General features: G+C 31.9%; 4 protein-coding genes and 1 pseudogene across 11 annotated transcripts; 1 reads left to right on the top strand and 4 right to left on the bottom strand.

Moving 5' to 3' along the window:
• Positions 1-3884: 3884 nt before the first annotated feature.
• Positions 3885-6800, top strand: LOC7489860 (WRKY transcription factor 1-like; annotated as a pseudogene).
• On the bottom strand, positions 6616-9133 carry LOC112326671 (uncharacterized). 2 transcript variants are annotated; one of them, XM_024596181.2, is made up of 3 exons: positions 8885-9133; positions 8587-8743; positions 6616-7216 (listed from the first exon to the last, which is right to left on the bottom strand). In XM_024596181.2, exons 1-3 carry the CDS (start codon positions 8998-9000, stop codon positions 7109-7111), a joined length of 381 nt encoding a protein of 126 aa, XP_024451949.1. In that variant the 5' UTR covers positions 9001-9133; the 3' UTR covers positions 6616-7108. The 2 variants fall into 2 exon arrangements, 1 of the variants encoding a protein (XP_024451949.1); XR_008058646.1 differs by having other exon boundaries at positions 6616-7793; positions 8587-9133.
• A 1028-nt stretch (positions 9134-10161) lies between these two features.
• On the bottom strand, positions 10162-15654 carry LOC7489859 (OBERON-like protein). Of its 3 annotated transcripts, none has more exons than XM_002301547.4 (3): positions 15492-15654; positions 13543-14694; positions 10162-11012 (listed from the first exon to the last, which is right to left on the bottom strand). In XM_002301547.4, the coding sequence occupies exons 2-3, from the start codon at positions 14630-14632 to the stop codon at positions 10390-10392; spliced, it is 1713 nt and encodes a 570-aa protein (XP_002301583.1). In that variant the 5' UTR covers positions 14633-14694; positions 15492-15654; the 3' UTR covers positions 10162-10389. The 3 variants fall into 3 exon arrangements, with proteins under 3 accessions (XP_002301583.1, XP_024450507.1, XP_052306851.1); XM_024594739.2 differs by having other exon boundaries at positions 13543-14713; positions 15492-15646; XM_052450891.1 differs by lacking the exon at positions 15492-15654 and having other exon boundaries at positions 13543-14751.
• Positions 15655-27805: 12151 nt separating this feature from the next.
• LOC7489858 (chlorophyll a-b binding protein 5, chloroplastic) lies at positions 27806-29825 on the bottom strand. The gene is made up of 2 exons (XM_002301546.4): positions 29416-29825; positions 27806-28638 (listed from the first exon to the last, which is right to left on the bottom strand). The coding sequence occupies exons 1-2, from the start codon at positions 29559-29561 to the stop codon at positions 27987-27989; spliced, it is 798 nt and encodes a 265-aa protein (XP_002301582.1). The 5' UTR covers positions 29562-29825; the 3' UTR covers positions 27806-27986.
• A 1800-nt stretch (positions 29826-31625) lies between these two features.
• Positions 31626-38744, bottom strand: LOC7489857 (nuclear pore complex protein NUP133). 5 transcript variants are annotated; one of them, XM_024595481.2, is made up of 8 exons: positions 38499-38744; positions 38113-38240; positions 36221-38047; positions 35214-35935; positions 34986-35138; positions 33711-34047; positions 32919-32989; positions 31626-32267 (listed from the first exon to the last, which is right to left on the bottom strand). In XM_024595481.2, exons 1-8 carry the CDS (start codon positions 38627-38629, stop codon positions 31719-31721), a joined length of 3918 nt encoding a protein of 1305 aa, XP_024451249.1. In that variant the 5' UTR covers positions 38630-38744; the 3' UTR covers positions 31626-31718. The 5 variants fall into 5 exon arrangements, with proteins under 5 accessions (XP_024451249.1, XP_002301581.3, XP_024451251.1 ...); XM_002301545.4 differs by having other exon boundaries at positions 32919-32986; XM_024595483.2 differs by lacking the exons at positions 31626-32267; positions 32919-32989 and adding exons at positions 33125-33272; positions 33387-33424.
• Between the last annotated feature and the right edge of the window lie 22204 nt (positions 38745-60948).

The following is a 60948-nucleotide window of genomic DNA, read 5'->3' as shown; positions in this document are numbered from 1 at the left end:
TATTGCATTCATATTGATTTGGATTTTCATAGCTTTCATCTGACAAGAGTTTCTTTGCACATTAAAGATAGCAAGATGTAAAACATTTCAAATTTATTATTAATGATATATATTTAAGGTTAATAAACAAAGTTAAATTAAAAAAAATATCAATCTATTATTTTGATTAAAAAGCCTTACAACAAACTAAATCGAATAAGAAAATGTTAAAGAGTTTGATTAAAAAGCCTATAAACTTAACCCAACAAGAAAATTTAAAAGCCCAATTTAATATAAGCCCATTTAAAAAAAATCCAAAAAAGCCTATCTATGATAGGATTAAGTTTCCCGATTTTATGGTAAAAAAATTGAATTTCACCGAACTGAACCGCTTTGGTTTGTACCAGTTTTCAGTCCGGTTCGATTTTAATTTTCCAAAATTTAAGTTACTCAGTTCAGTTGGTTTTTGTAGTCCGAACTGAACCGTGAACAACCATAACTAAGTTCACACTAGCTATCTAACTCATGCTTTGTCGTGGGTTGTAATTTTTTTTCAAAAAAAATACAAGGTATGCAGGCTACTTCGATGTGTTTTCTTACATAAAAAAATTAAAGTGTAAATCAAAAAGCTTATACAAGCATCTAATTAAATAAATCGACAACCATTTATGTAAATAAACAAAAAAAGTATTTAACAATAACCAAAACAAAATTGAAAAAAAAAAGAGAGATGAATGTAATATCCATGACCTAAAAAATAATCACAAATGAGACTGATTAAATAAACCCATGCCCTTAAAAAAAATTACGCCAGGCCTAACACATCAATGATATTATTTAAAAATGAATATTTTTTTTTTAGAAATAGTATCTTGAAAAATCAACACAAACAAAACAATTCTAAAAAACCTTATATTAACAAAATGACATGCAAAACCCATGACTTAGGTCTTGAGACCGTGATAAACCTACTGGAAATTGTTTTTGAAGATAATCACAAAACCAATATTATTTTTTAAAAAACTAATGCATAACGATAAAATTGCATGAAACCGAATCTTTGACAAAATAAATGTTGAAAGATGAAATCAGGAAAAAAATCAATTACACAAAAGGATCTAAAACAAATTGAGGGTGAAAAAAAAGCATAAATTAAAGGGAAAATAAAATTTTTCAGATGGAGAGTTAAATTGAATTGAAAAATAGCTTTAACAAAAGAAAATCAAAAGAATAAGGGTTAAATTGAAAAAACAATTTGATTGAAGGATGCATTTGAAAGCGAAAAAACAATACCTTCAACAAAAGGGCAAAGGAAAAAACATTAAAAAAAAAATAAGGACCAAAATGAAATACAAAACATTTAAGAAATTGTAATTGAAGGACTAAATTGAAAAGAAAAAAACTTCTATAAAAGGAATAAGAACAAAATAAGAAATTAAAAGAATGAGAATTGAAATTAAAAACAAAACAAAATGATAAATTGTAATTGAAGGACTAAATTGAAAAAAAAACTTCTTTAAAAAGAATAAAAATGAAATAAGAAATTAAAAGAATGAGAACTAAAACTATAAAATGAATCAGAACAAAATCAGAAATTAAAAGAATATGGATTGAAATTAAAAATCAAACATATGAGAAAGTGTAATTGAAAGACTAAATCGCCAAACAAAAAAAAAACATCTATAAAAAGAATAGTAACGAAATATGAAATTAAAAGAACGGGGATTGAAATTGAAAAATAAAAAACAAGGAGGATATAAATGTACTTTATATGTCAGGAGAGAGAAAAAAAGGGGAAAAAACAAACGATTATCGGTGACAATTCGATCACCATAAGCTGACATGCGTCACTCCGTGTGGAAGAGGATACAATTGAGCATCCAAGGAGACAACGAAAGACCATATTTGGCTACCGAGTGGTATCACACGCCCATCCTGAAGACGCGGATGCCACCCACTCATTGGCGTGTAATCAACACACGCTGACAACTTTCTGATTTAAATATTCAAAAGTAAACATGAAAAATACTAAAACACTGCTCATGACCTTATTAATTACACAAAATACCTGTGTGAAAGCATAAAAATATCTCCACATGCAAAACTATTTTTTTTTGTCCAATCCAAGGCTAAATTCATACTTGTACTGTAGACAATGAAAAAACCGACTGAAAATACCCTTATCCAGTAGCCTAATAATTTTTTAAATTTTGTGAAAATCAAGAAAACTCTTAGCCAATAATTTTAAATTTTATTGACTTTGAAAATAAGTATTTTTACTATTAAAAAACTTGTAAAAAGTTAAGAAATCTTATTCAACAGTTTTAACAGTTTTAAATTTTAAAGGTAAAATAATATTTTTATTATTTAAAAAAATTAAAAAAAACTTATACACCCTGAACCAGAGTTATTAAACTCGGACTGGCCCGACGGGTTGATCCGGGACCCGGCCGACCCGGTGGCTAGACCGGTTCGGGCTTGTCAAAAGACTGGCCGATGCAATGACCTGGAAAAACCCGATCGACCCGGCGGGTCGACCCATGACCCGGGCGACCCGGGCAAACCCGAACGAGACCTGACGTTTTGGAGTTGGGTCTGTTGAGATGATTGCAGATCTGAGTTTGGAGATCTTGAGGGTTGGCGTTGGGTTCCCATTTCTTCCTTCTAGCCCTGACTATTGATGACTGTAACTGGGGATGTAAGAAAACTTCCAAGCAAGATAACTAAAAATGGCTAAGAAATGGCTGGTAGGAGGACTGTAATTGGAACGTGAGCCTCAAGGAAAGCAAAAAAGAATAGATTAGATATTTGAAGGAATCCTCCCCTGCTCCTCAGACAAATCATATAAGTGATTATATAAATCGTCCAAGAGGGTACGATCCATTTCATTATCCAGTGCCATCCAATCGAGAAGCTGGTCAGCTATTTTGTTTTTCCTTTTGATGGCTCCGATTTGAATAAGCAAACGAAGCTCTTCGCTCACCCGTTTCCTCTTCGTTAGCAGGTCTTGGTCGTCGAGTGGGGGGCGGACCAAACTCACAGTTTTAAGAGAGAGAGAGGCAACAGGAGCAAGGACTGTGCTTCTGGGATTCCAACAAGTCGTGTTCATCCTTGCACAAAACTGATGGTTCAAAAAAGAGAGACAACTTGGTTGCTTGTGATGAAGTCAGAGAGGGTAAATAAACTTTGTGAGGAGATGGTGATGAGATGAGCCCTTTCTCTGCACAAAACAACCAACAACATGAATGCCACATTCATCCCATTTCATTGCCTTCCATTTTCCATTTCTTATCTTTAACCTAACCTAACCTTTAAATAATCCGGGTTTTATGGGTTGACCCGGGTCAACCCATAAAACCCGGGACCCGACTCTTTGGTCGGGTCAATCCCCGGGCCGGGTTTAATAACTTTTCCCTTAACATAACCAATTAACCAATATAAAAAACTAAAAACCCCAAGCCTCAAGATCCATTGTTTTTCCACTCAAGAGTAAATAAATAATTTTATTATAACAATCTACATTACAATTGTATATATTGGCACATGAAAACACCATAACGAGGTTTAAAGTTTGGTTAAATTATTGGAAAAATTTAAAATACAAATGTAAGTGCAATGAATCTGTCAAAAGAAATATGGATTTGTATATATGCAGAGCAAGAGCACAGTCGTGGTTAAAAAATATTTTTTTTAAAAAATATTTTTTTTAAATTAATATATTTTTAAATCATTTTAATATAGGTAAAAAAAATATTTTTTTAAAAATAAAAAAATATTATTTTAATATATTTTAAAATAAAAAACACTTTCAAAACAAATTACTATACCAGAAAAAAATAAAATCTCTCTCCTGTGTGTCTATATATATATATATATATATATATATATGCAATGAATCACGGGATCATTTTCTCTTGCTTTTTTTCTACTCAATACTAATGATGCCCGTATTGTCCTCTCTCTCTCTCTCTCCTCTCGTACTCAGCCTGTCTGTCTGATTGGACTTTTCTTGCTTTTATAACCTTAAACTCTCCAAAGCCCCTTCCCTTGGGCTCACCACACCAGCTAAAAAAAAGAACAAAGTGAAACCCTCATCGGAACTTCGGTAGTCGCCGGTTGGTTCCGATGCGATCTACGGCCCTGATTGAGTCGAGAGTCAGAATTCTAGGGTTTCGCGTGGGAGTGGGACCACCTGATCATCATCACCACCATCATAAAAATAAAAAATGAAGACTGGTTACTATTTTAGGTAATTTATATTACGAGAGTAGCAGATAGATGGTTTACTCTAATTATTACTGTATTTATGACTAATTTTTCTACGATTTTTATTTGAATTTTTTGTTCCTGTTTATTAGTGTTAATTTACTCTTTAATTTACTCTAATTATTTGAACGAGGATTGAAATTTCTACCAGTGCTTGATGCATATACAAAATTTTCATCGACATTTTCTTCATCATGCCTCAATTCAAAATCAGGTTTACATGATAGTGATTACCAAATTTTCATTGGCATTTTCTTAAGTTCTCCATATGACTGAAGAAGTTCTAAAATTTTTGTTTGAAACTTGAATTAGTTGGTGTCGATTGTCAATTTGCAAATTCTCACTGTTATTAATTTTACTTTGATGCTTCCTCAGGTATGAACAGCCACCACCATGTGCCATTTGTTCAAGTGTGCTGTCAATTGTATTAACAGCACCTTGAATTTATCTCTTTGGTTTCTTCTATAACTTACCAAATTAACATGGTCTCGTCAGAGGAAGTTTCTCCCAAGGAATTGCAGAAAAGACAGAGCCTAGATGGAGGGACTGACACTGCACAACAGACCCGTGGCAGTGGAGGTGATGCTTCACAACAAGAAGGAATTCCTCCTTCAAATGCCCCTGAGAAACGTTTCGAGAATACTGGGGGGCGTATATTGCAGTTAGACAAAGAAGGAAGTGTTTCTTCCTTAACACCACGGAAATTGTCACATACCCCTGGCAGTGATCTCCATTCCTTGCAATCTGGTCAGGAAAGATGGAGTCCTTCTATCATGCGGGAAAAAGTGTCAGAGGATGGATATCGCTGGCGAAAATATGGGCAGAAACTTGTTAAAGGAAATGAATTTATACGGAGCTATTACAAATGTACACATCCAAGTTGCCAAGTGAAAAAGCAATTGGAGTGCTCACATGATGGGAAGCTTGCTGATATCGTTTACATTGGTGAGCATGAGCATCCCAAACCTCAACTTAACCTCCCACAAGCAGTTGGTTGCGACCTGTCCACTGTTGAAGAAAAACCTGATAATCTTTTACTGACTGCTGTTGAAGGTAACAGCGAAAAATCACCATATTGTTCATTTTTTGCTCTTAACTAACAAGTAATCATTATTGTGTTGTCTTATGTTTTCACTAATTGATAAATGAAGAAAGTCAGGCACCTAATCCGATTGAGCCAACAACTACCTCTCAGATTTCTACTGTTACATCCAGCGAGTATGTGAAGCGTGTGCTATCAGAACCAAATAGGATAAGGGATGAGATTGATGATGATCAACGCTCAAAACAACGGTAAGTTAATCAAATGTCTGTAAATTGATATTACTCTATTGTTTCAAGCACAGAAAATTATTAAAATGGCTGTAAATTTATTTTACTCTATTGTTTCACGTGTGATCTATCTCTTTTGTTTCAAATGAACAAAACAGGAAGAAAGGTAACTGTAATGATGATTCTACTCCTTTAGATAAGCCAACTGGTGAGCCACGTCTTGTCATTCAAACAAAATGCGAGGTTGACACTGTCAATGATGGGTATCGTTGGCGTAAATATGGGCAGAAATTGGTTAAAGGCAATCCAAATCCCAGGTAACTGCCAAATTTAATGAACTCAACAAGGTTAGACCTTGGTTTATACATGTTTAGTTTACATCTCTTCCCTCTGGTTGTGAATATATGTCAGGAGATGCCTGCTTATATTGGTAGCATAATGACGAGATTGTGATTTCTTTATGTGGAGACCAAAGTATTCCGATTACATGCTGACTTTGATCTACCCTCCATTATGTAGGAGCTACTACAGGTGTTCCAGTCCCGGATGTCCAGTTAAGAAACATGTAGAGAGGGCATATAATGACCCAAAATTAGTTATAACCAGCTATGAGGGACAACATGATCACGATATGCCTCCTTCGAGGACTGTTGCTCAAAACACAACTGGTCTCAACACTTGTACAACTACCATCCAGAATGGCGTGTCAGGTGCAAAATCAGGAGAAAGTGATGCCATCTCCCATTTCCCATGACATGGTTGCTTATAATAGTTCGGATTCCAACATCAAATCGGAGGAGAAAATGAATTCTGAGTTGAGAAATAAATGGAAAGAAAGCATTTCAGGCCATGAAAGTGAATCAAGGGAGCAGCAAAATGGCAAGTCAAGTGTCACGAAAGCAACTGCTATTGTTATCATTGCCAATCCTGTGTCAGCAGGTAGATCAACGGAGCAACATGATGGCGAGTCAAGAACTGAATCAAAAGAGAAAAGTGCTGCTTGCGGTGTTCGTACCATTATTACTCCAGGTCCAGAGAGTAATCCAAATGAACAGCACATGCTAAATTCAGAGCCTGACCTAAGCTAATTGAAACAGATTGATTTTTAGAATTGAGGGAAACGACCTCCAGCTCTATATAGGTCAATTTATCATTAAATATAACAGCAAGTATCGGATATGTGACAGCTTTTTTGTTAACATCATTAAAAGCATTTGAACATGGTAAAAAGATGTTCCAAACTTGAGTTACAATTCCTGGAAGCTAGTTTGGTACGTTCTGTATCTGCATTCCGTACATTTTAGTTCAGCCACCACTGTCCTTCCTCCTTGCAATAAGCGCTTGTCTTCGAACTGTCAAATTAATAGCTTTTGCTGTAAAGCCCATATTTCATTCAAAGCAGGCCTCATGTCTGTAAACTGACTGACGGCAAGTCTTTTTTTTTTTCTTTTCTCAACATAATAAGCGTTTCAGACCACAGATATTTCAGTAGAAGCAAATTGCTGCTTATGAACCCAATCTGGACAATTTCAAGGAAGGGGCTGGTTCTAACAGCCTTAGCTATCCAATCTGCAACATGCTACTACTGTAACTATAACATCAGGCATACTATTAAGCTGGTGCTGTATATCTTCGACAATAGGACATAGGCAATAGAGGTGGAATCTTGATGGCTAATGCTTCTCCTTGCGCTATTGACCTGCACTTGCAAACAAGACCTCTACCTTTCAAAACTGTTCCAATGGAATCCCTACATGCTATGCCAGTTCTTGTACAAGTCCCGTAACATTTAACAAATCACAATTCAATTTCTGTAAGCGTTGTGCAGGTCTTGTCTTTCATGGCAGTGACCAAGAATCATATGAAAAAAATTCCAGCATTTCATTAGGAAACTGGTATGGACAGAGGCTCAGAGGATGAAGCCTTGGAATCAGAATGCCTAATGCTCCAAACCAGACTTGGTTCCCCCAAGGCCATGAAAAGCTAAAAAGTTAAAAGCATTGAGCTGCTGGTTTCAAAGAACTGGGAAACTTAAAGAGTTGTAAAAGCAAAGTACACAGCTGAGGCTACTGCCTTCCTCTTCAAACCATTTAGAGCTAACGGCCAAGAGAAAAAAGAAAAGAAAAAAAAGGAAAACCTAGAGATTCTACCTCAGCTGGTTGCCTGCTTTCCTAAATGAGAAAAATAAAATCAGCATGCATCACTTCCATGCACAAGATGCCGCCAAATCCGTGTTCATCCAGCCAAGATAAAGAGCCCCTTCTTTTTCTTGAAGCCTATTGTAGAACGTGCGCACCGTATTATGATGTCGGGATTAAAGAATCGTTATGTAGTTGTTTGGTTCAGGATCATTAGAAAACTCGAGTGGACTGATTTTATCTAAAATTATAGGATAAATAATAAATTATGACTAAAAAAGGTATTAGGCTATTAACACCCCTAACATACCTTACCTTAGATAAATTGCATTGTATGGTTTGAATATAATTTAAATGTGTTGATAGGTTTCTAACTGGTAATTCATCTATGGTTCAAAATGAAAATTTACGCTCATAAATAAATGTGGTATTTCAAATTTATTATGAGCTTGTATACCCATGTAAATTTTTATTTGGCATTGCGATTTAACTGCACTTCTAAAATTTTTTTAATGTTTGTTTAGCTTTAAATTAAATTTTTTTATTTTTTTATCAATATTAAAAATAAAAAAATTATTTTAATATATTTTCAAGTGAAAAACACTTTGAAAACAACTTCTAGCATTCTTGAACATGCACGCTTTTAAGGAGTGTTTAGAAGTATAGTAGTAATTACTTTTCAAAGTGTTTTTTCCTTGAAAATGCATCAAACTAATATTTTTTTTATTTTTTAAAAATTATTTTTGACATTAGCGCATCAAAATAATCTGAAAAAAAAATTGAAAAAAAAATTTGATGCAAAGAAAAAAATAAAAAAAATAAATTTATTTTAAAAACACTTTTAAAATATAAAAAATGAACCAGCTCTATGAGTTGTGATTTATGTTTTATAAAAATTATATCTATATATAAAAAAAATATTCAATCTCACCTCACCATGCCTCATTCTCAAACACACTGGCCGCGTGTGCGCAGAAGGCAAGAGACGTTGACATTGAGCTGGTATGGCTGGTTCGTCCAAACTTGATGGTGATGGCACACTGCATGATGGATCTTCTTCAGCTATTGTGGGTGTTTTCCTCAAAGAGCTAGAAAGAGATAGCTGTCATGAAAACTTATGGCAGTGCATGGACGGACCTCTATTGTGGAGGAGCATCTTGCGTTTCACTGGAAATTTCAAAAGCAGAAGCTAAAAAAAGGGCCTCTATTGAGTTTTGAACAAAACAGACCTGGAGGTGTTTTGCAACCATAAAAGCACAGAGTCCCGATTCAATTGCAGAGCCAGACCTGCATAATCAACCTCCATACGAAACACATCACCCTGCCTGAAGCAAACAACAGGCATGCCTGGCACAACCAGAAAAATTAGAAATAAATCACGAAGGCGAGCAACCAAAGAAAATAGCAGAGCACTTACACATGGCCTAAACCTGAATCAACAAACCTAAAAAAAGAAAAGAGAGACCAGAAAGTGCTGCCAAAAATTGCATACCTGTAACATAAAGACTGCAATGACAATGTCACAAATAGAGCAACAAAGAGCAATCTAAACCGTAGCGACCAAGTTTGTTTGTTCTAAATCAATTTTCAGGAATTTACTTTTTAAACTTTTTGTGTGTTTATTTATCATTAGAAAAATTAGTCAACAAAAAAAATTTTCCGGTCAATAAAAAACACTTTTTAATTTTTAAGATTTATTCCTTATTATTTTAATAAACTTGAAAAAAATAAAACATTAATAAACTATTTTCCATAACATAACCAAATACTAGGGATGATTATTTTCAGTTCGGTTCGGTTTTTATCAAAAAAAAATAACCAAACCAAATTTTTTTTAAAAAAAACCGAAACCGGTTCAAACCGGTTTGGCTTGGTTTTTTCAATTTGGCTCGGTTTTTTCGATTTGGCTTGGTTTTTCAGTTTGGCTCGGTTTTTTTCCGGTTTGGCTTGAGTTTTTTTCCAGTTTTTTTCAGTTTAAGTTCGGTTCGATTTAGTTTTTTCGGTTTCAGGCTTATAAAACAGAAACCGAACCAAACCGGTCGGTTTTTTTAAAATTTTAATCGGTTTAATCAGTTTTTTTCATTGTTTGGTTTTTTCGGTTATTTTTTTTCCGGTTTTCTTGGTTTTTCAGTTTTTTTGCTCACCCCTATCAAATATTAGAAAGTGTTTTTCAATTTATTTTTCATGACACTACCAAACATCGTAAAATAATTCACTTTTCAAGAATTTATTGTCCAAAAAACCCACTTCAAAAAAAAATTGCTTTCCAATAAACATGAAAAGCGACATAAACAAACAAACACGGTCTAAATGTGTATTTGGAAAGTGACGTGGCTGGGTAGCTTAATTTTTTTATATACAACCTATTTAATGCACAAAACACTGCCGTAAAAACAAGTTTTACATGCTTTTTCTTGGGTTTCTTTTTTTTTTTTTTTTTTAGTTCCACATAAAAAAAACTACCATGCATAATCACACCACTCCCAAACACATGAAAACCACAACGTTCAAATGAATCCAAACAGCATTTCATTCACACTTCAACAAGAGTGACGTTTCTAAACAACACAGTCAATCCTTGCTATATAACTTGGCAGAAGGCGGGTTTCGATATAGATGAAATCGACCCCCTTTTTTCATTCCGAATGAAGGACGTGAAAGACGGTACAAATATGACGTGGAGAAAAAGCTTACTGACTTATGAGCAGAAGTGGCGGGGAGCAACCCAGCTTGTTCAGGGATTTGTCCTGAAATGGTGGCGATCGTTTGGCTGTGCTTCTGTCTTTGGGGGGACATTGTACCCATGAAGAATTTCATGGATTTTGGAATATGCCAACACCTGTGAAGGGTCAGCCCCACCACTGCTTTGTGATGCACGTGAACTCTCCTGCAGCTTAATCTTCTCAAATAGATATTGCTTCTCTGCCTCAGCTTCACTTAAACGTAGCTTGAGGTAACTGCTAGCATATTCTTCCTCTGATTTGTCCGTCTTAGCAAGCGCAATTCTCTGCAGCCTCTCAGCCTCTCGCTTTGCCTCATTGGCTTTGAGCTGGAACATGTCAGCCTCTGCCTGCTTAAGCCTCACAATTCTCTCTAGCTCTTCTATCTGTAGCTTCTTTTTTTGCCTGTCTAGCTTTAGTTCTGCCACTTCCTTGGCCTTTTCCTCCAGCTCATGGTCGCATGCCTCAAGAGCCATGCGTGCTTTCTTAAACATTCTCATCTTCTCATCAGCCACCATCTCCATCTTCCTTATGGCCTCTTGCACCACTTCAGCAATTCGGTTACATGCCTCCTGTGGGGCTATTAGCCTCCCACCCTCCCCATTTTCCAGGCTCTTTGGAGAGTCCACCTCAAGCTCTTCAAAGAGCAGTACAGCAAAATAGAAGTTTAATTTCATGCAATTGATTTCTACTGAATTTCAAATACCGAATTCAATAATTCAGTTAAGAAGCAATCAGTTCAGGTGGCCATCAAAACAAATTACATACACATGAAACCCATATGTGGACTCCCCACAGGACCATAACAAAATGGAGGCTGAGTGTAGAAAAAAGAAGGTGATTACTCAAAAAACTGCAGAGCAACGATGAAGCCTTAAAGCTCAAAGAATAGAAGAGACAGATGCTATGACTAGCCTTGCCAATCAGCTTGAACTAAGAGTCTAACAATAGAATGAAGACATCACATCCAGTCACATTAATAGACTTTCAGCATAAACATGTCAAAGGTTCTGATCACAGTGAGATATTCTTAGCATGTCTATGTATGGCATGCTCACTCACAGGACAAGCAGACCAAATAATGATGCAATGATTTACCTATATATGGTAAATGTAGTCCTTTCAAACCACTAATTAAAAACAACGTATAATGGAGCTCATTTAGGTAAAAATGTCTTTGAACATTGTTATAACGCAATAATACCCCTATATATATATTGCTTTTTCTACTATTTGTTTTTTTACTAAAATACTGTGAACTTAAATTCTTTTAGAACCCTTGAAACCACATGTTTTCTAAAGAAAAATTGTGTTTGCTTACATCCTATAACTAAATGCTAGGGTATTCTATCTTTTCATGATTATCACTCTAAGGTACAGATCTTAAGAGAAACTATTTGTGATCTATGAGCTCATTAACAATCAACCCTGGTGGTTTACTTTTCTATTAGCAAACCTTGGGTTTCACATCACCAAGTAGGGATTCGGTTGTCAAGCACCTTAAGAACCTGAAGACTTTTAAAGACGAGAGATTCCACAATCTTTTGGTAGTTTCTCCCAGAATTCAGCATGTATGCAATATTATAGTCCTGTGCTTATTACAAGTTCTATTATCTATGCGTATGAAGCAAAGTAGGAGCAATGCTGACACAAAATTTTTTTTCTAACAAGACCGAAACTTTTGGTGATTTATTATTTTTCATACTAAATTTTGGTTGTTTATTAACTAGTGATTTTTTTGTATCACAATCTCTTTTTGTTAAACTGAATTAATTCAACTCTGTACATCTATGAAATACAGCAGCTATTAGTGCTTGAAAGTAATTTAGCGTCCAATTCATATGTCTGCTTTACCCATGGCATCCAAGTGATTAGTCAATCACTTTGACAATTCAATTCATTAATTTGTCTCAATTAAATTAAGTTCATCACATCCATTGTGATTGCACCTACTGTTATATATATATATATATTGCATAAGAGGACTCCAAGAATCTATAGGAAAGAAAGATACACAAAACTCACTTGAACTAATCAAAGTATTTTCTGATCATCACTTTCAATAATGCTTTAATTTCATCTTCCATTTATAATTTTATATTAAGTCATGATTTGATATATCTGCACTATTGGACAACAAAAATAAATGATTGCATGAATTATATATGTGCTCTTAATATGTCTTAAGATATAGTCTTATCTCAAATTTGTCTTGAATGTTACCTTAATGACAGTGTGAGGCATATTCGTTGAGACAATATGCATTTTTTATGTTAAACATAGATTATAAAAAAAATAACATAAAATATATTTGGCTCTAGTTTTATTCAGCTACAATATTAGAAGCTCCAAAGGCTCAAGCAATCTTGGAGTGTTAAAACTTTTATCGAAACTAAAAAGGCTTCAATTCAGTTAATTGATCCACATGAAAAAGGAAATAATTACTTTTCTAATTCTTCTTTAGATTGGTCGCGTATGAAATTAAATTCTTGTGATTGATCTACATCCAGCATTAAAAGGAAAGGGAAAATGTTTACACAACCTAACTTTTTTTTCTTTTCATAGACTACACTACTACCTCACCTTTCAAAATTGTCATTCTTAACAAAAAAAAACAATAAACAAAAAATTACTGTAATTATATGTTTCCCATAATAGAACTTTCATTAACCTACATTCAAATGTATAAATACAAATCATGTTTTACTATTTCTTTTTTAGTTTGACAACAGTGTTTTACTATCCTTAAGAACTAAAGATCCCCATTCCCTAATTTATACCTTTACCAAACCTTTTTTTTAATCTTGATTTACCTAACATAATTTTTTTTCTTATCTCACATCTCTATTCACTATGCACTGCACTTACACCTTGTAAGGATTTCAATTCATCAAACATAAGCGCTAAAAGTTACACACACACATATAATATTTGTATAACAAAAAGTGACACACACGCCTATAATATCTGTAAAAAGAAATAGTCACACACACACACACACAATATCTGTAAAAAGAAATAGTTAGGCGCACACATATAAAATGATATTGGAGCAGCTTAGGCACTGCATCAAGCAGCCTGTTGTGGCAAAGCACACTAATGCTTGAATATTCTTCCAATACTGAAGGAGAGAGGGCTATTTATATAATGCTTAGCATAATACATACCTTGGAAGAACATCAATATCACACTGCAAGCTGTTGACTCTGCAAATCCACCCTTCATTTTCTCAATAAGTTCTTCGCACTTCCAAAAGAGTTTCCTCCCTCTAGGGTCTTCACTTCCTCGGAAGATTCTACTAACAAAATCAAGTTCCCTTGTTAAAGCCTCTCGTTCCCATGCTGGTGCACAGTGTTGGAAAACATCTTTCACCCACCCCAAGAGCTCAGATGTTCGATTGCAGGCTCGGCAACGGAAAAGCATTTCAGTTGGGCCAGCTCCACTCTTAACAGACGGGCCCATACAAATTTGTCCATCACGAATAGCACAATCTGTGTGAGTCCAATGAGAACACAAATCGCAACCAATCCAACGGCATGTATTCACTTCAAAATCAAACTTGTTACAGATCACACACATGCAGAGATTGCAGAAACCGCTTTTGTTGGCACATATTTCGCAGGTACAGTCATCAGCTGGAAGCTGGTTTTGGCATGCTATATTTCTGCATCTCTTAAACACGAAGACCTCAATCAGGGAAGTTTGGGAGAGACTAATACTTGGATGCAAAAATGCCTGAATTCCAGTGTTTATTGCAACAAGTATTTCTAGCTGTACTCGGTGTGCTCTAATCAAAGTCTTTGCTGTCAAATCAGACCTATTATGAACAAGCTTCTGCAAAATCAAAAATTCCTCTCTGTGCTGTGAACCACCGCTTCCTTCAAGCATAACCCGAAGACCATTCTTTAGCTCATCAAGAAAGTCGTCAGGTAAATGTTGCATCTTTTCAGAGATCATGTCAACTCGTTCCCCAGCTATGTCACGAAAAGATATCTTATCTGCACCTGAGACGCGACGAATGATGGACTGTCCAGGGCAATCATTATCCGCCTTGTCATTCTCCATCTTCTTTTTCATCATGGCATCAACAGTAGGCCAAGTTTCTTGTGAACTAGCACTTTCTGTAAGAGATTCACGAATATTATCAGAATTTGATCTTGGTTCCTGTGCGTCAGGGGACAAGTGAAGATCCGAAGACACCAAGGACAGTGATGTTTGTAGTCCAGTTGTATAAGGTTGCTGTCGTGGAGGAAGCATTTTTTATGAAGGGTGGTGAATGTTAGAGCCAGATGATGTGCCCATCAATTAGTCGTTTCTTCCTGTCATTGTCATAAGGAGCTGTAACACATCATCCATCCATCACCACCTCCTTTTATTATGACTATCATTAAAATTCAAGCTATGGAAATGTGAAAAGAAGTAATAATAATAATCAAGAAAAAAAAACATCGCCCAAGTATGAAAAAGAGTTCTTCAGTCTAGTACTTTTCTGATCAAAATAATATGTAATGATCCCCTTTTTTACAAGAACTCCGTTTTGCTTATAAAATAGGATTAACTATGATTTCCAGAGGGTATTCATATGATACATATATATAGCATGATTAATGAATATTGAACATGATCACATAGATAGACTAGATCAGTTACAACTCAGCTAAACCAGAATAAAGCCACACACACCCCATTTTTTTTTTTTTTAAAAGAATTCAACATCATTAACCAACCAGACTAATTTTTTAAAGAAAAAGAAAAAAATTAAAAAAAAAACCAAAGTTGTAACAAGCAAAAAGTTGATCAGAGAAAAGGAGATACTAAGAAGAGTTGATCTGTTTGGTAACTAAGAAAGTTACAAAAGTCAAACCAAATTTTCTAAGAAAGTTACCAAATCTCACCTCTCGAAGATATTTTTTAAGATAAAAATTGACAGTCAATCAGAAAACATAACCTAGGTTTTAATTCACTGCAAAAAAAAATAAAAAAAATCTATCTATTCAACACTTAAACCAAAAACAATAAGAAAAAGCCAAACGTTTCCTCTATCTGTTTTCTCAGCAAACAAACAGAAACTAATGATAAAGGGAGAGGGAGAGGGAGAGGGAGAGAGAGTACTGACCTGAAGAAACGATGGCAAATGGATCGATAAAGGAAGAGAAAAGGCAACCACCATTAATCAATTAAGGATTACAAAGAAGAGCTGAGAGATAATTGAAATGACTCTTTTACCATTTTGTCCTCCAGTGTTGAGGCTGCTTGAGCTTTGACAAATGCGACGCGCTAATCCCCCGGCTTTCTACGCAGGGACAAGACCGGACACTATGAGATTATCTAAAACCGGTCTTTTAATTTATGACCTTTGCTATGTCACTGTTTGTGCCTTTGTGGGGGCATTGACTTGCGTGAGACGCTGATTTACACAGCACTTTTTTTTTCTACACTAGTCATTGAATAAAAAAATAAAAAATAATATTTTAATTAAAATATTTTATAACTGTCTTAGACAGCTATTTAAAACGTGTATTTATTTATTTATTATTTTTTAAGATAATTTTAATATATTAATATTAAAAATAATTTTTTTTAAATATATATTTTTGTATGTTTTATAAAAATATTTAAAACAATAATTGCTATCACATTTTAAAATACTCCCTTAATTAATAGTTATTGCTTTATTGTTGTAAAGTGTATAAAATCTTTCATGATTATCAATGTTAACTATTAAAAAAAATCACGCAGTAATTTTCATGACTATAGATCATAGTGTACAAAATCATTTACTATTCCTCTTTTTTTTTTTCATTTATTTATCACAATCTCGGGGAAACTCATTTTACAATTCTAATTATCATTTGACTGCTCACATGTTATTAGAATACTAATATATATGCTTTTTTTTTATTTTTTAATATTAGATTTATTGAGAATTAGATTTTATTATTTATTTTGATTATTTATTTAAAATTATTGTAGTCTTGAAAAAACATCTCAGTATTGTGCTTAGTTTATAATTGTTTATTTTTTTTATTATATTATTAAATAAAAAATAATTGAGGAAAAAAAACATAATTATTATGAATTAAATTTCATAATTTATTTTAATTTACTTTGAATGAAGTTATATCGATATTAGAAAAATATACAGGTATTGGATTAGTGTTTGGTTTTTTAACATCCATTTTTTATCATATTATTAAATAAAAAAAACTCAATATTGGGTATTAGATTTCAATATTTATTTTAATTTATTTTTTTACAAGGTTACTGTGGTTTCTAGAAAGTCTCAGTATTTAGAACCTGTTTGGGAACGCAGTGCAAAGCGTGTTCCATGAAATTTTTTTTAAAAAGGCCTTAATTTAATTTTTTAATATTTTCAAATCGTTTTGATATGCTGATATAAAAAATAATTTGTAAAAAATAAAAAAATATTATTTTAATATATTTGTAGACGAAAAATACTTAAAAAAAAACTGCTACTATATTTATAATAAGGATTTGATATATTAACTTAAGTTAACGGTGGATTAAATAAGTTTTGGTCTCAATAAGTTGAAATCTGGTGATATAAACTTTCATTGAAGAGGGAAAAGAAAACAAATAATTTCATAATTGAAAAAGCATTACTTCTCTATTCTCACTCATGGAGAGGCCCAAAATCATGTCAAATGCCTTTCGAAGAGTCAATTTCATAATTAAGGCAACTTATTTTCTTCATTTCACGTCATAGGCTATCACCCTCAAGAATACACCACGATCTCAACAACTACATGTTCATTATTACATATTCATAAATCGCAACCTTTTGAGTGTTTGGAAATATGGTGGCACCCGTGTTTTTTTTTGTATATTTTGAATCGTTTTGATGTGCTAATCTAAAAAATAATTCTTTAAAAAAAAATCATTTTGATGGTTTTCGGCATGAAAAACATTTTGAAAAGCAACCGCAACCACACTCTCAAACAAGCAATCACTTCAACACCTTAAGCCTTTTATTTATGGTAATGTTGCTCAATATATATGTAACGATCCCAATTTTTATATCAATTTCTGACCATATATCAAGTCATGATTGTTAAAAAAAAATTAGAAATTACTTTTGTACATTCCTACCAAAATTTCATTAGAGCGAAAAAAAATTTGTATATTCCTATAAAAAATTCATCAGAGTTTTCCCTAATATATAACATTCTCAAATGTCGACATGAATGTAATTTACTCAAATCTATGTCAATCATCAGTCCAATTCATCTAGAATCACATCTCATCAATAACTCTATGATATTCATCATTTCATTTTAATATAATCAATATAGTATACTAATAAAGCAATATAAGAATTTAGATACTAATGAAATGGTGTAAAATAAAGCATGATCACTACTTTAATTATAAGTTATTTTTTAGTAAAATGTTATAGTGCTCCATTTTACATACCAAAAGAAAGTACTTAAAATATTACAATTTATTATCCATATTTACAAAATTATATACAAATCTTTTCTAATAACTATAACAAGAAAGTAACAATAAAATTTATTCTTGACAACCTTGGTAAAGACTTAAAACAAGAATTAATATAACAATGCGTCAATCTTTAATAAGATTTCATACAATTTAATTAATTTTTAAAGAATTCATTCCAGATTCTACTTCATTCCTTTTTATTGTGATCATACCTTAAATAGTTTTTTTGCATTCATTTCTTCTCTTGTTTATTTATCCATCTTACTTGAATTACTTAGTAACCCATCTACTCTATTTCATTGCCGATTAATCCGGTTATTCATTGCGAGAACTAATTGGTCCAAAAACCCTAATTCGATTATCCATAAACTCAACAAATCCTCATTATTATTTCTTATTTCGGCATTCCTATTTGGAAGCCAATAACTCCAGTAATCCCAAATGGATACCAATCAATCCAGAAATCTTACTTGGATGCCACTTATTCCAGCATTCTTGTTTGGAAGCTAATAATTCCAATAATCTCAAATGGATAGTAATCAATCTAACAATCGTTACTTGGATGCCAATCATTCTAGCATTCTTGTTTCGAAGCCAATGACCAGCTGGGGTAAGGTGTAGCTTAAAGTATTTCTTGCATTTTCTTATCCAGCTTTAAGGATTCTCTCTATAGAAGGTTAATATCTCTACCCCAGGTAGAGCCATACTAACTCATTTTCTGCCTTTCATTAGAAATCACCTCCTCCATTCTTGTATGCACTTTTGGATATAGTAGGATACCATCAGATATTGGATCATTTCTTACATTAAAAAATGGATTATTTCTTCCTTTCTTCTCAATTTCTTTATCATTTAAAATGGTTTGTAAGGTAGCCATTATTGAATCCAATCGTGAAGTGAATTGCTTGTTATTTTTATTTTGTTCTTCTCATTTCCTCTGAATTTGCAAGAATTCTCCATGTTTAACATGCAACTAATCTTAAAGTTCTTCATTCATTCTTTGTATTTGTTCCTCCAATTTTTTTTCCTTGCTCTTTCAATGCTCTAACTTTGTTATTTAAGAATACAATTATGTTCTTCCTTTTTTAAGTCATTTTGTAAACCTCTGGTCTATTCTTTAGCCCAAATGTAACTTCTACCTTCTTCATCCTTATAGATCACACGTTGTAACACTTTGCATGCTCTATATAAAATTTCTAATCATTTAACGTTCTAAATATTATCTAGCCATATGAAAATAACATGTGAAGCATAAAATCTCACCTCATCCATTATTGGGTTGTAAACAACATCTACTGTAGGAACTTTCCTCCAAATTATACTAGTCAAACAATAGCATAAACATCTCCTAAATTATACAATCTAAACACTTACATGTGTCGACCATTTTTTAATAATATTTATATTTATTCAATTATGAAAGTACCTCTCAATCAAATTGATTATTACTAAAAAAAAAACCACAATGAAAATACTAAAAAGCCCATGGATGCTAGTCAAAGGATTTAGTCATTTTACTATCCTTGAAAAATTAAAATGGCAAAAAAGCTTATGGATGTTAGTTTTAAAAATCATTGCTTATAAGGGTAATTTAGTTATTTTTCTATGCTCTAAAAATGATAAAAGATCAATCCACTCCTAATTAATCAAATAATGATCAATGGATCATGTGGAAAAGATCATATTACCTCATCAACAAGGTCATTGGTTTTTATTAATAAGGATAAAAAGATCAAAACTTTGTTCAAATCCATAGTGTTTTGCATCTTGATCTACAATATATACTAGATTTACTGTTTGCACTTCACCGCAGGCCTAACAAAATTATTGTTCGACTTAAAAAAAATGTTAGGGTAAAAAAAATCAAAGTTCCAAGTCATTGGTCCAATTGGTAATTTAAATAATATGAAATAAAAATGCAGTAATAATAAATAAACTGACAAAAAAAATAAAAAAACAGAGTAAAAAGAACCATACTTGAGTCTATCCAGATTATCAAACAACCCAATATTAACCTAATAGAAGGTAAACAAAACAAAAACAAAAACAAACAAAACAAAACTCCAAAAAAATCAGCTTAAAAAAAGAAAAAAATAAATAAGCAAACTCAGACGAAACTCCTAAACCTAGTCTAATCTCTAAAACTTGCAACTTATTAAATCGAGGACCCAGGTTCAATGAAGAAGCTTAACTCTCAACCATTTTAATTTTGAAGGATGAAATCCTTGAAGAAATATTAATAAAAAAAATTCCAAAAGCCAAAAAAACATCAACAAAAGGAATGAGGATAAAAATTGAGAGAAAACAACCTACGGAGGATGAAATTTGAAAAAAAAAATAAAAATTATCCAAATCAAAATAAATAGCAATTAAAAGAATGAGTATCAAATTTGAAAAATTAAAAAATCATAGGGGGTGAAATTGAAAAACATTTGTAATTTGATAGATTATTTATATATTTAAAAATTATAAGGGTGAAATTGAAAAAACCTTATAGAGGACGAACCTAATAGAATAATATTGCAAAAAATAAAAAAAGAAAACCCCCTAAAAAAGGATAGAAAATAAGAAAAAATCAACTTAAAAAAAAAAACTAGAGTGAACCTCCTAAAGCTGGTCTAATCTCTAAAACTCACAACTTGTGAAATCTTGGGTCCGAGTTCAATCAAGAAACTCAATTATTAATAAATTTAATTTTGAAGGATGAAATGTAAAAATAAAAAATAAAAAAATGGCAAAAGAATAAAAAAGTAGTAAAAAAATAAGGATAAAATTTAGCAAAAAAAAAAAAGTGCGAGGATGAAATTTGAAAAATAAAATAAAATGATCACAAATAAAATAAATAACAATTACCAGAACGAGGACAAGATTTGAAAGATTAAAAAATCATAGGGGTGATATTGAAAACATTTGTAATTTGATATATTATTTATAGGTTAAAACAATGGTAGGGGTGAAATTAAGAAAAATTTTAGAGGCCTAACCCAATTGAATAAAATTGAAAAAAAAAAACAAAAAAACAAAAAAAGGATAAGAAATCAGAAAAAACCAGCTTAAAAAAAGAGAAAAAAAACATGCGAACTCAAGTGAACCTCTTAAACCTGGTCTAATATCTAAAACTTACAACTCATGAAATTCTAGACCTTAGTTAAATCAAGAAGTTCAATTCTCATCAAATTTAACTTGAAGGATGAAGTTGGTGAAAAAATATCAATAAAAAAAACTTGAAAAAAAAAAAGCAATAAAAAGAACGAGGATAAAATTTAATAGGAAAAAGCGCAAAGGATGAAATTTGGAAAAAAAGAAGAATTAAAATGATCATAGACAAAATAAATAACAATTAACAAAATGAGGACCCAATTTGAAAGATTAAAACATCATAGCAGAGAAATTAAAAAAACATTTATAATTTGATAGATTATTCATAGATTAAAAAATGGTAGGGGTTAAAATAAAAACAAATTATAGGGGGCAACTCAACAGAAGGCAAACTACAAAAAATAACAAAAAAAAAGGATAAAAATAAGAAAATATCATCTTAAAAAAAAACCCGAACAAACCTCATAAACCTTGTATAATCTTTAAAAGTCACAACCCGTGAAATCTTGTAACTAGATTAAATCAAGGAGCTTAGTTATCGACCTATTTAATTTTGAATGATAAAGTTGGTGAAAATATTATTAAAAAAATCTTGAAAAAGAAAAAAAAAAGCAAAGAAAAAAATAGGGTTAAAATTTGATAGAAAAAAACCTAAGTAGAATGAAATTAAAAAAAAATAAAATGAACACAAACAAAATAAATAGCAATTAAAATAATGAGAACTAAATTTTAAAGATAAAAAAAAATGATAGGGGATGAAATTGAAAAACATTTGTAATTTGATGGATTAAAAAATGGCAGGGGTGAAATTGAAAAACAATGGTAGGCAAACTGGAAAAAATAACAAAACAAAAAAGGGATAAAAAAATTTATAAAAAAAAAATCACCTTAAAAAATAAAAAAAAATCAAGTGAACTCGGACGAACCTTTTAAATCTAGTCTAACCACTACTCATGAAATCTTGGACCCGGGTTCAATCAAGAAGTTTAATTCTCAACCAACATGATTGTTACTTCCCCATATCCGGGATAAAACAACAATCTCATGTCGAATGAAAAACAGGGTAAATTTTGTGTGTGTGTGTGTGTGTGTGTGGTTTTCATATAAAAGTCTACCAAAATCTCTACCGAAATTTCGTCAAAGTCTCCCTTATACCGGGAGGTTCCAAGTTATCGACATATAACCTATTTACACTTCTAATATTTCATATCTCATAACTCAATCACGACTCAATCGTCTTGGGTCTCAATCCCACAAACATCATCGTCATCACAACCATAATATTTATAACATACATTGAACAACAAATATCATTATAGAGGAATAAATAAGATAAACACGCATACATGGACATAATTATATGAATTTCAAAGTTAAGTTTATCTATTCAAGTTTAAACATCAATTATACAAATTAAGTTATATAAATGTTGTAATATTACAAAATACAAGGATATACTCCCTAGAACTAGATTACAAAAAGTGAATATAAGCTAGGATTTACTCTTGTCGTACATGCGATGGTCCTGAAACAAAATACATGTTATTGAAACAAGAATATCACAATAAGTATAGTACCACAAATATTCAACAATTTAAAAAGGCAAACATGTATTCATATTCTATTCACTTCTCCTTCCTTGTTTCCATTGAAACTCTTTCTCATTCAACTACTAAAACCGTTTCATCTTCAATTTTCAACTTCCATTCAAGATTTCATAAGATCAACCACGACTATTTCCACCTAACACATTACCGATATCAATTTCACCGGTATCATCATCACCCTGTAGGTGTCGATGCATAGCGATCCCCTTACCCGAGACCCTAACAAACACTAAATATATGTTAGTTTATGCATGGTGATCCCCTTACCCGGGATCCTAACATACACTGAATTTATGCTAGTCAATGCCCTATAGACATCGATGCATGGTGATCATTTTACCTAGAATCCTAACATGCATTAAATGTATGCTAGCCAATACATGGTAATTCTTTACCCGGGATCCTAACATACACTAAATGTATGTTAGTCAATACATGGTGATCCCCTAACCAGGGATCCTAACATGCACTAAATGTATGCTAGTCCACGCCGCATATCACACTTCTCATATTTTCTTTGTCAACTATAATTTCATCACTTGACAATTCACACAAGAACCATTCACATTGAACACACATACATTCAGAATACTATCCAAAATATCAACATCATTACGCAAACTTTCATCCTTTCACGTAATGTCCAACATTCGCTAATTCACATTTCACATCAATAACATATTAAATCATGGAATCTAACTAGAAAGTATAGGTGCGGATCACCTACCTGAAGTAAAAGCTCTACTCGTGCTCCCATGCAGTTGTTGCTGCTGCACCACGCTTATGGTCCCTCCTGGTAATCACAGGCATATCTCATAAATTATCATCATTCAAATATACATTTTATAATAACCATATTAACAGCCAATACATGTCTTTCTTTCAATTATTTCTTTCTTTATATTTTATGTTTTCTCATTTCATCTATTAATATCATCATTCTTTGTCCGACCATAGTTATCATTATAAATTTTCATTTTTGAACATGGCTCATTTCTTTTGGAAATTAAAATGTAATATCACATGTTCTCTGAAGTGAAAGGATCAAATTTTCACCCTTAACGCGTCTTTCCAAATCTGCTAGTAGTTTCGACCTCTCCTCAGATTTTTAACTATATATAGAGCTCTAGGACTCCGTTTCAAGCGAAGTTGGTCTCTTTATAAAGCTACGACATGGGGCTACAAGTCCCTTGAAGAGAGGAGAACCCAGTTCTGCCCCCAAGACACTCAAAATTACTCGCCAACGAATCAGACCTACTGCTCTAAAGGGTCTGTCATGACCCAGTCTTGGTTGGTGACCCATAACTAGTGTTCTATAGCTTGAAATTGAGCAAGACCAACTTCCTTGGTTATTCAACATCCAAAACTATAATTTCTATGAAAGAACCTGATTCTAATTCCCTCATTCTTCTACTTGAATTCTCTCCGAAAGTGAGGAGATGAATCTGTCAAGATTCGTCAACCTTTTCATTTACACACAACATCTACAATTTAACTTTCCTTCTTTTATTTTAACCCCTAACCATATCATATACCATATAAGAGGGTCAAAAATATTTTTTAGGAGCCAATTTACTCTATTTATTACTATCTTCCCTCTTTAATGCATAATTGGCCAAAAGCATGACCTTAAGGAACCAATAGTTCCTTCATTCCTTTCATGCTAATTTCATTAAATTCACAGACATTCACTTCACAAACAACCTATTATAATAGATTCAATAAGGAAAAACCATAATTTCCCCCCTTTTTCTCTTCATATGGTCGGCCAACCCTTACCTAATTACCCATACATTTTCTTTGATAAATGATCATGATTTCATGCCTCCAATCACATACAACACATGAATTTACTTAATTTTAACAATTAATACATTTCCCCCCATTCAAGTCTAGGAACCCTAATATAAAATTCAACATTAAGGCATCAATTTGTAATCGAATCTGAAACGACTTATAGGATCATGTTTTAGAACTCCTTACCTAGTAAGAATCAAGGTCTCGATCTTCAACCAGTCGAAAATTTTCGACTCCCCCTTTTTCTAATGGCAGTCGACCCTCCCTTTTCTTTTTTTGTTTCAATTTTCTTGTTAATATCTTGTTGACAAGTGTTTATTCTACCTATAAACCCTTAATCTTGGATGAGTTCTTGGAATTTTTGTGTTTTTTTCTTGATTTGGCAAGAACAAATTCGAAAACTCCCTCCCTTTCTCTTAATATTACTGCAAATTTTTGATGAGCAAGGAAGAGGGGTATTTATACCCCATAATTTCTCTTATTTGCACTTAGACCTCATTTCCTTTAGGTGTACTACTTTTGCCCCCATATCTTTTTCTCCTTATAATTAAGTTATACCTCTTTTCATTTCTTATACTTCCACCCCTCAGCTTTTTAGTTTAGTTTATTTTCTTTAATTTAATCCAACCCTCAATATTTTCAGGTTAATTTATAATGTCTCGAAATATTTCATCCAAAAATTTATATCCGAAAATTTCTGAATTTCTATTTTTATTTAAATTTGTACATGAATTTCTTCGCTTTTATTTTCCATTAATTTAGTTTGTAATTTATGCAAATATTTATTTCCCGAGGTTTACAATGATCTTGAAGGATGAAGTCGATGAAAAATATCAATAAAAAAACCTTGAAAAAGCAAAACAAAATGGCAACAAAAAAACAAAGATGAAATTTGATAGAAAAAAACTTGAGGATGAAATTTGAAAAATAAATCATTTTAAATATGATATCAAACAAAATAAATAGCAATTAAAAGAATAAAAATCAAATTTGAAAGATTAAAAAACTCATAGAGGGTGAAATTGAAAAACATTTGTAATTTGATAAATTATTCATATACTTAAAAATAGAAGGGGTGAAATTAAAAAACATTTATAATTTGAAAAATTATTTATAGATTAAAAAATAGTATGTGGTGAAATTGAAAAGTATTTATAATTTTATAGCTTATTAAAAAAATAGTGTTCAAAAGCATAGGGACCAAATGTGAAGAAAAAACAATTGCAAGAGCTGTTCTGAAAATTTCCAGGAGCTGGCACAAAATTCGAGTAGGAGAGAGAGGAGAACAAGAAAAGAAAAAGAAACAGCATTTGGTGCCAAACCAACGACACCTTTGGTACATACGCATGCACCACCATGTTCAGGACCCCGCGATCTACCAAACACAACCCTAGAAGGCGATATTTGGAGGTCAGATTGCCCCATATGCGCCACTTGAACGACGTGGGGGCCGTCCACACGCTAGCACATACAAAGCATGTGACAACATGTTGTTTTTAAATAATATTTAATATACAACTATTACAATAATACCCTCAAGCAACCTTCGAATCTATAACAAATCTAGAGGTGAGCAAAAAAACAAAAAAACCGATTTAACCGAGAAAACCGGAAAAAAATTAATCGAAAAAATTGAACAGTGAAAAAAAACCGATTAAACCGGTTAGGATATTTAGAAAAATATCCGGTTCGGTTCGGTTTCCGGTTTTGGTGTGCCTGAACCAGACAACCCGAACCGAACTGAACCGGTTCGGTTTAGAAATGAAAAGAATAAATTAAACCAAGCTGCGGGTCGCCCCCTCCCTCCCATTAGGCATTAACGATTAACCCTAGCAGACCAATTTCATTTCTTTCACTTTCACGCAGCCGCCCCCTCCCCTCCAATTAACCCTTTGAATGATTTCACAGTTTGAAGGGTCCCTTTCATTCATAGTTTCCATGCTCTCTGTCTCTTAAATGATTTGGATATGAGACACAGATTGGATTCTAAAGGTCAACATAAAGGAAAAGTAATTGATTACAGGTAAAGCTTTAATATTTCCTTTCAACATTTGAGTCAAATCTTTCTTCTTCTCTTCCAATCTTTCATGCTCTCTGTCTCTCATCTCTCAAACTTGCCATGTCAGAGGCGAATTGCGGATGATTCTTCCATCTAGCTGGCAGGGTGGGTATCTGGAGGGGGTTGTTCGTCTGTTTATGAAGGGTGGGTGACTGGGGGATGGGTGGTAGTTTGGGAGTGGGAGGAGGCTGTGTGGCTAGTCTTGAGGCAGGGAAATGACCTGTGGTGGCTATGGATGGTCAGAAGTAGAAGTTGACAAAAAGAACAGGGATGAGAGCAGAACAGAACCAGAAAGATATTCTGGAGGCGAGACTTAGATCAAGGAGAGCTTTCAAACAGTGATATATTCCAAAGATCCGAACGGTCAGTTTTTGGTGGGGGTTAAGGCACACAACATATCTGAAAATCAGAGATGATCCAACGGTGGACGGAGAATATGTTCCTCCGACAGCACAACCTCTATCTAGTCGCCAATTCCAGAGCTTCTAAATGCATTTCGGTTTGAACCGGTTGGAAGGGGAAAAAACTGAACCGAACCAAAATTAATCGGTTTGAACTGGTTTTCGGTTCGGTTTGGTTCAAAAACTTAAAAATATTTAGTTTGGTTGTTTATTTTGGTTCAAAACTGGACCGAACTGAAAATGCTCAGTACTAAACAAATCAATGTAAAATGACTAAAAAACTCTTATAAGAGTATATTGTTTTTGTCTCAAAGGATGTCAATGGAATTGCACATTGCACAGGACAAAAACATCCTTGAGTCAAAAGTTTTAGAATTATTTATTTCAATGCTAAATTTGTAATTGCACTGTAAATTAAAAAAAAACAAATATAATTTTATGTAATATGTTAAAAATATTTGTGTCATAGTGAAAAGATAATATAATTTTCAAAGTTTAGTTCATTGTGTTTTTTTCCAAGAGCAAATTATTAATTACATTATTACAATTAATATGAAAATATTTCTTCGTCTACATTTATATCACTAGGAGACTTATTATTTTTTTTAATCTTATTTTTTTAGGGTTTTTTTTATTACTTGAATGCTTTATATGCTTACCTAGTTTCGTAGGTAACAAATGAGAAAATATTGTTTGTATAGAGAAGATTTTTTTTTAAATTAATTATGAATGTTCGAGCTAATTTATACTTACCTTAATTAATTTCTAAAAATTTTAAAATTAACAATTTCATAAATTTTTTAAGTTTTTTATAATTCTAAAATTTATAGTAATTAAACTAGAGATTAATAAATAATAAAACTCATAAACTGAAAAATTTAGCTTCACCTAATTGCACAAGGAAGACTTCTTCCCCTCTTATTGGGCAGTGATGGAACTGTTACTTATTTTTGTTTTTATCTAAAAACTTATCCACGAGACAAATCCAACTAAAAAAAGTAGATTCAAGCACAAAAGAGTCTCATGTTCATAGTGAAAAGGAGATACAGTACTTTTCCGATACATGTAAAATATCCACTGCTGAAATCACAAGTACCGGTGGAGTCCAGAACCAGAAGTTTTCAACAAAAGCACAAGGACTAATTAGTAATGTCACAAGCTACAAGGCAACCATCTGAGTTTCTTCATTTTCCAGGAACGAAGTTAGTGGCGTATGCCCAAGCATTGTTGGCCACTGGATCGGCAAGGTGATCCAAAAGGTTCTCAACAGGACCCTTTCCAGTGACAATGGCCTGAACGAAGAATCCAAACATTGAGAACATTGCGAGGCGGCCATTCTTGAGTTCCTTCACCTTCAACTCTGCAAATGCATCAGGATCATCAGCGAGGCCAAGTGGGTCAAAGGCACCGCCAGGATAAATGGGGTCAAGTCCTTCGCCAAGTGGCCCTCCACCCACTCTGTACCCTTCAACGAATCCCATAAGCACAACCTGGGAAGCCCAGATGGCGAGGATGCTCTGAGCATGGATGAGGTTGGGGTTGCCAAGGTAATCAAGGCCACCCTCTGAGAAGATTTGAGCTCCAGCCTTGAACCAAACTGACTCACCGAACTTGACACCATTCTTTGCAAGAATTTCAGGAAAGACACATCCAAGTGCACCAAGCATGGCCCATCTGCTGTGGATCACCTCAAGCTCACGGTTCTTGGCAAATGTCTCAGGATCTGCAGACAAACCAGCAGTGTCCCATCCATAATCACCAGGGAATTCACCGGTCAGGTATGATGGGGTTTGCTCAGAGAATGGACCCAAGAACTTTGGGCGGTCTGGGCCATACCTGTTTTATAATCAGCCATGTGGTCAGCTTTTTATTGCAATTACTTGGTTTGAAATGAACCTAAACAAGCTGTAAAATGTGGTGGTGAACATCTTCCTAAGGCTCAGTCTCACGGTCCCCTTTCTTTCAGTTAAGAATTTCTTGAAGGAAATTTCCGTACAAGATTAGAGCTAAGAGATCATGCTCTTGGTGACTTGCTTTTTCTCTGATTGTTAATTGTTCCAACTTTTCAAACATCATAAACCACTGCTCTAATGACAATACAAGTCTACAAGTCAGAACAGTTCAAGATCAGAGTCAGTTCACGTAAAGATAGTTCATTATGCCTCTTCCGAAGCCATTAATTTGTTACACCATCCACTATTCAAATAAACATGTCTTGATAAACAACGTGCTGATAGTAGAAGCTAGCATGCTAGAGAATGTGTAGCTACAATGCTCGATGCTGCTAGTGACACTGCTAAACAACTTGGTAGCAATAGATGGGAAATCTTCTTTCTGTTTTTTCTCTGTGAATTTAGAAGATGGGAAATCAGAAAACAAAGACAACTTGCTTCCAAGACAGAGTGACTTCTAGGTATTAGTGATTTTCTTACTCTCTTTCAAAGTTCAAGAATATTTACAGACCTACCGACCTACCTATATGAAAATGACCAAAATTGAAGGAACTAGTTAAGAAAGTATCAGTGCATTCAAAGAGGTACTTTTCTTGATTTGTAAGAACTAGTAATAGTATAATACTGATATTAGTTACTAGCTGGAGACCAGAAACATCACCATATGCTTTGGGGAGCACTTTTCACAGTCCTGCGCATGGTAACACGACCACCACCAAAGGAACCAACCTTCCGGACAAGATCATTTGGTTGCTTCAAGGCGGTCTGGCCAGCAAATGCAGACTGTTGGATTGCAGAGGCTGCCATGACTCTTCTTTGTTAATGCTGCCTCTAAGTTGCTTGCTCTGCTTTTCTCTTACTCTATCAAGGCTGACTGAGTGTAGATGCTAATCAACGCAGGAAGAGGGGAGATGTATATGAAATGACAAGATGTTGTGGATTAGGAAATCTACACGTCAGCGGTATCCCATTGGTTACTGGATAGGATGTGGATTTCCATGTCGATTTTTTCCAAGAAAATATAGGCTACTCTTATGCCATGTGGAGTTGAAAGATCTTTGTTGGTGGGGTGCTTATCATCGATTCAAGCCACATTATATAGAGATTAAATTTAAAACAAAAGATTTATTTGGGTGGTTAATGCTCCTCGATCGATGAGAACAAAATAGACAGAAAAAAAAAAAAGAATTCTACATGGAAATGGCTAATAAAGATGTCAAATCAGCCAATTAACATTAATATTAAAAAAAAATTAAAGAGGAGGTGTTTTTACTTCGCAATATATTACAAATTATTATTCATTGCAATTGCAACAGTAATTTTTTAATCTATGTTTTTCTTTTTTTTTTCTTTTTTTACATTTGATTTATTAAAAAATAAGTTTTGTGATTTATTATGATTTATTTTTTATATTAATATCTTGTTATGAGTTTAACATGTTCTTCTAATTGACTTGAATTTTTTTTATTTGGTATTTATTTTTTTAGTTTTATCTTTCAATATTCTCAATATTGGATTGATTAAAAATTAGGATTTGTCATTTGCTTCGATTTGTTTTCTATGAGGTTATCCTTGTCTCATGAATCTTGCGAATTAACTCAAGTAAACTCAGGTCATTTTATTGTATCTTTTTTTAGATTGAATTTTTTTTCTAATTTCATCATTAAACAATGAGTTTATTGAGAATTAGGCTTCATGATGTGTTCGATTTGCTTTCTATATGATTATCTTAGTCTCATGACCCAAATCACAAGCTTAGAAAGTTAACCCGTGTTAACTCGGGTTATTTTTTTAGTTTACTTTCTATGAGGTTATCCTGGTATTATGACACGGGTCATGAGTTTGGTGGGTTTACTCGAGTTTATTGTGTTCTTTTTTAAAATTGAATTTTCTTTCAATTTCATCATTGGGTTGTTTGGGAATTAGGCTTCATAATGTATTTGAATTTACTTTTTATGGAGTTACCCTGATCTCATGACCCGGATCATGGATTAGACAGATTAACTCGGTTTAACTTGGGTTGTTTTTTCATCCTTTTTTTTTAGTTTTTTTTTTTAAGATTCATTCTTCAACATTGGAAATTGAAATTCATAATTTATTTTGATTTACTTTATATAAGGTTATCATAATCTCAAGACCCGGGTCATAAATTTAAAAAGTTAACTCATGTTAACTCAAGTCGATATATGTTTTTTAACATAAAAAGTTAACTTTATATGTTGTCGTCTTAATATGTTTTAGTCAAATTATGTTTTTACCAGTCGTTTGAACTCATTGAGTTGACCAAGTTATCTCAGATTAACTCTCACACGATTTAATTTTTTTTTACTAGAAAAATATTAGTTATGACTAATATCTCTTTTTAAGTTTTTTTGTTTTTTTTTTAAATAGATATGAGTCATATGACTCTCAGCATAGGCAAGCCAACAATATATGCTTGGAGGCAAGGTTTCATAGGCAAATTAAAAAATGGTAACTAATGGTTAGAATCTGATCCAACTGATTTTATTTTATGTCCTTGTTCATACAATAATTATTATTATTATTATTTGTTTATGCTAAGTTTGCTAACAAAAACCCAGGACGGTAACAATAGCAGAACTGAAAACTCATATATAACCGCTTGAATCCATGCCTATGGATATGTCATCACCAATTTTGATCTCTTTCTTTTGCATGTAAACAGGTTTCAAAATATTTTTCTTGTTTAATACAAATATTTTAATAATATGATGTTAGAAATAATTTTAAAAAAATAAAAAATATATATTTTTATATATTTTTGAATAAAAAATATTTTAAAAAACAAGCGCAACCACAATCTCAAACTTCATAATAAATATGCAGCGCTGAATTGGATTGAACAAAGCATGGCAGAACTTCAGACTAGAATATTAATAATGTTTTGCAGATTCTATTACTCAATCTACAAAAATCCATAGGAATGAACTGCAACAATGTCAGTTACTCCATTGAAGAAGGATTCTCTTCTACTTTTGAATTGTCATGTACACTTCCTAACATGATTGCTGTCAGCATTAGCTTTCCTGCATCAGGGTAATCCTTGTGCTGCATCAGTATTGCTTCTACAGAGAAATCCAAATCTTCCAATGCTGAAACTCCAGAGTTTTCTTTTCTCAATGGCAAGACAGCATCAAAACCTTCATCGATGATTTCTGCGTTGGGTCCATAACAACTGCTTGATGCCTGGAAGAGCACTGTATCTCTCAGTTGCTGCAAGATTTCCTCATCACTCCACCCTTCATCTTTAGATGCTTGATGGAGTTGACCCCAGTCATCCTGATCAGCAGCATTCTTCCAGCACTCCTCCAGAAGGTTTCTGTGACTTCTACGAAATGAGGAGCTAGTCCATGCAAACACATCAAAGCCCCGCAATGCAAGCTCTGGGTTTTGAACTTTAAAGCACAGCTCTATGAGTTCTTCAGGACGGAAGAGCCTCTGTCCATCGTATTGATTTGCTTCATTGGCAGGAAGTACTTTCAGAATTTCTTCCTGCATGTAATGAAAGGTCAGGTCTGCTGGAGCTCATACAAAAGTTAAATAAATAAATAAAAACACATGCAAGTTCATCGTAGAGTAGTTTGAGCAGCCCAGGAGTTTGCATATAATCAACTAGTTTTCTTTATGATATAACAAAATCAAAAGTTGTTGATGACAGTGGTAAATTTAATGGCTTCTATCATCCCAAGCTGCACCTTCAGGCAAAGATTCTTTCAGAATAGAAGCATCCCTTGTATTTTCTATAAAATCCATGATACAAATTAAGATTAGATGTCATTTGAAGACCAGCACTCTACAAATGAAATTGGAAAAAAGGGCTCAAAATTCAACAGGCTATTTTGGTTCTGGCCAGAATCACCCATTTCAGTAAATAAGGGATTGTGGTTCTTGCTATGCAATCAAGGGATTAGTATAAGGATCCCAGTAGACCCTCCTTGAATCGGAATCTGAGCGTAGCATTAACAATGAACCCTGTGATACAGTTTAGTATAAGCTAATGGCAGCACCTCAACAAGTACAGGGTACAAAATTTGTGAATATGGTTTCTTCTCTGTTAAAGAACAACAAGTCACAAGGGAGATCATTTAACAAGAGCAGAAACATGGCAACAGCAACAAATATCATTCATAAAACAAAGCACACCTGCAATTTCAAAATCTTCAAATCTGCTTCAATTCGCTTCATCTTTGTCTCCGAGTCAGTAGTCTTACCTGCTAATGTTTTTTTTTATAAAAAAAAAATACAGGCATTTTGTTAAAACTTAACATGCCAAATGAAAAGAAGAACAAAAAAATTCAACTACTTTTTATTTTCAATCAAGCACCTTCTACACCCAGGCTTGATATTCCTTATTTTTCTGGGATGGTACAAAGCTTAACCAGTAAAAATCCATATGGTCTTTAATGTCATCAATGCCCAGCATCAGCGTGGTAAGAATTAGCAAGAAAGTACTCACAAAGTTCTTACAAATGTCACTTGAAAACTTTCCTGAATTAGCTTAGCAAGAGATTCAAGAGGGAACAGATATATAAAACTGATTAGGAAATCAAAGACCGAAACCCCTCAAAACAAAAAACAAAAATAATGACTACAGTATTGCATAACAAGTACCATTATTTCCATTATTAGAGAAGAATCCTCGAACTAATCTGCAGATATGGACAGCCTCATAAAAAGGAAATCAATTAAAGTGCACCTTCATTAAAGAGGTGATCAGTGTTTGCTAATATTTTTTATTATTAGACATAAAGACACCGATTGTATAGAAGAGTCTAAAATCACCAAGTTGGCTCAACTTGGCAGTTTCCATGAAAGAAACCAACTTCAAGGTTGCATGATTTTCAAAATTACCCCATTTACTGAAACTTGAGAAAATCAAGAGATTCATTCAAAAAAAAAATCGAGACAACAATGAACTAAACAAGTAGGTCATACCTGCCATGATAGCAATCTTTGAGAGGTTCAAAAGACGCTTTCTATCTGCCAGTGTGGTTATAAATCTGTTTTGCACATGGTCTGTGGTCTCTTCAGCTTCTGATATTGAGGTCTCATCTTGAGAAAGGGCCAATACATGAAGAGTTTCAGAAGCTGAGGAAAACTGATGCAGAAACAATTCATGAAGCCACAGCAGATTTCGGTGATGCTTCAGAAAAATAGATAGCTCTTCCTGGAACTCTTCTCCAAGTCTTAGAAGCTTTGAGATTTGCCTCTTTTCATACAGTTGTTTAAACACGAAGTAACTGAAACCTCCCTTTGGTCCCATGCTGTCGTGCTGAGCAAAACAAAATGAAGTAAAAGATCAATCTCCACAAAGAAACAAGCTAATGTAATATTCATAAAACTTTAAGGAGGGAAAGCAGAAGAAAAGAATCAGCAAACCATACAATGAGTATGTAGTTCTTATCTATCTCTAGACATAAGAACAGACAAGAGACCGTATAGAAAGGAAAAGACAAGCAAACAAAATTCCACTTGCATACCCATTGCCTTTAAAAACTTATAGGAGGAATCCACACTTCTCAGGTTTAAAAACTTTTGTTCTCTCCAAGAAAGATAACATATCATGCCATTCTGATAAAAAAAATAGTTGAAAAAAAAGAAAAAAATAAGAATAATAAGGAAATGGAAACGGAGTCTTGTTCCATTTAGTTACCATTTTTTTTAATCTTTCACCTAACACTTCTGTAATTTCTTAATCAACAGCATACAGGTAAAATATAATTGCCGCACAACACATAAACATGCATCGTGCTTGTGCATGTGTGTGAGCTTGCCTGTGACATCTGTCTATTCAAACTGCATGACCAAATTGGATTGATGATGGATCTCTTAAGAGAGATTTCTATCAATCCATACTAAATGTGTAAAACATTGAACTATTATCTGATAGAATCAATAAATACTTTTGAAAAAAATATCCTGTCAGTAAAGCTTTTGACACACTTTAATTACAAAGAGCTTATGTTGCTTAGGTTTGACATTCTCAACTTTGACGCATTAAATCAGAAAGACTTTTTCATGCATGTGCTTCTAACAACAAGTTCTGGCAAGATAGAATTAAAAATTTGATCTGTCTAGGTACCAATTGTTACATGCCTCTTTCAAAACTAAAAAAAATACATCAATGCTAATGACACTGGCACCTAATATTTAGCAGTTACCACACTTGGAGCAAGACAGAAAGCATTTAAATATAAATAATCTCTGTACCATAAGATTTCTGAGCAGCGCTGAATCGTTGATGTCACAACATATACTCCACATAGTATTGTACCCTTCATGTCTTTTTGAAATTGACAACAAATTTGAAGTTAGCTTTCTAAGGATTTCCTCATCTGGCTCATCAGTTCTTACATTTAAAACCTACAAGGAGACAGTTCAAAGATCCATAAATATTCAACTTCATGATCATAAGTTAAAGAAAGTAAAGAGATTAACCTGGTGCCCGCCTTCCACAAAATATTTCACTTGTTTGTAGAGGGAGTTAAGAAGGGAATCCCGTCTATTCCAATACTCATCTAGCAGCCCCTTGTGTTCTCCTCCTCGCTCAACTTTAGCTGTGACAGCACCAGCATATGCCTCAAGTAGAACTTCAGCCAGTACTTCTAGATGAGCACATAAATCTGATTTTGCAGAAAGTTCAAGTTCAGATGTTCCATCTAACAGCTGAAGCATGAAAGAAGCAATTCTCCACAGCCCATTCCGCACAACAGGTTGACAATACCAAGATGTTAAGCCCTGGGATAGTGGATACCACATATGGTGCTCATTTCTATAGAGCATAGCAGAACGAACTATAGACACAACTGCATTTGAGAGTTCACAAGCCCTCTTGATCTGAGCCTCATGAGGCTGTTCTTCATTTATTAGGTATGTTAAGTAGCTGTGCAAGCAATAAAATACTTCTTCAAGATCCGAAACCTTACTGTAAAACACTTCAGCATTGTCTCTGTCCATGAGAAGAACTGTATTGCGGCGGGCTCTTTCACCAACTAACTGAATTAGATCCCATAGTGCACCTGAAAGTTGAGCTTCTGAACTGGAATGTGGGGAGCCGCTCATATTTGACCTGTTCTGGCTAATTGTGTTTTGCAGTTCTCTCAGTTGAATCATTCCAGAAAGTTTTTCTCCATGTTCCATGATTGTTAGCAAAGACTGTCCTGCTAAGATAAAGTGGTAGTTAGGTTTGCCATGTGCCACTTATCCATGATTCGTTTACTTTAACAGAACTGGTCGAAAAGACATAGCCCCCAGAAATTTCACCATAAATATGCATGGAGCCCCAATGTGGGACAGCTTCACAAGCAAGAGCAAATGACAATAAATGAGCTCTCCAAGTCTCAAAAAATTTCATGTACACAATAATCAAAAATAAAATATGAGTGTGCATGCATGCATGCGTGAGTTTGTATGCAGAAGTAATTGAAATATGCAATAAATCATACTCTGTTTAGTGCATAGCTCCTCATGGCATTTTGATAGAGCAAGAAACTGTAAAAATCGTTGATGCTTTTCCTGCTTATCCATGAGTTGGTTGGATACCATGGTCATAGCCAAAATTTCAGCACCTCTGGTGGTTGTCCAGTGTTTAGCTAAGGTGTCAATGATCGATTTGCTTGTGCGGGTGAAAACATTTGTTTCTCCATCCCTTTCAAAAGCCCCAGAACTTTGAAGCTTTTCATATGAGGCATCGACTTGCCCAGTTAACAGAAAATCATGGAAAAGCTGACCAAGTAAAGCCTCTGATTCTTCATCATGCGAAGTTCGGCGTGAAATCCTATTCATAACAGCCTTTTTTCTATCACCAGAATCCCCTGCTTCAGAACTTACCCTTCTAGGAGCAACATTGCTTGCAAACGTGAGGTTTCTTCTCTCTTCTAGTGTAGACCCTTCATTTGAGCTCCCTTTACGCGACAAGCTTCTCTCAGGTGGTTCAACTCCACCAAGCACAACAGCCTTTTCTGGTATTGCCCATATTCCAGCCTTCTCAGTTAATACAATCCATGCACCATCTTCGCCGTCATTTGTAGAAGGAAGGGCTGAAGCATCTAGAACATTTCCTGCATCATAAGGTAGATCAAACTGATAGAGACGTGTAGAGTTCCTAAAATAATGGGAGACTGTTGCTGTTCCATCGCCAGAAATTATTAGTGTTGAGCCTGAAGGCTTGCCTCCTATTCTAAGTCTCATAGAAAATAAGAAATCTTCATCTTCTACTCTTGCTTTTGGGATTATCACTTGGATTGGGGCTTTTTTCTCCAAAACCCTTTCATGTACATCAGAAGAAATGTTGACTCCCGACTTATATTGCATGGTCAGAAGAGAATATTGTGTGTAGCTGGAACTGCTAACACGATCCTTGCAGAAAGTGGCAACAAGAACTGTGATGACTTTGCCATGGTCATCCACCTGTACATCTAGAGGCCATATGCGTTTCTGACCAGCCAGATCCTTTTTAATGCCCAAATCACTGTCAGTGCCAACAATTTCATGAGACCACATCTTAGACACATTTGAATCAGGATTAAGTTTTATACTGAAACACTGTATCTCATGATCAGTCAATAAAAAAAACTGCCGTTCAGAATCGTCCATGGAATGGGGTGAAAACCGCCAGATGAGTGACCTTGGATAGCCCTTGCTCCTGACAAATTGACTACCATCACTGCCATGGGAGGATAAATACAATGTGTCCTGATACACTTTACTGCATTGAATTTCAGTGGGGGTGCAATAAAAGCGCCACAGCGCACCATTAGAACTACAAGCCAAGGCAACAGAAACATGCTGGCTAGCAGGACGTGCACAAGCAATCAAAGAATTAAAAGAATTGGATCCCATTGTATTAATTGCAGACCGCCGATTAGGGGTGCTCTTCCCATCAACAGAGAATGAAGTCACCTCCGATTCATCAGAAGACAACATACAAGTAACTGGAACAGATCCGCCTTCATTGTAAATGTCAGGCCAGTATGTAACAGCTCGAGTTTTTTGGTTACACAATACCACACCAGCAGACTTGCAACTTTGTACAGCTTTATTCCTTCCCCTGGATGTGGGATCCCAGTTGAGAAAACAAAGCAGCCAATTTGTGCCGTGATAGCCGCTATTGCTATGAGCTCCATCATCTAAACAATCTAAAGGAAGTTGAAGAACAACACAATCTTTTGAAGGTGAAGATGATAAGTGACTCCAGATAAAGAGTCTATTTCTGCAAATGATCCAGGAAAGGCACGTCTCCTTATCCATTCCACCAGATATAGATGCATCACCTGCAGATTAACAGTTAGTGCAAGTAGTATAAGAAATAAAAACAAGCCGTAATGGCTAACATTACCAGGAATGTGGCTGCGCAGAAAGTTGGCTTGTTCATCACGAACTACTTCCGGAAACTCTCCAACATACACGGGCTTAATTGGATCAGCATCACTAGCTTTTTCTTCACTTTTTTTCGTCAATTGAGTTCTAATGCACATAACAACCACAAAAACAAATATTATCAATTACTTAACCTACTTTTGGTTAGCTAGGGTCGAAAAGGTGGTTGAAATTCCCTTGTTTGTAATACAACCAAAGAAATGAGGCCTTATTTTTTCACTCAAAGTGCAAAAATATACTAAATGACTCCCCCGATGCCAGACAGAACCAAACAAGGCCTTATTCCAATATAAGCTTAAAAAAATTTATCACAGCACTGCCATTAACAAGACAGAAGGCATTTACCTGGCGAGAACTGAGAGGCGAGGAGCCCAAGGAGCGGGAGTGCCGGTGGCAGGGCGATTAGGGATTGAATTATTGTCAGGTGCTGCTGCTGCTTTTCGATTGCTGGATCTTTTAATTCCTGGAGAGAACATTTTCTATTTTTCTGTTCGGAGAGGGAGGGAGGAAGTGAAGAAGGAAGGGTTTAGGGTTTTTTTTTGTGACTTCAAATCACAAAAAGGTGACAGTCCTAAAACTGTGCTAGGAAGGAGAGGAGTAGAGGAGAGATCATGTTTTTAAAGTATTTAAAAAAATATTAAAAAAAATTTAATTTAAAAAAAAAATTAAATTGTTTTTAGTATTTTTATATCATTTTGATGTAAAAATATCAAAAATAATTTTTTAAAAAAACTTATTTTAATATATTTTTAAATAAAAAATATTTTAAAAAATAACCGCTACCATATTCTCAAATATCTCCTACTACGATGACTTGGGATCTTGCATTTTCAATGGTTAGAAATGATTTGTTTTTTGTTTTAAAAGTATTTTTAAATAAAAAAATTTATTTTTTATTATTTTTATTTTTTTAATATGTTGATGTTAAAAATAAATTTTAAAAAATAAAAATATATATTATTTCAATTTATTTCTAAATAAATAATATTTTAAAAAATAATCACTATTATACAATATATAAAAACATGAATGTTTTATACAAGAATCCATGGTGTGTGCTTTTTAATTTCATCATCAAACTTTTTTCTTCATCGATCATTTTATAGTTGAACTCAATTGCTTCTGAATTTTAAAAAAAATTATCAAATTAAAAGACAAAGAAATGAATTGAAAAACTTAGGAAACATGGGTGGTAATTTCAAAGTTGTCATGATTGTTCACTTTAGTACAAAACTTCATTTTCTTTTATTTTTCAGCCTTTGTTTTGAGAGAGAAGAGAGGTAATTACTATATTTCAATATTTCAGTGGTAAAGAGAAAAAAAACATTGGTTGACACTAATTCTAACTACTAAAATGATTGGTCTTGGTGTCAATTAGTTTCATTTGATAAGAGAAATTTCATTTGATTATTCTTTCACATTCAAATTACTTGAGAGAATAGATCTGACTTCGAAAAGTTTTTATGTTTTGGGTTGATTTTGTGCTTTTAGACTTTTTTTTTTGTTATTTGAAGGTATAAACGAGCATATTTAGGTCTTTATAATGTTTTCTGGGTTGAAAAATGGTTGAGAAATGAATTTTTGGGTGTAAAACACCCCTGTCTTGATTTCTCAGTAGGCGATGTGTCACATGTTATATTTTTTTAAAGAAAATGGGCCTGGTCAACATACCTATACACCTGGGCTTTTTTTTTGCACTTTTTTTGTTTTTATTTTTCTTTTATTTGTTTTAATTTCATTCTTATTTTTGGGCTTTTTTAAAAAAAATAATTAATGGTTTTTTTTTCAATTCATCCTTTAACATTTGATTTATTTTATATACGTCTTTATGAGTTGTTTTGTTTTCTATCAAATAAATGTTCCACTATTTTGTTAGTGATTGATTTGTTAACGCTTATTTTTGTTGTTCTTTTTTCGGCCATTTAAGTTGTTTTTGAACTTATCAAATTGACTGGGTCATATCAGATAACCCTCCTCACATACTTTAATTTTTTTTTTTACTAGAGAACACGTTAGTAGCCTTTACCCATTTTTATTTTTATTGTTTTTGCATTATAACAATTGATCTAGCCTACAACACATAATTATTCATAAGACAATCAATATTATCATCATAAAAATATAATAATCTTCTTAATAACATTGGAATAATTGTATAATCATTTAATGTTGTTTTAATAAATTGAATAAAAAAGATTTTTTTTGTCAACTATTACAAAACAAAGATAAAAATAAAAGAATATCTAAAAAAGCTAGGTGTAACGGCATATGTGTCTAGCCTTCTAGTCTAGGTGTGCTTGGTTAATTTTTTTTAAATAGTAAACAACATGTCATCTTGTGGTTGACTTTCTAACCATCTTTAATGGCTAAAAAGTTGGAGTCCAAGTTCTAGAATCCTAAAAACCTAATTTTTAACTTGTTTTTACCTAAAAACTCCCCCATAAATATCATAAGAATTTTAATAAACTCATTTTAAATCCCAAAAAAAAATCTGTAATCACTTTAGAAAAACAAAATCCAACCAAATTAGAAAATAATTGCATGACATGAACTAGTTTTTACGACATTCTCAAAGGAAAATACCACATTTTTTGAACATATCTCTTCAAGACAAACTTATTGACACTAAAATGGGTCTTTATTTGTGGTGACTGACCACTTTCTTTACTCATGTTTTTCAACAATTCTCTCTTTTCCCTCTTAAATTCAAAAGATTGAAATGCAAAATCAATAAATTTTAGGAACGAAACATTAAACCCTAAAAAACAAGGACCATAAATGAAAAAAGGTAAAAATTTAGGGGCCAAGGTATGGTTTTTTATGCCCCATGAATAGTAAACAGGGAAAAGGGCAGCTCTTTTGTTCATGTGTTAAATTCGGTTCCATTTGTTTTAATTTTTTAATTGATAAAATTAAATTTTATTTTGCAAAATCAAGTATCACTTTAATATCAAGATATTTTTTGACATCACGAATATGATGTAGCACATAAACAAAAATAAATTATCAGGCTTAAAACTGTGTGAATATAATGTGAAAGAATAAAATTTAAAAAAAAACCTTCAATAAATGAAATGGATAATTGCTCATAGACTGAAAAAAAGAAAAAAAAAGAAGGAATGAGATCATATTCAACTGAGTAGTCCACAAGGCAACTGAATCTCAATCAACAGTAAAATAAACAATAAAATATCATTCTTTTTTAAGTATATTTATAATTATCAAATAAAAGAATTAAAAAAGATATTTAACTTAAATTTTATTCATTTAAAACTCAAATCTACCTTTTAAAACTTACATCTATCAAAAACACAGTGCCACAAGAAATAAATAATAAAAAAATATATATATAAAATTGAAAATAAACCATTCATAATAAGACATTGAATCTTTTGGACAGGATGAAAACTCAACTACCAAATTGAACACACAATAATAAAGTCTAATACATTAAAAAATCTCAAGGGATTCTATGATAAAGACATGATAATAATAATAATAATAATAATAATAATAATAATAATATAAAACGGATTCATGAGCTTGTGAATAGATAAAAATATTAAATATTAAAATATTAACTAATCTTTGAAGAGAGAATCAACATTTCTTGTTTTTAATTAAACCAATTGAAAACTCCTGTTTTTAACTAAGATGAATATTGCATAATTTAATTTACATCTAATTCTGGATCAATCCTTATTAAGTTCCTCTTCAACGAATATATGTATTTACATGAACTTTGTCGAAACATTTAATATCATTATTATGTGTTAATGTAAATCGAGCATGCTCTAGTAGCTTTAAGTATTACAAAAATTAAAAAATTAAAAAAATATAAAAATACCCCTAACAACTTCAACAGTTATACAAAATACTAATATAAAAATACAAAAATATCCTTAAATGTTATGCTTATGTTTTGTCTCTTTCAAGGTTAAAGACGTAATTGCACTTTACATTAAAATTTAAAAACCTTAAAATACTCTTATCCAGCAGCACAATATTTTTTTGACTCTGGGGTCAAATATGTATTTTTATTGCTATGAAACTTATGCAAAGTTAAAAACACTATTAGTTAACAGTTTTATATTTTGTTGACTTTAATGGTAAAAAAAAATAGTTTTACTGTGAAAAAAAAAAAAAAAGACATCAACACCCTCATCCAAGGGGCCTAATTTTCTTGGACCAAAAGGCACAAAAGTAATTTTACTGTAGCTCAAAACATATTTTACTATAGATTAAGCTACAATAAAACACCCATGTCATTTAGGTAATTGTTCCCGAGGATGTGGAAAATGAGGACAAAGAAAAAGATACTTATAACCATGATAGTATAAAAGTTGTTATATATATATATATATATATTTGTTTTGTAATGAAAGATGGAAAAATAAGTTGTGAATTTCATGTAGTTTTACTTTTATATTTATACACCACTAGAAAAATAAACAATACAAACAAAATATTACGTCGTTGAAAAAGCTTTTCATCTGTCAGTAAGAATATATCCGATGAATTTACTGATTGAATAGTATCGTTGGCTAGAGTCGTGTTAGTGATTTAAGATCTGTCAGTAGTTTCATCATTGACTTAATCACTGACGATTAGCTCGACAAAATACTATTATCAGTGATAAAAATATATGACAACCAATTTTCATCAGTATATCAATCTGTAAATATTATTAACGTATTGTTGATAGATAAACTGTTGGTAATACATCTCATCTTTCCAATGGATACTTGACAGAATCACCGACAATCATATTTTGTCGATGCTTTCGTCGGAATATATCAAAACACTCAACAACTCTTTGTAATTCTCCCAGGAAAATTCACACATTTTACTGATGAAACAACCAACAAAGTTTTTATGTCCGTCGGCAGTGTAGATAATATGTTTTAATGATATCAAAATAATTTGACACTAAACAACATCAAAGAACATTACATGAAAAAAAAAACTTGAATAATACATTTAATATGTGCCAAGGGTAAAAATTTAAATTTCTAAACATTAATTTAATTGTAAAAGTCATTTACAAATGCTTATGAACATTAAGAAGAGGCTGCAGATGGAGGGGGAGGGGGATAAAAATCTTGTGGAGGTCTGTAAAGGGGAGGATAATGATTGGATATGTATGCAATCATCTTCTCCTTTTTGTTGCCTTTTTTTGTTCTTCATACTTTGCCTTCATTTCAGCCCTCATAACACCAATTCGTTGTTTAACCAACTTTTTAATGACTCGTGATGGCTGACTCACTCTAGATTGTGGGGTGTCTGTGATCGAGACATTATAGTCCGACCTCATATCTTGAGTTGTAGTCATAAAGATACCACAAACCTGATTCCTACCGGATCCATTAGTTGTTATAGCCTCCAACTACAATCCTGAATTGTATTCTAGATGAGTTTAAGGGTTCTCCACGTGTTTGGCACATATGCCGATATTATATTGTTCTTAGACAAAAAAAAAACAAGTCAAAGATATGGGTAAAAAAAAATTAGTCTAGACAATGTTAAGGAAGGTTTAAAAGTTAACTTACAATAAACACCTCAGCTTCGTTGTCCATGGACTGTCACATCTTTTTTTTTTTTTTTTTTATCTATCATCCCTATATATATGGGTTTTCGTGTATAACTCTATCGGAGTTGGCTTGCACCCAAGCTGTATCGTATCAACTCTTAAAATTTGTGACCCATGTTATTAGATTGAAAGCACAACAAAAATGTGAAGCCTAATCCCCAACAACTCAAATGTTGAAGGATGAAACAATGTAAAAAATCGATCGCATAAAAAAGTATAATTAAAAGAATGAGAGTGAAAATCAAAATAAAAAATAAATTACACGGCATAAAAAATATTTAAATTGAAGGGTTAAATTGAAAAGAAAAAAACTTTAACAAAACAAAAAAGAAATGAAAAGAATGAGGGCTAAATTGAAAAAAAAATAAAACAACATAAACTTTAATTGAAGAATGAAATTGAACAAAAAAACTTTAACAAAAGAACCAAGGCAAAAAATCAGAAAGAAAGAAGAATAAGGATCGATGAATTGAAAAAAATAATATATGAAAAATTATGATTTAAGGACTAAATTTAAAACATTAAAAACTATTCTAAAATGGCCAATGACAAAAATAAGCAATTAAAAATATGAGAACTAAAATTGAGAAATAAAAAGAAAAGAGGATAGGCATGCACTTTCTCTAGAAGAGAGAGAAAAGAAAGAAGAAAACAAAAGAAACAATCACTGTTGACAAACCGTTCATTAACTGATATTGCATGCCGCACCAGGAGGAAAAGATCGAGGCAACACTTTTAATGACACAACAGAATAGTAGATTTGGCCACTAGAAAGTGCCGCACGCGCCGTCCAAAAAGCACGAGAGCCTCTCACGTGCAGATGCATGCAGAAAACATGCTTACAACTTTTTGATTAAGAAAATAATTATTAAGCTCAAAAGGTCCAAATATCTTTCATGATTCTGGAATCAACAAAAAAAAAAACCAATGTAAAAAGACAGAATCGACCTTGAACACAAGCTTTTATTTATTTTTATTCTGATAACACAAAAGTTATTTGAATTTTATGGGGAAAAAAAATGACAAAAATACCCTACGTAAACAGATCTAAATTTTATGATTTTAAAGATAAATAAGTTAATTTACTGCTCTGAAAAAAAAAAAAATGAAAACATTCTCTGCCAATCCTTTAATGGCCAATGGACCATTGAAAAAGAACAAATTTTTTCTTCAAAGGACGAAAGCATAATTTAATTGTCACAATTAATAGACTTTTGTTTCTGTATGCACAATAGTCTTCACAATGTTCTGGCAATGCTATTTAATGTTGCAAAATGTTCAATCACAGATGATTAGATTTGTGACCGCATAGTATTAGAGTTCAAATTTAAAGAATTGGAAAGAAAATAGGGAGTTATATTTTTTTTACGAGGATGTGTTATTTTTAATGATTAATTAGGGTGATAAAAATTTTTGGTGAGATTTGTTTCAGAGTAATAAATAATTATTATTTGTTATATGAAATATGATGTTAATTAATTATGATGAAATATTAATTTTAGAAAATAAGTGTAATTATTAGTTCCTGATTTTTATGAAACTTTTCCAACAAATTAATTAACTATTGAAAAGCTAATTAAGAAGATAAATAATTAATTTAAATATGTTTATTGATTTAAGATTTATCATATAATATTGATGATCTAATAGTGGATTTATCAATAAGCTATAAATAATTATTATTTAAAATAATTTATTGATGGTGTCCTAATTTTGCATTATTTAAAAATACTTTACCTTCTTCGAATGTAAAATTTAAATTTCCACATATCAAATGCAAAAACTAAAAATACTCGAACACAGATGATGTTTGCAAGCATCTTCTAAGAAACAATACTTTAAATTATAAATTGGACAAGATATAAGGAGCTACTAGCCATTTAACACATGCTTAAGCACGAGGTATATATTTTTTCAAAAAAGTAGTGGGTTTGCAGGTTTCTTCAATGTGGTTTTTTATATAAAAAAATTTAACGCCTATACAAGTATCTAATTAAATAAATCTATAACCATTTATGTAAATAAACAGAAAAGAATCATTAACAATAACTAAAAGAGAAATTAATAAAATTAGAGATGAATGTAGATCAAGATATTTAATCAAACAAAATGAGACATTCAACTGATTGTGTTTACTGAACTTGTTTATTAAACTCAATTAAAGATAAATTCACATCCTAAAAAACACATGACCTAAAAGATAAACACCAATGAAACTGATTGAATAAACCCACGATCTAAAAAAAACATTATGCAAGACCCAACAAATCAATAATATTATTTAAAAATGATTTTTTTTTGTATTTTGGGAAATAAAGTTCATTTGTATAAAACCCAAAAAAAATTACAGATGAATTAGAATAATATCTTGAAAAATCACACACAAACAAAACAATTCTAAAAAAAATAATTTAAAAAATGGCATGCAAAACTCATGATCTAGGTCATGAGATCGTAATCAACCCAAAGAAAAGAAATTGAAGATAATCACAAAACTAATATTAAAAAAAAAATGCAGAACAATAAGATCTTATTAACTCGAATCCCCAACAAATCAAATGTCAAAAGATAAAATTAGATAAAAAAAATAAATTACACAAAAAGATCTAAAAAAATTAAGGGTGAACAAAAAAATTAATTAGAGGGCAAATAAAAAATTTCAAGTTGAAGGGTTAAATTGAATTGAAAATTAACTTTAACAAAAGAAAAAACAATAAAAAGAATGAGAGTTAAATTAGAAAAAAAAAACTTTGATTGAATGATGAAATTGAAAGCAAAAAAAGCTTCAACAAAAGGGTCAAGAAAAAAATTTAAAAATAAAGACCAAAATGAAAAACAAAACATTTGAGAAAATTGTAATTGAAGAACTAAATTGAACAAAAAAAACTTTTATAAAAGGAATAAAAAGAAAATAAGAAATTAAAAGAATACAGACTGAAATTAAAAACAAAACAAATGATAAATTGTAATTGAATAACTAAATTTGAAAAAACAAATTCTTTAAAAGGAATAAAAATGAAATAAGAAATTAAAAGAAAGAGGATAGAAACTATATAAAGGAATGAGAACGAAATCAGAAATTAAAAGAATGAGGACTTAAACTAAAAATAACACATATGAGTGCAATTGAAAGATTAAATTGCAAAACAAAAAAACTTCTATAAAAGAAATAAAAATGAAATAAGAAATGAAAAGAATGAGGACTGGAATTGACAAACAAAAAACAAAGAGGATAATGATGTACTTTAACTGTTAGGATAGAGAAAAGAAGGAGAAAAAAGACAAAAAGACCGTCGGTGACAATCCGACAACAATCCTCTGCCACATGTCAGTCCTAGTGGACAAGGACACGGTTTCACATCTAGGGAGATGGTGGAAGGCCATATTTGGCCACCAGGGATGTCGCACACACTGCCTGAATAGTGCGGACGTCATTCACGCACTAGTGCGTGTTTAACACGGACCCACAGTTTTCAGATTTAAATATTCAAAAGTCAATGTGAAAAATACCAAAAATCCCCCATGACCTTGTTAATTACACAAAATATCCATATGAAAGTACAAAAATACTTCAAAGTACAAAGCTTCATTTTTGTCTCATCCAAAGTTAATTCGTATTTACATTGGACATGGACAATAAAAAACTAAAAAAGCCCCTGTCTAGTAGACTATTTTTTTATTCTAAAGGTAAAGAAGTATTTTGACTATTAAAAAGTTTGTAAAAAGTCAAGAAAGTCCTTGGCCAATAGTTTAAAATTTTATTAACTTTGAAGGTAAAAGAATATTTTCACTGTATAAAAAAAAAGATACATATACCCTCAAGCAAAGCTTCATGAATAAAAGAGTGAAGAGTAAAATGGTAATTGCGTTGTAACCAATGTGAAAGTGCTAGTCTACCCTCAAGCAAAGCTTCAGTTATAAAAGAAAAAATGGTAATTTTATTGTAATCCAAGACACATTTCACTATGAACTGAGCTATAGTGAAAAACACACAAGATTTAGTTTTTTAGGTAATTTATAAGGGAACCAGCGGTGACTCAAGATTCAACGCCCTTGACTAGGGAGGGGTTATAAGTACTGTTGTGAAGGATTTTTTAGTTTGAAAGTAGTTGAGGAACAGCCAAATACAAAGGTATAAAGACTCAATTTACCAACGAGCTCTTATAGGTAGATTTACCAAGCAAACGGAATTGCTTGTGTACAAATGATGAATTAAGCACACGAAATTGCTTATAATTCATAATTTTTATTTTGAAGAAAATTATCCCGATCCTCTTGATATTTGAGAGAAGTAATATTTATTGTCTACAAGACCCATCATCTTCTATAAAACATAATTTCTACTAGGTATTTATTGAATAAGTTCGTGTATCATTTCTGCATCTTCTTTCTAAAAAAAGAAAGCTTTAATTAGTAAGCACAAACTGGATTTTCATGAGACCACCCACATCACTTATGGATGGGTTCAATTTTAAATGCACCAACAAACATGGACGGGGTTATTGGGCATTAAAACTTGCAAGATAAAGGAGCTGAGAGTAATACAAAGATTAGCAAGTGCACTGGAAAATGCTCTTTAGCAATGCCCTAACAAAATCTCCTCCTATGAGGAAACTATTGCTCTGTCACTAGCCAAAGTTTCGTTCACACCTACCTGTGACCAAAATTGTTTATCTGCAACACCAAGTAAAGAGAAAGATGCCATGAATGATGGAGATGATTGTTACACTTCTGCAATCGGTAAAGTCATCTTAGACTTTCAATTGTTTTTCCCTGTGAGTCTGTGAACATTACAAGCTATCGATGATGTATACATGAGATTTAACACTTCGCCCTAAATTTAAGGAGAGGAGAGGAGAAGTTTTGAAGAAAAAGAAGAGACGAAGATTAAAAAAAAAGGAAAATAGAGAAGAGAAAGAAGCAGGAGGGGGAGAGAGTGGAAAAGGAAAAGGAAAAGAAAAATAGAAAAGGTAAAAAAATCAAGTCAAGATATTTGACTTTTATTTTTTGCTATAATTTGTCACATAAAGTATTTTTTTAAAAATAAAGTTAAAGTATTACAACAATTAAGATTTATTTTTTACAATTGTAATGAATAGATATTAGACATCATAACATAGATGAAATTGAATGTTAGTTTAATATTTCTTGTAGCCATTCGATTAGTTACACATGATATTATTAAATTCATGTAAATACATATTTATTATTAATAAAGGATTAATTTATCTTCAATATTTATATAATATTATATTAATAAATTTAATATTTGATTTATGAATCTATTCTAGCCATCTAGTTAGTTACTTTTAGAAAGCAAAGTCATCCTTGGTGACAAAATTGTTTTTAAATTTATAAAAATGTAAATATCTATAAAGAAAACCTTAACATTAAGTTTTAATTGTAAATATTATTTGAAAATATGTATTTGTTATTTGAATTCTATTTTCTATGTTTATGTTGATGTGTGTGAATTTATGCTTGTGTTCTTGTGTTTTGGGACAACTTTCTTTGATGGCACGAGTGAATTTGGACTAGATTGGTATGTAAGTGGTGGTCTTTAAGCCCATTTTAATCAATATGATCTTAAAAAAAACTTGGGCCTATAATTTATAAATCATACTCTCGAGTCCAACGTTCATGTTTCAAAAATGAAAATCGGGTCTTGTAACCATGTCCAAGTCTCAAATTGTTGTCTTAAATCATTATAGTTTTTACCTTTAATAAAAAAAAAACACACATATACCAATTTATGCAAACTCTTAACATATAAGTACATTAAACACCTCTATATTTAAAAACAAACAACAATACAACTTATCTTATATAGGATGTATAGGGTGATGACTATCTTCTTTATCACATAATCAACCTTTTACCTAGACCTTTGAAAGACCTGTTAAGGTTCTTAGTTGCCATAAGATTAAAATGTGACTCATTTTTCTATTTTACTCTTTTTACATATAGTTCTCCTTGATGTTCCAAATAAATATTTATCTTTATGCAAGCTATATTTGAATTTTCACAGAAAAAGAAGAAATAAATACAAGTCATATTTTGAAAGTTCAGTTTTCCTTAAAAGCATACATTAGACCATGTTATGGTAGATAAAAAGAAAGCTTAGACCGAGCATAATCATCAACATGAGACTTAAAGGATAAAATGGCTCGATTAACTAGCTTGTTGAAGTAAATTATTTACTCTAAATAACTTGATGAAAAATCCTTAGAAATTGTCACCGTAAAGCTCATTATGAAAATGCTTTCCTCTCACTCTTTTATATTGATCAAAGTAACATCTTCTAGAGGTCAAACACCTACATCATTATCTTAACATGGACATCATTCTTAAAACATGCAAAGTCCAAACCATAAAAAGAAACACCATAAATCCATCATCTTTGTTTTTAGTTTCTCTCATTAATATCTATATACACCCTGTGAATACACGCCAAATAACACCTTAACCATTTAAACCCACTTAACCTACCCTTTCTTAAATGGTTCAACAAGGATGCCAAGTGTGAGTACCATATAGGAGTCGTGGAACATTCCATAGATCACTATTGAGGTTGCAAGAAGCAGATTAACAACTTGATCAAACATGGGCGGTTATTATTTGAAGAAAAAAAAGAGTATATAGCATAACCATAAAAGGACACAAGACTATTAAAGAAGAAGATTTATATGAGCCTCTTTCAACTAATAAAATATATCATATGCAAGATGTGGACATTTCTAGAAAATATAAAGTCCTTAAAGTTATTAAATACACATAAGCTCAATTTTTGAAGACCATCTCAAGATGTACTACAATAGAATAACTAAGGTTATTCATGATGTGAAATTTTTTATCCATTATTTTTATGAGATTTTGGTTGGACCTACTCATATCTGATATGTGGGGTTAGATCTCTCTAAAATAAAGAAATGAAAAGATTTGGCATACACCTTTTTAAAATAGTTTGGACTCAACTTAGAGGTGATATCGAGTAAGTATAACCTTTAAAAAATGAAGAGCATAAATAATAAGTTAATCAATAAATATATTATAAGATTGTACAAAACAACAATGCAAACATTTTCTTCTCTATCAGAGAAGGAGCTCACCTTTATTTTCATTGACACTTTAAAGGCTCCATACTAAAAGTACTTGATTAGGAATTCATTAGCCTATTTTATAAATATGCTAACCGTAATAGAAATTGTTGAGCAAAGCTTGAAATTATAAAGGATTAAAAATCCAACAATGAGGTTTGGTGCCATTTCAAATAACAAATAAAAAAATGGTCTTCAAATTAGGAATCTTGACCATGCACACCCTACCAAATCATCTCAAATACCATTTAGTTTCGTAGCATCACCAACTTCTCAAGTGTCATTATCCAAGATTGATATATTTCTACTACTTAGCATTGCCTGCTATTACCTTTTGAGTATTGGATACATTATTCCAGTCCCGAAAAATCCTATATAACCACCATGTCCAAGGTGGTATGATCCAAATACTAAATGTGAATATTTTCACCTCGATATGAACATATACTTTTAAAAATTAAAGGGAATATGGAAGACGGAGTCACAACGCAGTTCCTTAAGGAAACTAATAATTCTAGAATATGCATTAATTCTAGAAATTTAAGTAAGAGGTTGGGTATGCTTAAGGGAAGATAAAAATCACCATTACTATATCCGTTCTGAGAAAAGATTTCTTTAGCTATGTGTTTCTCCCAAATTTATTTGATGCGTGACATTAATTGTCCAAGATTTTTTTTAGCTTATTTGCAATTTATTTATTGTCAATGGATTATTTGAATAGTTAATGTCGGGTCCTAAATCAGGAGTCACGCAACTTGACAATTTTTTTGTTTTTAATTTTATTTATTTATTTATATTTTTTTGACTCTTTTTATTACTATTATCATTATTATTATTTATTGAGTGGTTGAAAAGACTATTGCACTCATCCCATATTGATCCTTACTCGGAGGAGACTTATAGACTTGTTATTGACTTTTTATTTTATTTTAGAAAATCGTGTTAGGTCTACATCGGTTCCTAAAACTAGAAGACACATTGACTACCCATTAAAACATAAATTTAAGTTTAATCAAAACTTTACTTTAGCTTGATGAAAACTCACCAGCTCATTATTAAACTTGTTTTAAGGTTAAAAATATCGTGCAAGACCTATATCATTCCTTAAAACTAGGAGACATGTCCACCTAGCTATTACAACCTAAACTTAATAAAACAATCTGATGATAATTTGACAAAAACTTATAGATGTTGTTTTTGTTTTTTGTTTTAATAAATATCTACACACACATACATATATAAACAATACAGATGTAGTTTTACAAAATATAAATAATGTCACTAAAAAGCAAATAAAAATAAAAATACATGGTGAATAGTAATATGTTTTTTTGGCATTTTAAATAGTAAACACGCTAGCCTAAACAAGAAAGAAAAGAAAAGAAGAAAAAAAGATATGGGCTTACCTCAACGCTAGTTCTAGGTGAGGAAGGGCTGTTGTGGTTGCTACTAGTAGTGGAGATGATAGTGAACGGGTTTTTAGATGGTTTTTCTTGGGCTTATTTGGTTTCTTTCTTTCTCTTCAGTTTTTTGTTTCCTTTTCTCTTTTTTTCCTTTCCTTTTTCTTTCCCTCTTATTTTTCTTTCCCTTTTACTACCTCATGGTTCACAACACCTTCATTTATAACTTAAAACTCTCTATTTTCTTCTTCTTTTTCTTTATCCTCTACTATATACTAGCTCAAACTAGATTCACTTCTCTCACACAGCTTCTGAAAAAAATAAAAGATCTTATCCAAGAGAAATCTGCATATTGGGCACAACTCAAACTCTCTTTCTCTTCTTCTCTTATCTTGACATTTTCTCTCTTTAACTTTGCTCCTCTTGTTTTTTGATTTGCCCCTCTATTTATAGACAATGATGAAGCTCTTTAAATCTTTCTTGGTGGAATGATTATGACCATTGGTTCATTTGAGTCAATCTCAACCCTCCATTATGTTATACACTTTGGCCAAACATGCCTGGATTAGCCTTGTTGTTGTGGTTTCGGAGGGTCAGAGCATATCTTTTTTAGCTGAGAATGTTAAACACATGCAGGGAGGGAAATTACGTGTTGTTTTTCATTTTTTAGAGGTGTGGGAGAGAAAAAAATCAAAGTATTATTAAAAGCCATAAAAAAATAAAAGAAACCTTTTTTTTTTTTTAGCAAACTCAAAAGGAAGAAGACACTATTCAATCCTATGCATTAAAATGACATCGTTTTGGTGCATTTTATTATTTAAAATAAACTTGTGTGAAACGACACTATTTTATACAAAACACACCATTTTATCTAAATAGAACTTTCAAGTTTTCAAACAATTCCCATAATTTTTCATCCTTTTTCAATTTGTTCATTAGATTTATATTTTTTTAGCCAATCTCAACCTTTTTCTCTTTATTTATTTTAATTTTATCACTAATTGCGTTAAAAATAGTCCTTCCATTTTGTTGTCTTTTTCAATTTGGTTATTGGCTTTCCAATTTCCAATTATTTAGCTAGTTTGAACACTTTTCTCTATTTTTAAAATTTCATCCCTGATTGCATTTTTCTTGTCCTTGTATTTTATCGCCTTTTTCAATTTAGTTTTTGACTTTCTAATTTCTAATAATTCCTTTACTAATTGCTATTTTTTAATTCTTTTCTTTTTTAATTCTTTTTTTTTTAAATTTGTTTTTGCTTTTCTGATTGAATTTTTTTAGAGGAGTAAAAAATTAGATTATGATAAGTATCATAATGAGATTTTGAGCAATTTAATTGAAAATTATAAGAATTTCAAGTATCAAGTTTAAAAGTTGATTACTAAAAGCCATATTGTTTTTATAGAGAATAATGGTACATACCATATCAATACCAATCCATCATTGACATAGTAAGTGATTGATAAGGATGAGTGATCGGTATGGATGATGCATGAGGCATCTGAGCATTACTAAGTCGTAAATGTTAAACATGGAAAAATGGAATAAGGAAGCATTGCATTGTCACCTGTTTTGTTACTGAATTTGTGAACAAAGTCATCGAAACCTTATTTTTCTTGGTTTTATTTTTCATGTGTTTTGGGACTATATCATATTTTTGAATTGAGTTCTTTCTTTATAAGTTCAAATATTGTGTTAAAATCAAGATATATTTATGTAAAAGTAACATTTGAAAAATTAGTCAAATTTCAAAATATGTTATGCAAACACTTGGGGGAAATCTTTCTTTTTATGAATCCTAAATTCTTATTTTCCAATCCTAAAAGAGTAAAGTCCATATTCTCTCTCTTTTTAATCTCAAAGCGTCTCTACTACCCTCAATAAACCTTAAAAGGTTAAAATCTTGATAATCCCTCATTTGAACCCTAAAATTACCCTTTTCACTTCGAACAAATCTTGAAAGGGGAAATTTGCTTAAAATAATGCTCAAAATAGAATAAAATGATTTGATGTTTTAAATAATGATAAATGATATACATTCAGGTCATGATCCTATCACTTCCTCACTATAGTTAACCTCATAGTTTTTCTAAATAATGAATGATTTTTTAATAAGGTTATGATTTATAAACATGAACATATTCGGATTTAAGATGAAAAAAGACCATATTTGATCTATCATTCACAAACAAAAATATATTCATTGCCATCTCTCTTTGAGCCTTAACTATTTCTTGGACAATAACGTAGACAAGGATGATCACCTCTCATAGTAAAGGTATGTTTTGAAAGCTTTTCTCTAAATAGAAAGAAAGAAAAAAAATATGAAAGGGTTGAAAGTGTTATGAAAATGGATAAGGAAAATGACCAATAAGTAAAGTCAATGCAAAACATGAGGTGCAGTATGGGGAATTAATATTAAAGTGAGAACAATCATTGAAATGATAAAATTAAGGTGGAAAGTTTAAAAGACCTCCATAAATGAATAAGTGATTATATGTCTTTAAACACCTTTGAGCCACACGCACACACACTTATATATGCTTTTCTTTCATATTCATGAACTTTAGCCTAAATTACGTGCTTTTACAAGCCCTTTTTGATTAAAATTAATTTATTCATATTGAGAAGTTTTAGCGTCTAAAAAGAGAAGAACTATATTTTTCAAGTGAAAACATGACTCGTTTGTGTGTTTTATATCATTATTTATGTTATTGAATCATGAATTTTCACCAATAAATAAGAAAACACAACGTGAAGCAAGATGCCTTCTCTTTTAAAAGTAAAGACTCTTTTTTTGGAATCCAACATCTTCTTCTTCTTTTTTTCCCAAAATAGCTATTCATTTATCATAGAATTCATATAATCCATTCGTTTTTCAAAAGATAACTAAAATTCTAGGGTAAACATTCATTTTCAACCAACACTCATTTCATCATATGTTAATAAAAACATCCAAAATTGCATTCAAGCACCTGAATGACATATTTTGGGCTTTTGAGCAATGAAACTAAAACGTCTAGTGATTTCCTCTTAATAATTAGACATATAGGAACTCAATTAGTGAATTTTACTATGTGATCCTAAAATATAAAAGATGATTCCTTAAAAAATATTCTGTATTGACTGAATTTGCAAAGTTCTTGATAAAAATAGTGATGATGCATGTGTGCCTCTTGAGGACTAATGGAAAAGATGAACACAACTAGAACAACTAGAAGCAACTTTGTTTGAAACATTCCTTGTGGTGATAATATAGCCAAATGATGATTTGAAGAATTCCATTATAAGTTAGGTAATAGAGCACAACCTCTTTATGGTGATATGAAAAAGTGAGCAGTGATGAACATATATTCTTAGGTTGTATTATGGGCAATCACAACTGTTAAATGATGATTTGAAGAACTATATCATAAGCCATGAGTGGTAGAGAAAATAATTTTTTCATGGATTTGATGAAAAAGAAATAAAGATGAATAAATACCTTAGCAATATGGAGCAAATCAAGATGATGTATTAATCATGCCCATCTAATGATCAAAGTGGAGAACACGAGAAGGCAAACCCTTAGTGAGCCTAAAAGTCACTCATGTCACTTAAACAATTCAAGTAGGCCAATGACTAAATTTAGATACATGTGAAGTCATTGTTGAAATAAAAAAGAAAGATTGAAGTTTTAAAATATACAATTTGTGTTTTTCTCAACTATAGTAAGCAAAACTTAAAAACAAAGTCATAATCCATCATCACATCAAAGATGATATCAAGAAAAGAAAAAGGTAAATAACAAGTTAGAGTCGAGTATACAATTTGAATAACTTCAGTCGAATTCCATTGCCAGGTAAGTCAAACTAAACTCTACAATCATGGTAGCATTTAAATTTCATATCGAGGCTAGTCACTTAATCATTTTGGACCCATTTAAATTTCATATCAAGGTTGACCACCTAATAATTTGAACCTCATTTAAATACTGAGGTTGGTCACCTAACAATTTAGACTCATTTAAATCTCATGTTGAAGTTGATCACCTAACATTTTTTACCTCATTTAAAATTCATATCGAGGCTAGTCACCTAACAATTTGAACTCCATTTTAAATTTCATGTTAAGGATGATTACATAACAATTTTGATCCATTTAAATTTCATGTTGAGAGTAGTTGCCTCTCAATAAGACTATTTTATTTGGTTTTTTTAGGGTAGTCGACTCTTGACGAGACTATTTTGTTTTTGTTTTGGGGTAGTCACCTCTTGATGAAAATATTTCAAGTTATTTTTGTTTTGAGGATAATTGCCTCTCGATGTGACTATTTTGTTTTATTTTGTTTTGAGGGTAGTCGTTTTTTGATGAGATTATTTTGCTTTTTTAGCATACTCGCATCTTAATGAAACTATTTTAAGTTATTTTATTTTTCTTTTGAGGATAGTCACCTTTCAATGAGACTATTTTATTTTATTGTGTTTATGTTTTGAGTTTAGTTGCCTCTCAATGAAACTATTTCATTTCATGTTGAGCTAAGATCACTTTTTGGTAAAAAATAATAATAATTACTTTACCAATGTTATTTTTATTTATTTACAAACTTACTATATAAAGTCAAAATTGCGTGTTTAGAAGTGTGGTTGTGGTTGCTTTTCAAAGTGCTTTTCACTTAGAAAAGTATGCCAATAATTTTATTTTATTTTTTAAAAATTATTTTTGAGATCAATACATCAAAATGATTTGAAAACATAAAAAACATATTAATTTAAAGCAAAAAAAAAAAATTAATTTTTTTCAAAAACACTTTTGAAACGCAGTGTCAAACAACAATATAACTCATTTTAACCCCTTGTCTTCCAATGTATTCAAAAAGTAAAAATGTTCCCTAAAAAGTTTTTTTTAATGCAATTAAGATAATTTACAATCATTCCATATTTTGTTTTGACACTTTTGTTTATTCTATTATTGTATGACAACTCTTTTTTTCTTTCATAAAAATAATAATAATATTAAATTATTAAATCAAATTAAATAAAAAAATTGAAATATATATAAAAAAGGATAAGGGATTGGAATGATGAAAAAAAGAGAAGACCATACAAATAAAAATACTCCCTTTTTTGCAAGATCAAAATAAGAAAGAATCAAAGAATATAATTGAAGATCATACAAATAAAAAAAAAACTAGGAATTCAAATAAAATTGAAAAATCATTGGAAGAGATTCTACAAAGTAAAAAAAAAAAAAATTAATTAACCACTAACTATATAATTTCTCAGTATTTTTTTTTTTATTTTAACAAGGACAACAACAATATAAATAGGGATAAAAGAACCCTAAAGAAAGGGGGAAGAGTTAACTACATACTACATAGACTACACGCAGAAATGCCCACGAAGAGTAGAAAAAAAAAATACTCCCTTTTTTGCAAGAAATTTGTCCCACAAATAATAAAAAAAAAAACTAACAAAAAATTAAGGAAAAAAAAAAAAACTCATCCCTCTCCTAACAAACCCTAGCCGCCACTGTTCATCCCCTCCTCCACACAATACGGTTTCTCCCAACGCAGCAGCAACCACATTCCTCAGCCTCGACGGACCTCAACTAACAGCCTAGAAGAAGTCCACCTCCACCATAAATCAACTATTTCCATTCGACCGAGAAAAACGCCGATCTCCACAAGCCATTCTATCACCCTCTCATCCTCGTAGCCACTGTCAATACTGATCATCCAAGTCGGCTTGGAATCAATCACTCCCACTCCCAGCCATGTCACGTCCCTTCTCGTAGTAGCTTTTTTATACGAACCAGGCCACTTTGACAACCATGCGAGCGCAGATGGATGAACCAAGTAAACTAGGAGATTGCAATCGAGTTGTTTACGGTGTTGTTGTAGTTTTCAGTAGCGGAGTGTGAAGCATACGCGTCAAATCACACAACCCCTTCCATGCGCCTGCTTAGCTCCTGCGCGTTACCTTCACGAGTCAATGATGCCTTGTCAATTTCCAGCAGCTTTCGCTCCATTCCGACAGCTCTCGAAGGTCAACTTCAAATCCGAACAAATTTCTATTCATATAAATGTTAACATGTTGTGAATTGTAATGTTTGAATTGTGTAGATTTTGCATGAATGGGTTTTCTATAGATAAAAATAATTCATCACTTTGCAAGTTATTTCTTTTTCTTTTTTTTTGGTTATCTACAAAGTCAATCTAGGATAACAATTGTTTGACGGTCAACTTAATTTGGCCACATTCAAAGTTGTTTTCAATTTTTTTTTCCATTGGCGCCCCTTTTTTCTTGCGAGTTTGCTATATAATATTTGTTTTTTATTTATAAAAGGTTTGTTTGGAAATGTGATTTTGTTTGTTTTTTAAAGTATTTTTCGTACCGAAATATATTAATATTATATATTTTTTTATTTTTTAAAAATTATTTTTAAGATTAACACATTAAAATAATTCAAAATATAAAAAAATTAATTTTTAATAAAAAAAATTAATTTTTTTTGAAACGAACCGCGTTTCTAAACGCTCACAAAGTCAATCTGGATAAATAAACTATTATTAGACATTGTTTAAGGATGTTTACACAGGAATGATAAAATTGCTTGATGCGTAATTAAATTTAACTGCATTAAAAAATAATTTTTAAAAAAATTATATCTTTTTTTTCTTTTGTTTTCTGCGGTTTTGTTGCATAATAATTGTTTTTATTATACGTGAAGCCAGCCCAGGATAAATAAATCATTCGGTCCTCGTCTAAAGGATGTTGACAAGTGATTAATAGAAACCATTAATACGTGGCTCCTTAATATTTAAAATATATAAAATAAAAAATAAATGATAATTTATTTGTTATGTGATTTTTATGCCAATATGCGTGAATCTATTTTTGGGTGTTGGGATAACTTTCCTTGATATGGTGTGAATCTATTCCATTAGGCTCAATCAAGGGTGATTATTGATCTTTGAGCTTATTTTATAAATTTTATAACAAGATCAAAAGAAATGGACCAAAACCTAATTTATCATCTATTATTTTTTAGCTTCAATGTTTGAATTTTAAAAGTGAGGATTAAGTTATCGAATCTGGATTTCAAATCATAATTTTTAGTCTTAATATTTCTTAACTTTTGAAAATAAAATCACGTATATAAATTTAAATAAATTCTTAGCATATAATCACAATATATATATTTTTATTATTAAAAACAAACACAAAACAACTTACTTTAGATAATAGTATGTTTTAGAGCGATTTAATCTTCTATTTAGCATAACCAATCTCTTACCTAAAATCTTTAAAGATCAATTAGTTATCATAAAATTAAATAATAATTTTTTTTTGTATTTGTATTTTTTTACACTTAGCTTACTAGTTATCGTAAAATTAGACGGTATCTCTTTATTCTATTTGTGTTTTTTTTACACTTAGCTTGTCGATAACTATTTTTTTATTTGTATTTTTTATACTTAGCTTGTCGAGATATTTGCGACAATTATCATATTATTGTTTCTTTTAATCTTAACAACAAAGTATTTTTTAATAGCTTTTATTCATCGAGGCAAAATTCCTTTTGGATTGGATTTGAAAAAGGTGAAGTGTTTTTATATATATATATATATATATATATATATATTCTTGATAAGATTTAAATGGGAAAAAGGTAATATAAGGAGCACACTTACATTCTTTTTTTTTTTATTTACGTGGGTGTCCGGGCCAGCTTGCGCGCACTACGACTAATCCCACGGCCCACTGAACACCCTGCAAACTCAGTAGGCATGTAAGGCACCGCGGGGGTGACAGGCATGCGCATGAGGGCTCGAACCCAGGAGCAATGGAAGGAGACAAGCCCCTCCCACTGCCAGGCCAAGACCCTCAGCGCATTTACATTCTTGATAGCATTTAATGTATCATAAAATTTAAAAAATAAAGAAAGAAAATGATAATTTAATTTAAATATTAGCAATCACAATTGAAGGACCTACCAGGAAGAAGATCTGAAATTTGAAAGTTTACCGGATAACTCAACGGAAAATCCAATTCTGATGAATAACTGAAACTCTCTAACCTTCTTTCTCTCCTTGTGAATCTAAATACCACTACATTCCTTTAGTCCAATCAAATTGCATTTTAAAATTGCTCATTTTAGCTGGTTGAATAGGATATTCTTACTATAACTAATTTTTTTTTTTACCGTTTCAACTATTAATTTATTCGATTTACTTTTTACCGTATTTATATCCAAGTTAACGTTAAAAATATAGATTTCTATCTTTTTTTTTAAACTGAAAATTATTCTTCAAGTCATATATTAATTAATTCATGCATAAAATACATATTTTAAGTTTATTTACTTACTTCAGTATTTCTATTTCTGTTCAAGATATCCGATAAGATAACCACCAATCACGGAGAACTGAACTGGTACTTCAAGGTGGGGCCCATGTTTGTTAGATAAGACACTGCCATGGATGTTGTGGAGCCCACTTGATAAACTCGATATTGCTAATTTTGTTTTTAAGGAAGAAAAACAACTTCTTCGTAGTTGGAGCTTCAGACTTACAGACACTCCGTATAGCAAGTACCTGTGACACGTGGCAGACATGCATATTCACAAATAGATATGAGGCCAGCTATAGAAGAAAAACCATACGCATATGAAATGTACTCCAAAATCAGAACCGATCATCATGTACACGTGTGTCATAAATGATT

The sequence above is a fragment of the Populus trichocarpa genome, chromosome 2 (assembly GCF_000002775.5).
Source record: "Populus trichocarpa isolate Nisqually-1 chromosome 2, P.trichocarpa_v4.1, whole genome shotgun sequence".
NCBI classification, from domain to species: Eukaryota; Viridiplantae; Streptophyta; class Magnoliopsida; order Malpighiales; family Salicaceae; genus Populus; species Populus trichocarpa.
The sequence above is the reverse complement of the archived record's forward strand: the minus strand, read 5'-3'. Positions and strand labels throughout refer to the sequence as shown.

Excerpts from the sequence above, each read along its gene's own strand:
- LOC112326671 (XM_024596181.2), bottom strand. The coding sequence starts at position 9,000 with ATGCCTGTTGTTTGCTTCAGGCAGGGTGATGTGTTTCGTATGGAGGTT. Across the intron at positions 8,744-8,884 it reads TGGTTGCAAAACACCTCCAG|CTCTTTGAGGAAAACACCCA; the intron begins GTCTGTTTTGTT and ends ATCTCTTTCTAG. Across the intron at positions 7,217-8,586 it reads TGAGAATGAGGCATGGTGAG|GTCAATAGCGCAAGGAGAAG; the intron begins GTGAGATTGAAT and ends TTGCAAGTGCAG.
- LOC7489859 (XM_002301547.4), bottom strand. The coding sequence starts at position 14,632 with ATGCTTCCTCCACGACAGCAACCTTATACAACTGGACTACAAACATCA. Across the intron at positions 11,013-13,542 it reads GATATTGATGTTCTTCCAAG|AGCTTGAGGTGGACTCTCCA; the intron begins GTATGTATTATG and ends TGCTCTTTGAAG.
- LOC7489858 (XM_002301546.4), bottom strand. The coding sequence starts at position 29,561 with ATGGCAGCCTCTGCAATCCAACAGTCTGCATTTGCTGGCCAGACCGCC. Across the intron at positions 28,639-29,415 it reads AGTGCTCCCCAAAGCATATG|GTATGGCCCAGACCGCCCAA; the intron begins GTGATGTTTCTG and ends ATTATAAAACAG.
- LOC7489857 (XM_024595481.2), bottom strand. The coding sequence starts at position 38,629 with ATGTTCTCTCCAGGAATTAAAAGATCCAGCAATCGAAAAGCAGCAGCA. Across the intron at positions 35,139-35,213 it reads TTGTGGAAGGCGGGCACCAG|GTTTTAAATGTAAGAACTGA; the intron begins GTTAATCTCTTT and ends GTCTCCTTGTAG. Across the intron at positions 34,048-34,985 it reads CGCTGCTCAGAAATCTTATG|CACGACAGCATGGGACCAAA; the intron begins GTACAGAGATTA and ends TGTTTTGCTCAG.